Genomic DNA, 72,089 nt, shown 5'->3' with positions numbered 1-72,089 from the left:
TAACAACACTATTCACACTCTGTCTGTAGTTCTGGAACCTTATACAAATATGTAGCTGGCCTGAGTCTGCATATCCTCTTGTAAGAGGTATTGCTACCTGCTGTCTGTAACACTGCTGCCCACTCACAGGAAGGATGTCCTCCACACAGGAAAGGTAAAGGGCCCACACCCACATGATGTAGGGATTTATAGTAGTGGGTTGCCATGACAGTGGTAATTGGAAGTACTACGCAACATGTTGCATGCAGGTAGCAAGTGGAGGACACTGATTGGTGCAGAGGCCATCACCTGATCATGTGCATCTCCTACAAAATCCATGCTGCAATCTATTCAAAGCAGCTCAATCCATTTACTGGAGAGAGACCGAGATAAAGAAAGAGAGAGAGAGAGTGAAAGTCAAAGCCAAAGCCAAAAAAAAACAACAAAAAAAACATCCATCTAGCAAACTATCCAGAACAGACATCATTCCCACAACAGGTATGTGAAGTGTATGTGCATGTAATTGAATGTAGTACTTGGTCCATAATAATGGGCTAGATTATGTGGAATGATTTATATGTGCCATCAGGTGTTGTTGTTGTAATGATGTCCAGCTGAACAACTGTTATGGACAATAGTGTCTGTCCCTGTGGGTAGTATGCATACCCATCAACTGTGAACATCAGCACTGACTGACAAGATGTAAGCATCATAATGTCAGTTGTGTAATAGAAAGCATGTATATTAGTGTGGCCAATAGCTGGTGGTGGAATTAATGCTATTATGATGGACATGTGGGTTCCAGAGCCCACCACTTGCAGGACACTCAAGTTAATGTGTAATGTAGCATGCAGAAATGCCATAGGTGTGTAATAGGCTTACTTGCAATCTTTCCCTATATATATCCCCATAATGTTAGGCTGTATCTACATGTGGCACCTGTCTGAGTTGTAGCAAGGCAGAACAGTGCAGCTGTGGAGGAAGGAGAGTTAGAGAGTGTGGACATGATGTCTGAATGCACCTTATATGTATATATATATATATATATATATATATATATATATATATATATATATATATATGTATATTTATATATATATATATATATGTGTGTGTGTGTGTGTGTGTGTGTGTGTATATATATATATATATATATATATATATATATATATATATATATATATATATATATATATAAAACACATATAGGTTCATAGGTTCATACTAGGCTATCTGCCCTAGGGCATTTATAAGCCTAGTCAGAGTGTGTGTGGCTTCCGCCATCCCCTGGAATGATAATACTGAGCCCATTTAGGGTTTAGTTTACTGTGCCTCTGTCTAGCAGTGACACAGAGATGACCCCCGGGGTAAACCTACGATCTCCCATCCACTCGTCAAGATTTCTCTTGAAGAGAGTCAGTGAGGGGCTCTGCCTAACATGGACTGGGATTCTGTTCCAGAGTATAGGGAGCCTCTGGGTTATGAATCTGTCCCTCCAGCATGTCCTATTTATTTCTGTGTTTAGGTTCAAGTCTCTCAATCTCGTGGCTCTGGTGGATTTGGATTTTTTTAGGTGGAGCATGTCCATTAATTTTGGATTGGACATGGCCTTGTACGTCAGGCATAGATCACCTCTGAGTAGGTGGTATGCGACTGAATAGAGCTGGAGTTTCTTCAGTCTAGCAGCATATGACATATGTTTGAGTCCCTTGATCCTCTTGGTGAGGCACTTCTGGGGTCTTTCCAATTGCTGCAAGTGCCGGGTAAGGTACATACCAAATGGGGCATTGTACTCAATCATGGGTCTGATAAGGGAAGAGTATAGGGGCACAATGACCTCTCTTGATCTAGATGTGAATCCTTTCATGATAAGGTGGGCAATATAGAAGGTCTTCCTAACCACCTTGGCAATGTGGGTGTCAAATGAGAGGTCACTGTCAACTTGGGTCCCTAGGTCCCTGATTACTTCTTCCGTAATTTATGGATTACCACCTATGTGGTAATTTGTGGGTACTTTGTTTTTCCCAAAGGGTATAACTATACATTTTTTGGCGTTCAGTTTAAGGCCATGGCTCTGGCATCAGTCATCCATTTCTGTGAGGCCTTTCTGAAGGATGCTAGTATCCGCTGGAGTATCGATTATGGCGCCCAGCTTGCAGTCATCTGCAAACTTTGTCAGCCACAATCCTCCTTTGTTTGCTTGTACTTCTGAGAAATAAATGCTGAACAAGAGGGGTCCCAGGACCGAGCCCTGTGGGACACCACTTGTGACTGGCTTTGAGTCTGACATGGCTCCAGCAATTCTGACCTTGTGGGTTCTGTCCTTTAGCCAGTTTGCAACCCATCGTATGACATATGGGTTTACATTTAAGCTGGTGAGCTTGTCTATGATGCCCGAGTGGGGTATTGTGTCGAAGGCTTTTGCAAGGTCAAGGTAGGCTGTGTGAACTGCCTTACCCTCATCAATGGCCTTAGTGACTGTTTCAAAAAAGTCGACTAAGTTCAAAAGGCAGGATCTGCCCTTAACAAAGCCAAATTGGGTAGGATCAAGTGTCTGTAGGTCACCAATGTCTTTGTTTATGAGTTCCATAATGATCCTCTCCATAGCTTTGCAGACCAGGCTCATCAAGCTTATGGGGCAGTAATTTCCAGGGTCCATAGAAGCACCTCCTTTGTGGAGTGGAACCACTGTTGCTGTACGCCATTCTTTGGGTACGTATCCTGTAGTAAGGCTAAGATTAAACAGCAGCCTTATGTGCGAGTTTAGTTCCTCTTGGAGTTCATGTAGCACGCAACCTGGGACACCATCTGGTCCCATTGATGCTATGTTTTTAGCTTTGGAGAGGGTGGCTCTCACCTGGACATCTGTGATGTCAGGGAGGCTACATTCTGCTGGGATAGATATTTCTCCTTTTGGGGGGGATGGGGGGTAGAAATTTGCACTGAACCTGTCTGCCAGTATGTTGGCAATATCTTTGGGTTCGGTGTATTTTTTGTCATTTTGAACTAACTCTGAGCATATCTGGGAGTTTCACCCAGGTTTCTAACATAACTAAAGAAGGCCTTGTGATTATCTTTAGTGTCTTTTGTGATTTTTCTCTCAAAGTTGGCCTTGGATGATTTTATGAGTGATCGTAGTTTTTTGCTAGTACTGATCAGAGATGCCTTTCCTTTTTGGGATTTTGCTCTGTCCTGTAGTAGCTTCCTCCTCCTGTTGTAAAGTTTGTTTATGGCTGGGGTCAACCAGACAGGATGCCTGCCTTTAGGGGAAAGGGTCTTGGTTTTATTTGGGATTGCATGATCCATGCATTCTTGAAGGTGTCCGTAGAAGGTGTTTATAAAGGATTCAGCAGTGTGGGCTGTGGTTTCCACTGGCCCAGGGGCCTTGAAGGATACCACTTCAGTCTTAAGAAGTGTGAAATCAGCTTTTGAGAAGTTCCTCACTGTGGTCTTTTGTGCTGGGGGTGGGGGCGGGATGTGGATTTCCAGTGAGATTAGTTTATGGTCTGATCTCACCAGTGAGGGGTATACTTCCGGTGTGGAGCATTGTGTCCCCATGTTTGTGATGATCAGATCTAGTATATTATCTCCTCTTGTGGGAGTGATGACTAGTTGTTCCATCGAATTTGAGTTTATGAACTCTAGGAACCTTTGGGCTAGGTTGTTGGGGCTTGAGTAATGCTCCCAGTCTATGTTTGGGTAGTTGAAGTCTCCCAATATGATGGTATTTGGAGAGACATTCATATTCTCCAGTGTCTTCAGAAAGGCTGAGTGGGGTTCCTGAGTTTGAGAGGGTGGTCTGTAGCATGCTACAAACTGTAGGGCAGTTTTGCCTATGGTTAGTTGCACATGGATGGTCTCCGATGCTTTGTGCATTGCCACTATCCTGGAGGTGTGGGTGTCTTTGATGACTATGGACACTCCCCCTCCCTTTGTGGTTCAGTCCAAGTTTTTGGGCCTAAAAGCATGATATGAGTTATAACCTGGTAGTGCTGGGGTGCTCTCAGGAGCCTTGAACCAGGTTTCAGTCAATGCACAGCCATCAATGCTCTCCATACTGAGGAGGGCTTTGAGAGCCTGCATCTTGAGGTTTAGACTTCTGGCGTTGAGCAGCATTACCCTTAGTTTTTTTCCACTTGTGTTTTCTAGGGAGGTGGGTTTGTTTTTTGAGCCTTGCTAAAAAAGGCACTATGGGGGTGGCAAGAGCCTTTGCCAATATCCGGAAGCCTAGGGGTGACAGGTGCAAGCTGTCCCTTGCGAAGCAGTGTGGCTTGTCAAGCATGTCATCCCAAGCAGACAGATATATATCTACACACACACACACACACACACACACACACACACACACACACACATATGTGTGTGTGTGTGTGTGTGTGTGTGTGTGTGTGTGTGTGTGTGTGTGTGTGTGTGTGTGTGTGTGTGTGTGTGTGTGTGTGTGTGTGTGTGTGTGTGTGTGTGTGTGTGTGTGTGTGTGTATGTCTACATATATACAAACACACACACGCATATGTATATAAATACATGTCCCCTAGTTTTGCATCACAGTGCTGCATGCTATGTGTGAGCGAACATCATCAATGCACACACACATATATATGTATATATATATGCATGTATGTATATATATATATATATATATATATATATATATATATATATATGCATGTATATATATATATATATATATATATATATATATATATATATATATACAGCAGTAAGTGTGTGCTACATGGATGGTTATGTCATGTGTGAACCCCATGTTGGGACCACATTGCCCTTGTTTGTGAATGTGGGATTGGGAATTTGGGGAAGGATAGCAGGAATATTTGTGGAAGTGGGTTGGGTAGAAGATAGAGAAGACAGCCTACAGGGGTGGTATATGACACATGTGGTGGGTAAACACCCTGGATGGGGAGTGTCGTATGCGATGTGAAAGCCCCATGAGCTCCCATATGGAAGCAATGGGAACAAGGCCCCCACCCATTGCCAGCACACATTAGCTTCACAACCCTGAAGGTGCCTGGGCTGGAGGCTGAGCAGGAGGAGCATGTGGACCCTGTGAGTGTGTACTGAAAGCCTCAACGTGCTGTAGCACATCTGCCAAGTCTGTTTGGAGCTCCCTATGCACCAGACCCTGGACCTGATCTCAGGTGATAAGATCATGTAGTTGTGTGCTCCTGGGAGGGGGACACCATCCCCTGAGGTGGTTCCACCTGAAGGTAGTACAGGACCAGTAGATAAGGAGGCCCCAGGGTGAGTCCCACATGTGATGTGGCCTGGTAACATGGTCAAATGAGGTGGAGGAGTTGGTTCTGCTGGCAACTGTTCCCTAAACATGCTATTGTGTCACTGTTATAAAACATATGTGGGTAGTAATAGTCCACACATTCCTGGATCATGTCCAATAGCATGCATAGATATCCCCAATAACACAAAACAACAGATGTGCAGCAATCATATAGCAAACAGACCACATGCATATATGAAACCATAGTGGCCCTTACAATGGCATGCACGTGACATTGTCCGTAACAGGCCAGCAATGATAGTGTCCCCACGGGGAACATGGCTACAAACACGTAGCACAAAGTGTGGTACAATACAATATATGTCCCAATAGTAGATGTTCTGTAGCCATACCTATTGAGTTGTGTGATCAGATTATTGTTGCAGATATTGTGGAGGGAGACAGAGATGTGTATTAAGAGCTATGATAACCTTGCTGTATGAGTTGCTCAGACCTGTTTTGTTTCCATATTTTCTTTCTTTCAGCAATGTCACACATGAGAGACTTTCAGCGGATGAGAATGAGAGAATCAGTCATCATCACACACCTGGCAGCACCATATATATATATAGTCTGTTGCTGTGTAGTAGTAATAAACAGATGTGCATAAGCTGTAGTAATTGTGGGCTTGTACTATTGATGCACTGTAATGCTGCACCCACCATGCACCAATGCCACAGCTGTGGCTACTGACATCACATCTCTCACACACTTATGTAGGTCCCTCTGGTATACCTCCAAGGCAACAGCCTGTAGCTGATGAGTATGTTTTTTGTTCAGGTTTGCCAATACACCAGTCATGTTATGGCTATGGTATATTCCATGCACACATTTAACACACCTACCTATAATGCATGCCGTACATGTTCACATATTGTTGCTGTTAACTGCACTGCATCACAGTGGTCACCATGATGGTGTATCTGAAGGGTATGTCAGACTCCTGCAATATAACTAACATCCTATCATTGCAAAATGTGTGCACAGAGATGAACATAATGGTGGGACAAATGGCCTACATTAGGGATATGTGTGAAATATCACCCTTATACAGTGCTACAACAGTGTATATACCAGTATTACAATGGCAACTATTACAGAAATACATTATGGCATATCATAATACTGCGGTCCACAATCCTTACAACCTGCAATGTGGTCCCAACATGAGCAATGAGTGTGTAATATGGAATTGTAGGTTAGGGCAGCAAATATGGGGAATACCTACATTCACAAACACTGGAAGCATATGTGTGCACACACTCCAGATAATATATAGTGGAAGCAGCTGTTGTGGTACTGACTGCATGCATTTGTCATGGAAATGTATCTTCCAGCAAGTACACGTCCCCAGTGTCACACCAAGTATTGGTTTGCTGTCCAAGACATTTGGCCATCAAATGTGCACACTTACCTGCAACAGAGGCAGCCTTGGCTTGCAAACATCTTACATGACATGGCATGGGTCCCATACCCAACAGGTAGCACTCATGAGCTGGACATGTAGCCATACTTCACCATTGCATATACCATGGCAAACAGTGCAGACAGTCATGTATGTGGCAAGGATGCATGGGACAAGAATGATGTAGGAAATAAAAAGATGGCCATCCAAGACAGATGATGTCACATGCAGCAAACTGGTCATGCAGGCTGCCTAGTAACATGCCACAACACTGAGGGGGTTGCAGAAATATCTAGCAAGTACTGGCTATGAGGTACCCATGTCAGCAATTGCCTGGACTCTGAAAACATGTGGCCTATGGGTTAGGGTAATCAGATGTGACAGTTATACCACAGGAAACATCAGCCAAGCCTCTCTGCAGGTAGCATATGCATAACAGAAGAGGTCTCCAAAAGGTGTGTACTGGTGTACCAAGACCATGTTGGAAACCTATAGACAGTATCATGTAAGATGCATGTGCTGCACAACCAACACCTCACCCCACCTCAGGCCCACCATTCCCATCTGTACCATGCTGGTGCCAGTGTACATATGTATGTTTGCCATTCATTAGCTGGGACTAGGCTGTTATATGTGGTGTTCAGTGTTTGGGACACTGCAAACTGTCACACATGTGTAGGCCATAGTTGTCAAGAATCTGCAAAAAGGCTGAAGGTGGGGAGGGGTTGTCATCATGACACAACAGTGCACTGCAGCAGGGATCCAAAAGATGCTATGAATGACTGTATCTGCACAAAGTCAGAGTCAGGAACTGTGGCAGATTTAACCCTGACTCCACAGCAATAGTGACGGCAGTATGTGAACTCCAAGGGATCTGCACATGAGTTGACCTTGCAATCATGCAGAGTTGGGGGACATGTGTAGAGCAGACTGACCATATACTGGCAAATGCAGATGGCCCATGCTAGTATACCCCTGCCAGGAATAGTGACTGCTTTAGTACACATAACAGTAGATGCAACAAACCATCATGATAAGGACGTGCACAGATATGCACCCACAAAGTGTATTCATCTCAGTCAGTATCAGCACAACTAACACATTTGTTTGACACTGCATTTGATTGTACAGGACATATGTCACACAGCAGGCTCATGTAATGTTAACATATGCATTAATGTGGTCCCATGGCATATCAAGAAAGAGGGAGTCATATCAATAAGGGTGTGTACACTCCCCATAGCCATGGTAAGGTTTGGTGGTTGTCAGTGTAATAGTATAGTATTGGTCATACACGCACCAGTGATGATGACATCTGTAAATCAGACATCAGGCATTCACAAATGACATCTGCCCACATATCATCCCAGGTATGTGTCAGACAAACACATAGGGGCTGTGAGCAGCAGAGCAGACATAACTGACACAGTAATACACATTAAGCAATGGTGTGGACACCTGTGAGCTATGGTGCACAGTACATGGCAGGGTGCTGAACAGGTGCAGAGCAATACTGTGTACATGGGTGCAGTGTTTTCAGGGGAAGGGGCATCACCTACTAACACAGCCCATGCATCACACACATGTATACTGTTGCTAGCATGGATTGACTATAGCTGCACTGCATGCTGTTGAGTACCATATGTTATGCATGTTGACAGATGGGTAATGAGAGGTCAGTGTGTAATATCTTCGTGCTACCTCACCTATACGTGTGTGTGCGTGGGGTGGGTCATTTTGTCTGTAAGTGCAATCTGGTGGAGTGGAGGGGGGTTGGTGCATGTAGGAAGTGTGTGTGTGTGTGTGTGTGTGTGTGTGTGTGTGTGTGTGTGTGTGTGTGTGTGTGTGTGTGTGTGTTTGTGTGGGTTTCCATGTATGCACATGTGTGATTGTGGGGTTGTTCATACATCACTACTTCCCTTTGGAATCATGCAGTGCATGGACATGGACTGACATATGAGACACAAGGAATACTTGCCTGATATGTAATCTCAGGACAGCTGATAATATAATAAGGTCTGTAGCATGGAACATGCATTGGGAGGGAAATTAGACACCAGGAATACTGTTAAAATTGCAATCACCAGAAATGTGAAAGACTACCCACACATGAAGCACTATAGATGCATTGAGGAATTATTAGACAACGCCAGTGAGTGTATCCAAATTTTACTGCTGTCCACATAAGTTGATTGAGCAACAGATCTTGCATCTACTGAGCAATAGATATGTATGACACTCCAGTGCATGACATTATTGGGTGACCATAGTAGCCCCTAACATATGGGGGCCATGCTCATGATGTCCAAACATACCCAGGGTGAACACTGGATGACAGCAGTGAGTCCTTGTAAAACCAACTACAATCAAGTCAAAGAGGTAATGGAGTAACAGGTCATGTTTTGTGATCACTTGTCTAGGCAAATAGAAGAATGATACATTAATGATTGGTATTAATGAGTGCAAGTTTCCAAGTGTGATGCAGGATGGGGAACTTACGTGAATAAACTTGGGACAGTCTGTAAACTCAGGGACAGGTAGGTATTATGGTGGAATGTCAGTGTGTGTGTGTGTGTGTGTGTGTGTGTGTGTGTGTGTGTGTGTGTGTGTGTGTGTGTGTGTGTGTGTGTGTGTGTGTGTGTGTGTGTGTGTGTGTGTGTGTGTGTGTGTGTGTGTGTGTGTGTGTGTGTGTGTGTGTGTGTGTGTACATGTGTGTACTGTTAAGCAATGATGTGCAGGCCTTAAAATGCATTTCTTTTTTCCCCTCACAGGTGGCGAGGTGGGTCAGGGTCCCTCCTGCATGCAATCTGATGTTGGTGTGCATACAGACTCTGAAAATTATGATAGCTGTATTAAGACATAGGCAGGGTTGTCAGATGCCAAATCTGCAGCATCGTTTGAAATCTCCCTGTTATCCATCCCATCCCCGCACACAGTCACAGTGCCTATAGATACCCCATCACCAGTGGCCATAGCAAAGGGACAGTTGGTGGTTGGTGGCAGTGCACAGGACACTGTGGTATCTATGGCTGCTGTGTCTGGACACAACAGCCATAGCCAGATGTCTGGCAAGTTACCACATAGGCAGATGTACTGGGGTGCTCATGGTAGGGTCGCTGGTCATCGTGCCCCTAGCAGAAGTGCCACATCTGGTACTACTAGATATATGTTTCAGGCTGTCAAGGAGGCACAGGCATGTATGGAATGGTATACCAGACAGGGTCTGAAGCTGCAGAGGGCTGCTTTTTCAGCTGTAAGTGACAACATCCGTGATCTTGCAGGTGCCCTCTGTGATTATATAGAGGGCATAGATAGACAGTTGGGTGAGATGGTGGGCCTCCTCGATTGTGGATTGTCTGTGCTAGAGCATGTGGTGGGACTGGTGCGATGGCCACGTGGACGTAGGCCAGCAACACCATCTCGCAGTCGACGTGGATGTGCAGGGACACCAAGCCTCTCCTGTAGTGGCAGTACCAGCCCCAGAACTGCAAGGTGGTGCTGTCCACACCACACCACAGCAGGCCATGTGCACATGGCCCTAGCCAGCCCAGGAGGGACTGGGTTCCAGCAGACATATGTCATCATCAGGAGAGAGTAGCATATTGAGGCTTGTACCTAGACATGCCCATGGAACCCCTGGCAGGCACAGTTCTTGTGTCTGTGGTTGGAGATGGTGAACTGCACATCCTGTCAGGTATGGTCTGCAGCTGTCCAACGAACACCTGTATAGGGCAGCCACATGGCAAAACTGTATGCATTCATACCCACAGACAATACAAACACACCTAGGGCAACCCCATACCTACACATACCACATCACCATGGTCATATCGGTACCCCTCACTCACACACATGGTGTCAAATGTATGGCCCACCCTACGTCTCTGGAAAACCAACAACACAGCCTGTGCATATGATGATACCTGTGCCACATCCCTGTCATTCATAACATCGATGTAGGGACAGGCTAATATGGTTCTGATGCACACTGTGACTGTACTACAGTGTACCAATGCACTGCTGTGTAACATGTTGTCAGCAGTAATATTTAATGCTTACATGTCAGGACATGTAGCTGTCCAGCCATGATACATTATAGCTGTTAGTAACACTGAGTGATTGCAGTCTCCATAATGTTATCCATTTGTATTGTAGGTGTACATGTGTCAGTAGGAAGATGGTCTGCTATCATATCTCACAAGGGGTATGGCACTGTGGTGACACCATGGCTGTGCCATATCCTGGGTACAGGTGAACATATGTCACAGGTCTATATAACGGTTACTGCCTGTGCCACATGAACAGAAGACCCCCTGAGATATGCATATTCAGCAACCTGAAGTAGATCCCAACACATATACGCACACTCTTACTTGGCAACACTTGGACTAGACCCCTACCTAGGTATGTAGTGCTATTGATGTGTGTGGCTTTAATTGCACAAACCACATAGTGTTTAGGATGAGGTGTGTTCCAAGTTACATGTTACATGCAGAACATCCCCAGGCATGTACAGTATGGTAATGTGGGATGTATTGGTTGTATATGGACAATACATAGTGTGACATACCATCATATACACATTAACAAACACATAACAGTTGGACACACATCCGAGAGACCTGGGCCTATCAGTGCTAACTAACTTGTCGGTGTGTCCAATGTGTTACAGGTAGGCTGCATACAGCACATGCATAACTGGGCTGGATATTGTTATCAGTTACCTGTATTGTTGATGGTGACAGTGGCCACCATACAGTGGTACATGGGACATGTACCGGGGTACCATCATGTAATGACTGTATACCCAGCACCCACACCCCACTGTGGATATTGCACACACTGGAACCCATGATGACACTCTGACATACCCACCATCACATATTGACCAGAACTGCAATACAACCCCTTGTCCATCCCAAGAGTGCTACTACAGGAATATGCATCTAATGCACATGCCACAGGCATAGTAAGTTCATACATTGCCATGCCTCTCCTATGGGCAGCAACATCACTATCCCTAATACTGTGTGGCAATGTGTATTGTAATAGGAGTATGTGAGCCTGGAATTCTGTACCCTACATATATACACATATGCACACATACACACACTTGCCTGAACTTAATGGGTATCCCATGACTATCAACCCATTTGTACAACAGTGTTGTGCTGGTACTGCAAGGTCCAGGTAGTCCTTAAGGAGAGGAGCATAACAAGGTACATGTAATGTCCGGTACAGCAGCAGCCACATCTAACTATGGCAATGAGTGTTGCGGTGGGTGTGAAGGACCTCAGGGTATTCCCAACTACAGGTGTACTAACACATAGACACTGCTATCCTCAGTAATGCACACGTACACATTTGTCAGTACTGGGGTGCATCAGTGCAGGTGTTCATAGGTGTGTACCTGGCTACTGTCCATGGAGAGATGGGAAGTGTAGGGGATGTGTGTACAGTGGTATCATGTCACCTGCCATGTGCCAGCGGGCAATCTATCTACAGACACCACTGTGGCAACCCTCAGGGTGAGGGTGACATGCCTCAGCCAATCCTCTGAGTGCCTCCTGCAAATGGCCAGTGAGATGTTCCAGTTGACATGTATGCAACATGTATTACATAACATGGTTAGTGTCTGTCTTGGAGACCTGTAACCAAGCATGTTCTGTTGACTGTGGTAATGTAGTGGAGGTATCCATGGCATGTAGTGTGTACAGGGTGTTGTGTCCTTTCTGTGCCAGTTATAACACAGCTGGGCAGACATGTCAGTGTCAGTCAAGCATAGGTTGCCTGTACGTATCCAAGCTGGATACCTGACATCTGCACATCTGTACAGGGACTGACAGACATCAGCTCACCAACTAGCTATACAGTAGGATGAATGTATTGACAGATGTCTGACACCGATAGGTATGCCATTACTACATGATGGCAGCCCTCACTGACATGTACTACACAGACAGTAGTCTACAGTTAATTTCCACATGTCAGATCATTATCCAGTAAGAAATATATAATGTGGCACAGCTTACACATCAGGAACACAACAGTGAGGACTCAGAGTCCATCAATGCATGCAGGGGTGTTTGTTGCCAGTACTACAATTAGCAATCTACTCTTGCTTGGGAAAGCACTGTCAACAGTAGTAACATCATGATACTCTACATGCCAGTGTGATTGCACATAACCTAGGATACTACTCTTGTATGTAACACATTCACATGGATTCATAGGTTCATAGGTAGTTACTAGGCTATTGGCCCTAGGGCCTATATAAGCCTAGCCAAAAGGTACCCTGGCTTTCGCCACCCAAGAAAGTTATTTTCCTGTGCCACTGTCGAGCAGAGCCAAAGAAGTGATCCCTGGGGTGAATTTCCTATCTTCCATCCAATCATCAAGATTTTTCTTGAAGAGTGCTAATGAGGAGCTTTGTTTGATATAGATAGGTAGTTTATTCCAGAGTATGGGAAGTCTCTGGGACGGGAATCTATCCCTCCAGCACATTCTGTTTATTGTGGTGACAAGGTTTAGGTCCCTAGAGTGTGCATCTCATAGGGATTGGGATTTCTTTAAGTGGAGCATGTCTAAAAGCTCTGGGTTTGACATAGCTTTGTGTATTAGGCAGAGATCACCTCTGAGTAGGCGATATGCGACAGAGTAAAGCTGCAGTTTTTTGAGACGGTCTGCATAGGGCATCTGTTTGAGGCCAGTAATCCTCTTTGTGAGGTATTTCTGTGGCCTTTCCAGTTGTTGTAGATGTCTTGTGAGGTACATACCAAAAGGGGCATTGTACTCTATAATGGGTCTAATGAGTGACGAGTAGAGGGGACAATGACCTCTTTTTTCCTGGATGAGAAACCTTTTGTGATGAGGTGTGCCACGTAGAAGGATTTCCTGACTACTGTGGCGATGTGATTATCAAAGGAGAGACTACTGTCCACCTGTGTCCCAAGGTCTCTTATCATACTTTTGGTGTTAAGTAGACTACCACCTATGTGGTAGTTCATGGGTACAGAGTTTTTACCAAAAGGGATGACAATGCACTTTTTGGCATTGAACTTGAGGTTATGGCTTTGACACCAGGCATCTGTCTCAGCGAGGCCCTTTTGTAGGATGTCCACATCATTTGGAGTTTTGATTATGGCTCCTAGTTAGCAGTCATCTGCGAACTTTGTTAGCCAAAGACCTTCTGTGTTAGCCTGTACTTCAGAGAAGTAGATACCAAAAAGGAGAGGACCCAGGACTGAACCCTGTGGTACTGCACTTGTCACTGGTCTGAAGTTGGATTTGGAGTCTAATACTTTCACAGTGTGTGTTCTGTCAGTGACCCAGTTGGGAACCCATCTTTTGACATAGGAATTTATACCTAGTTTAGTGAGTTTATCTATAATTCCAGAGTGGGGGATGGTGTTGAAAGCCTTGGCGAGATCTAAATAGACTGTGTGAACCACCTTACCCTCATCTATGGCTTTGGTGACTGCTTCAGAGAAGTCTATCAGGTTTAGTAGACATGATCTGCCTTTCACAAACCCAAACTGGGTTGGGTCCTGAGTTTGGAGATTACCAATGTCATTGTTTATAAGTTCCATGATGATACGTTCCATAGCCTTGCAGACCAGGCTCGTTAGGCTAATGGGGCAGTAGTTTCTGGGATCTGTGGTGGCTCTCCCTTTGTGGAGTGGGATAACTGTCACTGTGCACCATTCAGTGGGCACATAGCCTGAGGTGAGGCTATGATTGAACATGGTACTTAGCTGGGGTGCCAGTTCGTTCTGTAGTTCATGTGGAACACAGCCTTGGATATTGTCAGGTCCCATGGATGCTGTGTTCTTGGCTTTGGATAGTGTGTTTTTTACCTGTGAAGCTGTGATTACAGGAACTTTGCATTCTTCTGGTATAGAGATGGGCCCTTTAGGGAATGACAGGGTGGTAAAGGTAGCACTGAACCTATCTGCCAGGATGTTGTCAATATCAGTTGGTTCTGTATATTCAGTGCCATTGTGCTGTAACTCAGAGCAGATCTGAGTGTTGTCATTGAGATTCTTGACATAGCTATAGAATGCTTTGTGGTTGTCTTTAGAGTCAGTGGTGATTTTGTTTTCATAACTAGCTTTGGAGGATTTTATGATAGAGACATGACAGAGATATGACAGAGATATGACCAATATATGTGGACAGTCTGGCACACTCTGGTCATTCCAGAGGTATACACAGATCCCCTTAGTGTGAGACATGTGGACCAAGCCTGACAATGTGGATGTTAACAGCCATGTACATGGGTATATCACGTAAATACTGGACTACATATGCCCACACAGTTTATGCTTTCACACACTCCTGTCTGTCCTGACACATAATAACTGGTGGTGCAAAGGTCACATGGCTACATACTACCCAGTAGTTAGTGACATAAGTCAGTACAGCATCCCACTGCTTTGTCAGAAATACACAACAGTTATGGTGGCCCAGCAGCAGAACATCTTGCAAATATCTAGACATCACATCACACTGGGTAATTACATTAAGCTGCAAGCCATGTAACAAAGCACTGTGCAAACTACAGGCAGACTGCCACAACACTGGCCTACATTTCGTATGGGGGAATACACATGTACCTGAAAATATAGCAGGCTCTACAGGCATGTCATAGCACAGAGTAACAGACACCTGTGTGAAAGTGCATACCCACAACCAATGTGAACACAGCCACAGCAGCATGTTACGCAAGCTTATATTACACTATATGGACTGTCTGATCAACACCATCCTTATATGTGCCACTCACACACTAACCCTACATAAATTGGGTCATGGCATAGTGTGGTCCAATGCCTGTCTGTGGTATGGGACACGTGTTTGTTTGGCCATACAAACATGTGAGCCGATAGGGTACCATACACTGGAGCAGCATGTAACATCAGATAGAACAGGACCAAGAACAATGACATCTACCACAGTCTGTACACAGGCCAAGGTACGTATTCGCAATACACATACTGTCGACAATCACCACAAGTACACAGACCCTACTACTGTACACAAAACCACTGAATGCCCAGGTTATGTCCTCAGAAATAACCCCTACTATACATAACATGTCTAGCAGTCTGTTATCTGACTGGCTTGTTATCAGGTATGATGTCAATACATAATGGTTTACAGAACATATGCACCTCTTACTGCATGACATATGTACAAAGGTTGACAGACGTGTGGCTGGAGCCACAAACTCTGGGCCAATATTGGCATGTTGTTGTGATACCCTCATATATTTACTGTTGTAACATGGTTTGTTGTGACATATGTCCTATGAGGCATATGAAGTCAGTAACTCTCATGGCTGTCACCATGTACTGACTGCAGTCCTCAGACTATACTTCTGCAGTTCTAAGATAGGTGAACTGTGAGTAACACAAGACACATAAGACTCCAAACACTGGCCAGTCTGCAGATAACCCTACAGGTGGGTGTTTCCTCAAACACATAACACTGCCATGACAGGTATTAAATCATGTAGACCAGCCATATCCACACAAACCCTGTTAAACCAACATTACTCCAAATGCAGAAGAGCAACACTTACATTCTGTAGTCATGTCTGGAACATCCCCCTCGTGTTTGTTGGCCTGCCTCCACAGTGTATGTTGTTAGAGGTATATCCCACTACCATCTATGATGCTGTTTGCCAAACACCGACACAAAGTCCTGCTCACAGTGATTGAAAAGGGCCATCACTCACATGATGTTTCTAGTTATAGGAGTGTGTTTTCATGCAATTGGCTATGGGAATGTTAACACAGCTGTTAAACATGCAATCAGCTAGTGAGGAACTGCAATTCATGCAGAGGCAATCATCTGATCATGAGAATCCCTTACAAAACACAAGCTGCTGCCTAAGAAAAGCAGGTGTACTTATCCACATCCAACAGAGAGGGAGTGAGAGAGACAGACAGAGAGAAAGTAAGATGGGGGGGAGTAAAACTTAAGCATGCTTGTGTCACACACTTACCAGTACAAGGTTTCAAACCCCTGCCTGTCTATGAATTGCTATCACATATCTATGCAGTTATTGCATGCGCCACAGAGCTTATATGTTGGGAAGTTGTCCAAAGGTATATTCGATGGTGAGTGACATCTGCAACAGTGATAAAGGAGGGATAAGATAGGTGTAGTACAGGTGACTGTCCACATGAACAGGTGTCAAGGTCGACACAGCCACACTCTCTCAGGGACTCACACACATTATCACAGTTGGCAGGGTCAGGATTAGACTTTCTAACTAGCTAGTTTGCCACAATACAGTAATGTATTTATTTATTTTATTTATTTATTTTACATTTGTTTACTGGGAAGGTCCAGCTGGGCAAGTGCCCATTTTCAGTGGAGGCCTGGGGAGAAACGCTCCAAGTTATACAATGATAATTACAAAATCAACAAAGCAGTCTAATATACTGTGGTATATGCATTGACTTATAGCCATTCAGACAATTATTAATTGAAAATTAACAAGTGAATAAGTAATTGAATATGAGTTGTATCAATAGGAGTTTTTATTGAGATTACAGTGCACATATAAGCATACATGTAGTATTTACAATATATAATACATACTGAGTGAGTGTACATTATTACTTTTGTGGAGGTACAGTGTTAGATGTTAGCTTAGAGGGCAATCATGCTGAGTTATACAAGGGTAATGAAAGTGAGATTGGAGTTTAGCTGATGTTTAACCTGGGGGAAGGCAGGGGCAGAGCCAGGATTTTGAAAAGTGAGATTTCAGGAATGATTTGAATTGTTTTGAAGAGAAGCTTGAGGCAAGAGCAGTTGGTAGGGTGTTCCATAATTTAGCAATATATTTGGAGAAAAGGCCTTCTCCAGCTGAGTTCTTTGCTCTAAAAACTTGTAGTAAGTATTTACTATCAGAGTGGAGGGGTCTAGGAACTGAGTAAAGCTAGATTAGATGGCTGAGGGGTGGAGTTTTGTTTGGGTGATGAATAATTTGGTGGGCTAGACTTAGTTGTTTAAAGTGTAGGAGATGTGGAAGTTCAAGCCAACCGAGTTGTTTTAGGGATTGGCAGTGATGTGATCTGTATGGTGATTTTCTGGCAAATTTGGATATTTTATTATAGCAGGCATCTAATTTATTAAGGCTTGATTTACGTAGGTTGATGATGATAGGGGATGCGTATAGGAGTGTAGATTGTAGGTGGGTTCTGGCCATGGTGATTCTTGTAGAAGGTGTTAGAAATTGGGCATTCCTGTACAGGAGGCCTAGTTTCTTGTTGACTTTTTTGATGGTTTGGTCTATATGAAAGTCAACTTTTAGATTGTTGTCTATTACTATCCGCAGTAGTTTGGTGTGGGTAGTAGGAGTGATAATTGTGTTATTTTTAGAGTAAATGTTGAAGGTTGGGGGGGTCACACGCACCACAGGAGTTATCAGGATGATATATGGGCAAAGGGTATGCCAGGATGTCTGACATCAGAAGGCATGCTTCAGTAGGCCAATGGGAGGTGTAGTGAGTGTGAATGGCATCCAGATCATTATACTCCACACACACAGACACAGGTTGCCAGTACTGACATGCATGGGTGCATTGCTTCACAAGTGTGTATTGGTTGACTGTGCCAGAAGGCTGTACAAGGCTAGGTAAAGGGTATACCTTGGCATCAGGCCACATGACAATGGTCTGCTGTGTGGCTTAGGGGAGCAGTGTCTGGATTGGCCCACACAGGTGGGTATTGTATTCACCATCCAGTCATCTGGGTCACTATTTATTTATTTTATTTTACATTTGTTGACCGGGCTAGTCTAGCTGAATATATGTCCATTTTCAGTAGAGGCCCGGGGAGAAAAGCTCCAATGGTTAGTACAAGTTTAAACAGAGATCAGCAATACAAGATTAAAATTTATAAACAGAAGTAGGTAATACAAATATTACACAAATATGAAAGGAGCAAAAACAAAAAGTGGAGTAATAAAATGTCTTAAAAAATGTAATAAAAAGTTTTTTTTTTTTGTGGATTACAATAGTCATACAGTATATATGTGTAAGAATATATCTACATGGATGTTATATAAAGGGAGAGCTATTAATGGTGCAGGGAGAAGAGAACGATAGAATTATGGAAGAAGAAAAGAGAGAGAGGAAGAAGGAAAGTTAAACTGGGTTGGTGCAGGATCAAAGCCAGTGTTTATTGAGATGCATTTTTAGTTGTCTTTTAAAAAGTGGGAGAGAGGACAAAGATGAGATATCAGGGGGAAGTTTGTTCCACATTTTTCCAACAGAGTTGGAAAAAAGGCAGTCGCCTGCAGAGTTATTGGGTTTGGTAATATTAATCAGTAGTTTGTTTGATGAACGTAAATGTTTCAGGTTATTGTATGGTGAAATGAGGTTAGAGAGTATTGGTATATTATTTGGTTGGTATAGGATCTTGTGAGTTATTAAGAGCTGTTGAAGTATGAGCTGGTTAGGAAGTTCAAGCCAACCTAGTTATCTTAGGTTCAGGCAGTGATGAGTTCTAAAAGGGGATCCTGTAGCAAATCGAGCAATATTATAGTAAGATGTTGCTAGTTTCTTGTGGTTGTTTTTGGAGAGATTGGTGTATATGGGGGAAGCATAGAGAAGAGTAGAGATTAGGTGAGATCTGGCTAAGGTGGTCCTAGCTACAGGTGTAAGGAAGGTTTTGATTCTGTAAAGGGATCCAATTTTTTTATTAACTAATTTTATTGTGTTGTTGATGTGAGAGTCAAAGCTGAGATTATTGTCAATAGTTATTCTTAATAATTTTGTAGTTGAATCCAGAGAAATGAGAGTACCGTGAGTGGAAGTGAAAGTGAAGTTTAGTGGGGTAGATTTGCGGGTAGGTGAGAACAGTAACAGTTTGGTTTTCTTGGGGTTGAGGAGTAGGCAACAGTCTGAGAACCATTGTTCAACAGTGGTAAAAGCTTTTTGGGTAGGGGACTGGAGTTCAGTTTGAGAGGTAGCAGTGCAGATTATGGGAGAATCATCTGCATATTGTATGCAGATAGTGTCTTGGATAGCTGATTGTAGGTCATTAATAAAGATAGAAAATAGAAGGGGGCCTAGGATAGAGCCTTGAGGTACACCTAAAGAGATGGGGAGGAGATTAGATAGTGAATTTTTCGAGAGTACTGCCTGCTGACGGTCTTCTAGGTAAGATGTAAACCAAGTTAAGGAAGGAGGATCAAGTGAGAGAGATTTTAGTAAGTGCAGAAGAAGTTTATGATTAACCATGTCGAAAGCTTTAGATAAATCAATGAAGACTGAAGATGATAGATTATTATTGTTGTGGTTATAGTTGATGGAATTAGTAAAGGAGAGTAAAGCAGTGGTGGTACCGTGGGAAGGTCTGAATCCATGCTGACAGTTGGCAAGTAGGTTGTTATGGAGAAAGTGGTTAAGTAGTTCTTTGTGGATACATTTTTCCATGATTTTAGCTATAGGGGATAAAAGTGCTATGGGGCGATAGTTTGAGAAGTCCTTAGAGTTCCCCCCTTTGTGCAATGGGATGATGTGAGATATCTTCCAGATAGAAGGGAAAATTCCTTCATTTATAGATCTATTTATCAGAATAGAAATGGGATAGGCAATGGCTTTGGCTCCTATTTGCAGGAATTCTGCAGAAAGTTTGTCTGCAGAGGGGGTGGTAGGTTTTAGTTTTTGGAGCAGTGATGAGATAAAGGAGGTAGAAACAGGTTGTAAGTGAAGGAAGGGAGGTGGATTTAAAGTAGGTAAGTGTAGCTTAGAGGTATCGGGAGATAGGTGACTAGCAAGAGTTTGGATAATATTAGTGAAGAAAGAATTAAAGTCGTTGGCTATTTGTGTGGGATCCTCTGGGTTAGAGTCCTGAGGGTTTGGTGTGATAGACTGGCCTGGAGTTAAAAGATTATTAATACTGGCCCAGAATTTTTTAGGTTCCTTTTTGGAGGTTTGTTGTAATTGAAGGTAATAGTTCTTTTTGTCTGTCAGGATGGCTTTTTTTGTAGTGTTTCTAAGCTCTCTGAAGTTTTGGCGGTTAGTTAGATTCTTAGTGGTAAGCCATTTAGTCCAGGATTTGTTTCTGAGAATGATTTTTTGCCTAGTATTGTTGGTCAGCCAGGGTGCTACTTTAGCTTTGGTTCTAATAGTACGACTTGGGGCATGGTGATCCAGGATAGATAAGAATGTGGAATTGAAGTATTCTACTACTTCATTAAGTGGGAGATATTTTAGTGGGGACCAATTACATTGTATTAATTCAGCTTGAAAATGCTCAGAGTTAAATTCCTTTTTTGAGCATAGTGTTCTGTAAGTGGTAGGTAAATTTAGGTTGGTTTTATGTCTAATGACATAAGTTAGTGAGTGGTCACTTAGATCATCTGGAAGGGTACCTGATTGGTAGGTTTGTTGGGGAGTATTAGTAAGAATCCAGTCTAAGGTGGTTTATTTGTTGTTGGTTTTATTAGTTCTGGTAGGACTATTAATGAGTTGTATAAAGCCATGTAGGTTTATATGGGAGGTGGGGTTTGTACTATTACAGGAATTCCAATCAATGTTGAAGTCGCCTAAGACTAATGTTTCTTGAGGGAGGTTGGTGGAGAGCGAACTGAGGATACATTCTAGAGTATTAATGTTATTTCCTGGAGAAAGATATACACAAATGATATTTATGGCTTTACTAGTGTTGACTTGAAGTTTGGAGCTGATTACTTCGGCATTTTTATCTAGGGGAAAATTCAGATTTATAGTACTAATTTGTAATTGTGCTTTTTAGAGAATTGCTACCCCTCCTCCCTTTTTGGCTGTGTGGTCAAGTCTAATGATTTTACACCCAGGTGGGGTGATTTCATTGTCTTTAATGGAAGGTCTTAGCCATGTTTCAGTTAAAGATAAGATATCAAACTGCTGGACTTCTAGAAGGGAATGAACTTGAGTAATTTTATTACAAATTATTTGTATATTGAGATGAGCACTATTGTGGATGGCCAGTGCTGTGCAATGTTTGCCATGTATGTGTTCTATAGACCATGACATGGATGGTGTCTGGGATGTACACACGTCCCGCATGCATGTTCTGTGACATGTGGAAGTGTACCTGGGGTGTCTGGGGCATGTTGTGTACACAGACTGTTATCATCAGATGTGCCATTCCTGGCCGCATGTTGTGAGAACTGGCAATGGACACCAGGTTGACCCTGCACCTACATTGACAGCATGATACAGGTATTCCCTGGTGTCAGTGGCATCTCTCCATACAGGGCATGTGTATAAGGCATAGTATGTCCTTTGTGGGTTACATTTGCTGTCTCTACAGTTGTTGCAGGTGTCCAGTGGGGAACACAGTGTAGGAGCACTGTATGTAATTATGTGCTTATTGTAGGGATGGGACAGGGTGCCATGCCCGCTGTAGTCCACTGCAATCACACCATGGTTACTATCTGTGGGCAATATACAGGGAACTATCGATATAGTGGTTGTTGCCTAGCTGAGTGTGTTTGTGTATGAGACATGGGTTGAGAGTGTTCTGTGGGTAACACAAGGGTTGCCTATATTGTTCGCCAGGCCTTGATGTCACATGTAGGCGTATGGATTGTCTACCCCAGCATCTCTGCTGTTTGACATTTGTCATCCTTGTAAGGTGGGCATTGTGACATATAAGGCCCACCATATAAGAAATTTACAAAACCCACTCCACAATGAGTCCAGTTGTTACACACTCAAAGCTACCTCCACACAGGATATGAATGACACACACAAACACACCCAAACCAAGTCTCACCATTTCCATGTCTAGGATTTGAACTCCTACCTAACTAGTACATCACACTACAGCATTACACAGTTATAGCACATGCCACAGAGATTACTGGGCTACTCTTTCCCCAAAGGTGTATTTCAAAGTGAATGACATCAGCAGGCTTGCCAAAGTAGGGTAATGGAGGTTGTAGTGATTGTGAATGGCCTCAAAAGCATTGCTCCTTACACAAACAAACAAACACACACTCAAACTTCTACACTTGCTATGTCTGGGAATAGAACTGGTACCTAACTAATATATCACACTATAGCATTACACAGTTATAGGATGCACCACGGAGATTACTGGGCTACTCCTTCCCCAAAGGTGTATTTCAAAGTGAATTACATCAGCAGCCCTGCCAAAGTAGGGCATTTGAAATTGTAGTGAGTGTGACTGGCATAAAAAGCATTGATCCCTACACAGACAAACACACAGTTGCCACGTCTGGAATTAGTACTCCAACCTAACTAGTACATCACACTACAGCATTACATAGTTATAGGGCATGCCACAGAGATTAGTGGGCTACTCCTTCCCCAAAGGTGTATTTCAAAGTGAATGACATCAGCAACTTTGCCAAGGTTGGGCAATGGAAAGTGTAGTTCATAGGTTCATAGGCTCATAGGTTGATACTAGGCTATTGGCCCTAGGGCCTATTCATGCATAGACATGACAATTCCCTGGCTATGTCTCCCCACAATATTTACTTCCCTGGACCCCTGTCTAGCAGGGCAGCTAACATGATCCCTGGGTTCAGTTCCCTATCTCCCATCCAATCGTCCAGATTATTTTTGAAGAGAGCCAAAGAGGCACTCTGCTTGACAAGTATGGGCAGTCTATTCCAGAGTCTGGGGAGTCCCTGGGTCAGAAACACATCCCTCAAGCATGTATTGTTCATTGTGATGACAAAATTTGGATCCCTGGAGCATGTGGCTGTGAGGGTTTGGAATTCTTTAAGTGTAGCATGTCCAAAAGCTGTGGGTTTGACATGGCATGGTATGTTAAGCAGAGATGACCTCTGAGAACACAATACATGACAGAGTATAGCTGGATGATTTTCAGATGGTCAGCATAGGGCATCTGGTTAAGGCCTCTGATTCATTTTGTGAGGTATGTCTGCAGCCTCTCTAGTTGTTGCAGATGTCTTGTGAGGTACATACATAATGGGCCATTGTAGTCTCTACTGGGTCTACTGAGAGATGACTACAGTGGGACAATGGCCTCCTTTTCCTGGATGTGAGGTGTGCCACATAGGTGGATTTCCTGACTGTTGCAGCAATGTGGTTATCAAAGGTGAGACCACTGTCCACCTGTGTCCCTAAGTCTGTTATCACACTTTAGGTGTTTAGTGTACTGCCACCTATGTGGTACTTCACAGGTACATGTCCCTTCCCAAAGGGGATAACTATACATTTCTTGGCATTGATCTTAAGGCCATGGCTCAGGCACCAAGCTTGTCTTTCTGTAAGACCTTTCTATAGAATATCCACATCATGTGGGGATTCGATATTGGCTCCCAGTGTGCAGTCATATGCGACCTTTGTTTGCCAGAGTCCCTTACTGTTGGACTGTACTTCAGAGCAGTAGATGCCAAACAAGGGCAATGCCAGGACTGAACCCTAAGGTACTCCAACTGACACTTGTCTGGGGCTTGGGTTGGTTTCATCTACATTTACAGTGTAGGTTCTGGCAGTACAGCAGTTGGCAGCCCATCGGGTGCCATAGGGATTAATTGCCAGCTTGATACATTTATCTATGATTCCAGACTGGGGGATGGTGTCAAAAGCCTTGTTGAGGGCTGGATAGGCTGTGTGAACCACCTTACCCTCATCCACAGCTCTGAAGTTGGATTCACAGTTGTCATTCAGGTTGAGGTGACATGATTGGCCCTTCACAAACCCAACCTGGTTAGGGTCCAGTGTTTGCAGGTTGCCAATGTCTTTGTTTTAATTTCCATGATAATACATTTCATGGCCTTGCAGATCAAGCATGTCATACTGCTGGGGCTGTAGCTCCCAGGATCCAAGGTGGATCCCCCCTTGTGGACTGGGATAACTGTAGCTATGTGCCACACAGTGGGCATGAAGCCTAAAGTGTGGCTATGATTAGATATCACATAGGTGAGGTGCCAGTTCAGTTTGTAGCTCATGTAGTACACAGCCGGGGATGTTGACTGGTCACATGGCTGCTGTTGTCATAGCTCTGGAGAGTGTGATTTTTATCTATGTGGCCATTATTACTAGAATCTGGCAATCTTTCCCTGTTGAGATGGGCCCTTTGGGAGTTGGGAGGGGGGTGCAGTTGGCACTGAATCGAAAAGCCACGATATTTAATACCATCCTGTTGTAGATCAGAGCAGTTCTGAGCATTGCCATTTAGATTCCTCACATAGCTATGGAACTGCTTAAAGTTATCTTTAACATCTTTGGCTATATTATGTTCATAACTAGCTTTGGTGGATGTTATGAGGGATCTCTGCTTCTTACTGTAGCTGTTAAGGGAGTATTTTGCATCCTGGAAATCCCCCCGTTTCTGCAACAGTTTCTTCCTTTAGTTGTACAGTATGTTTATGGCAGGGGGCCACCACATTGGCTTCCTTTTCTTGGTGGGAAGCATCTTGGTTCTATATTGGATGGCACGATTCATGCATGAGTGGATGTGCTCATACAGTGCCTTTATGTATGATTCAGCAGTCGTCCTTTCAGTTCCCATCTGCATGGGTGTCATAACGTTAGTCATGTCTGACATGTGTAGCATGACATTGGCTTTGGAGATGTGTGTTATGGAGGTTTTCTTACTGGGGTGTGGGGGAAGGATGTTGATGTTAAGGGTAATTAGTTCATGGGCAGACCTGACCACTGATGGGGTGACCATAGGTGTGGAGCATTGATTTCCCATGTTGAGAATGACCTGGTCCATAATATTTGAGCCCCTGGTGGGACTATGGGTTACTTGATCCAGGGCATTGGGAATTCTGAATTCCAAGAACCGTTAGGCACATGTGTTGGTACACAAGTAGTTTTCTCAGTTAATGGCAGGGTTGTGTAAGTCACCCAGTATTAGGGTGTTTGCTTGTATCATAATATTTCACAGTATGTTTCAAAAGCTGTAGTGGGTATCATGAGGTATGGTGGGGGATCTTTAGCAAGCTATATAATTTGGAATGCAGTCTAACCTACTGTTAGTTGCACCTGGGGTATTTTAGACACATTCTGTTGGGCAAGTAGCCTGATGGTGTGAATATCCTTGGTAAATATGGACAGTCCTCCACCTTTATTGTTTTGGTCCTGGTTTGCTGGCCAACAGGTGTGGTGAGACCTGTACCTGGTATTGCAGGGGTGCTCTCTGGAGGCTTGGATCAGGTCTCTGTTACTGCACAGTTATTAGTGTTCTCCATTTTTAGGTGTGCATAGTGACTGTGAATGGCCAATAGAAAATGATCCCTCCACACATAAATCCAAACACACAAAGAGTTTCACAGTTGCCACGTCTGGGAATAGAACTCCTACCTAACTACTATATCATACTACAGCATTATGCAGTGATAGCACACGCCACAGAGCTTACTGGGCTACTTCTTCCCCAAAGGTGTATTTCAAAGTGAATGACATCAGCATTCCTGCCAAAGTAAGGCAATGGATGTTATAGTGACTGTGAATGGCTTCAAAAGCATTGATCCCTACACAGACAAACAAACACACACACTTGCCATGCCTGGGAATATAACTCCTACCTGACTAGTATATCACACTACAGCATTATGCAGTTATAGGATGCACCACGGGGATTACTTGGCTGCTCCTTCCCCAAAGGTGTATTTCAAAGTGAATGACATCAGCAGGCTTGCCAATGTAAGGCAATGGAAGTTGTAGTGACAGTGAATGACCTCAAAAGCATTGATCCCTAAACAGACAAACAAGCACACAAATCTTTACACTTGTCACATCTGGGATTAGAACTCCTACCTAACTAGTACATCACACTACAGCATTACGCAGTTATAGGACAAGTAAACAGAGATTACTGGACTACTCTTTCCCCAAATGTGTATTTCAAAGTGAATGACATCAGCAGCCCTGCCAAACTAGGGCAATTGAAATTGTAGTGAGTGTGACTGGCCTAAAACACATTAATCCCTACACAGACAAACACACACACACACACACACACACACACACACACACACACACACACACACACACACACACACACAGTTGCCACATCTGTGATTAGAACTCCTACCTAACTAGTACATCACACTACAGCATTATGCAGTTATAGGATGCACCATGGAGATTACTGGGCTACTATTTACTTAAAGGTGTAATTCAAAGTGAATGACTTCAGCAGCCCTTCCAAAGTAGGGCATTTGAATTTGTAGTAAGTGTGACTGGCCTAAAAAGCATCAATCCCTACACAAACAAGCACATACACTCATAGTTGCCACATCTGGGATTAGAACTCTTACCTAACTAGTACATCACATTACAGCATTATGCAGTTAGACAATGCACCACGAGATTACTGGGTTATTACTGGGTTATTTCTTCCCCAAAGGTGTATTTCAAAGTGAATGACATCAGCAAACCTGCCAAAGTAGGGCATTTGAAATTGTAGTGAGTGTGACTATCCTAAAAAGCATTGATTCTTACACAAATGCACACACACACTTGCCACATCTGGGATTAAAACTCCTATCCAACTAGTACATCACACTACAGCATTACACAGTTATAAGATGTGACACAGAGATTATTGGAGTATTACTTCTCCAAAGGTGTATTTCAAGGTGAAGACATCAGCAGGCTTGCCATAGTAGGGCAATGGGGAGTGCAGTGTGTGTGCATGGGCCATAACCCATTCATCTAGTGGCAGACACACAACACTTGGGCACACACAGGCTTATATTCCACGGGTACATGTATACAACTGCTAGATGACTACTGACTTGTACAGTCATGTTACACAGTTAGTACAAGCACCACAGACACTCTTGTGCAAAGGGATACCAAAGGCAAATGTCTACGGTGATTGACATTTGCACATCATGTGGTTTTAGCCAATTGGATGTGCACTGGGTGGGACAGGCCTCATGATGGAAGGCTATTTGTCACTGTCACTCTCTTCCACACATCTATGTGTGTATATTTTTGGCCTATTATAGTGTGTTGTCCTTGGATATATGTGTGTATTCCTTTCCAATGTGTGTGCAAAACATGACATCCATCGATATGACAGTATGGCCATATCCTGCTGTGGCCATACCTCACAGCTGTACAGATTCACACAGGATACCTAGAGGCAGGGGTCATAATTCTGGTTATTACCCCTTCACATTGTGTTTTATGACCAGGTTTGTAGCCACCCATTCTTGTGTTTGCAGCCAGGGATAGTATGTGCACATGGCTGAGTTTCAGACTTCACACACTCTATGTCACCCATGCTCCTACCCCCCTCTATTATTCTATCCTCTTTCAAACATTATGCAAACATTGTCTGATAAGTTCCCTATAGTTATCACCTCAGTCCAGCAGTAATTTGGTGTTGGTCCACAGTTCATGCAGTAGGACATGGTAGACATGTTACTGTGATTTGTCCACATGGCCTTGCATTTCAGTTCTGTGGACTGTGTTATGTTGTTATTTGGGAGTCCATGACATAACATACACTGGCATTACAGGTGAGACACAGGCCTTTGGCAGAGGACTGTAGGCTATTTGGTAGTGATGCAGGCCAGATGTAGCAGGCCATTGCATTCTGTCACTCCTACAGTCCAGGACTGCGATACACTATATTGCCCTGGGGTGGCAGGGTAGGCGTGTAAGGTATTCATGCCAATACAGTCTGTCATTATTGATCCAGTGGTGTGGATGCTGGCAGGGTGCTGCTTACAGCTAGGGACACACCTGCATGGGACACCTGTTTTGCATGCTGCATTCTTTAGCTATTCCCATACAGAGGTGATGGTAATGTTGCACTCATTCCCAACAGCAGGGATACGACTGGAGCGGCACCTGTGGGTGGTGGTGGGGTGAGCTGGGTGCATGTGTGCTCGGACATTACTTGCATCTGACTCATGGATATGCATGGGACATTCCACTTATGTTGGCTTGTGCAGGGACATCAGTTGTTTCTCAATACTTCATACCTATGACCTTTGTGGTCTGGCAGTGTTTGGCCAGACAACATCGGTATTCCCTACTACAAGCCCAAATAATGTGCTGCTAACCTGTATGTACAATTCCAAGGGCGTGTCCATTTGACAGTTACATTTTATACACTGTCTGTCTGGGGTACTTCTCCCTATGTACTGCTTGTATGTCTGGGCACACATTCATGCCATGTCCATCTTTCAGATGGTGACACATATTACTTCCAAACATTTACTATGGCTTACTGCTGGAATGTATTTTGCTGGGAAGTATTGGTTTTGGCACTGCAGTTGCAAGAACTTGGCCCTGTCATAGGCAGTACTGGCCAATGGCCATCAGGACAAACCTCACCATTCATACATACTGACCACTCTCATAAAATATATGACACATGCCAACATAACACACACAGCCCTGCATATTGTTCACATGCTACAATCTATCCTGCTACCTAGGCCAGCTCAGATAATCTGTGCTCCATAGTTATTATACCTGCACATACATGTTACTACATTTCTACATAGGATCGGGGGGCACACCTGACTGTTACTACATTTCTACATAGGATTGGGAGGGACACACCTGACACTTGTACACATTTGCTATGACTGTACTGGTATTTCAGGTACTCCATTTCATTCTGTATTCTGACCTATCATGCTGACTAGAGGCATATCAGTGTACTACAGGTCTTAAGTTTGATTGACCTATATTTCATTTTCTGACTTGTTACCCTTCAGAACTAACATCCCACTGCCTGACCTGTTGTAGTCTATCTGTGTAGGTCTCGGGGGGATGTTCTCCATAGCCATCAATCAGAGGCCATAGCACAGCCTTTGTTTGTGTTTTTCTACACCTACCTTTATGGTTGAGACTGTTGTTGGATATGTGAGCCTCCCTGACTAGCATGTGTGTGTCCTATGGACACACATATGTGGCCCAGCACATTTCCTGCAGTGAGTTTTGTCACCTTCCTAGTACTGGCTAATATGGTGACACCAGTATTTATTACAGATCTCATGCAGCCACTATAGGTGTCTACTATCTGCTGGCATCTCATTCAGTCACCTGATTCCATTGCATGCTCACATCCATACCATAGATACAAGTAACAACACATACTACTCCATTCGGAAATTGATAGGAAGAGTGACTTACCTTGTGGCTGTGCCAGTATTGAGGATGGCGATGGAGACCTGACTATGTCGGATGCACATAATACACTCCCTATACATGGTTAAGCACAGGTAGTGTCATGTTTGGCATCCCTTTTACTGTATGTGCGAGTCAGAGAGAGGTGTCATTCCCTGGGTTCCTACCATGTCAGTGTATGTGTTCTGCATTGCCTCTTTGCCACGGCCTGGGTGTACTGGGCACACCTCCTTCTACCTACTGGGGCAGGCTCAGGTTGTTCCTCCTCTGAGTCACTCTGTGCCTGTGCAGGCCTTGGCAATGGTGGGGGACTGTGTGGCCCTGCCCCGTGCTGTTCCTGCTGCAGCTGTTTCCACAGCATCATATTGTGTAGCATGGCACATACGATGACAAATTGGGTACATGTAAGCTGTGATTACTGCAAGGCTCTACCGGATGTGTCCAGGCACCAGAACCATGACTTGAACATCCCAAACATATGCTCTGTTATGATTCTGGTCTGTGCGCGTGCCTCATTATGGAGTTCTTGTTTGGGTGTGTGTGCATTTCTGATGGGTGTCATCAGCCATGGCTCCAGTGCATAACCAGCATCCCCCACTAGGTGGGCGTAAGGGATGTCCCCATTGGCATATCTTTGGTACAGCTGCGTCAGATGCCAGATACGGGAGTTGTGATAGCTTCCAGGGCAGCCAGCACACACATTCATTATAATGCCCTGGGCATCACACATGACCTGGCAGTTGATGGAGGGGAAGCCCTAGCAGTTGATTTCTACCCTACCCCGCTCACCGGGTGGTGCTTTGATGCATATGTGCATGCAGTCTATAGCACCCACTACCTCTGGGTATTCTGCTATTTGGTGGAAGAGATGCATATTGCCGGCCAACACCTCATGGCTGTTGTGGAAATATATGTGCCGTACCGGCATGTGCTGACATGGCATCCAGGAACTGGCGGAGTACCCTGGATGCTGATGCCTGTGACATCCCCATGATATCCCCAGTTGGTCTTTGGAAGGTACCTGTGGCTAGTATTCTTAGGCCTACACATACCCTGGTATCCACCGTGATGGGTTCCCCTCTGTTGGTTCTGTGTGTGAGGGATGGCTGGCACAGCTCAACAATTTGCTGTAGGAGGTCCCTGTCCACCCTATAGCAGTCCACTATCTCCAGTTAATATAGCCCCTGGTAGGTTACCCTGGGTCTGTACTCTCTTCTCCTTCTCCTCACTGCAGGTTGGTCATCAGCATTCTCATCCTCACCACCCTCAGCCTTTTCCACATGTTGATTTATGATAGCTGCTGCAGCCCCTATCATTTTGTTTGGTAAAATTTCCCTGCTTGTGTACCCCTGTGGTGTTGTTTGCAGGAAAAAACAGAGGGAAAGGTGTTTGCATAGTTTATAGTGGTGTGCTGGGCTGGGCTAGGCTGCTGTCTGTGTAATTAGCTGATTCTGATACATTTCACCTGCCAGCTATGCTAGTTCTCCTTGATTATCTTCCTACTGCTGTTTTCCCTTCCCATTGCCTTTCTGTTTAAGCCCAGCTGTGCACCGTGCAAACATAGTGCTCAGATGTGCACGGAGCTGCTATTTCCTGGTTTACTTTTTTTTTCCCTTTAAAACACAGTGTGCTGCGTGCACACCCATTTATGCAATGTAAAGAGTGCTAGGCAGCCTGAGCTGCACCCCATTGCTTAGCTCTGCTAAGCTCAGGGCAAACCCAAGTCACAGGGCTCCAATAAACTTACAGTATGCCTGACACACCCCTCTATGATGTCAGCTAGCTCTTAGGTTAGCACCATGGTCTTCCTGCACCGACACGGTTGGGTGCACGCTAGCCATGAGGGGGGATCTAGGATTCAGTATCATTCCCCTCATTTGCATAGGATTGCCTGCTAATGCCTAATTACAAGTCCCACACTGAGCCTTCCCCCTTATCAACCACTAATCACTGGCCATGTTGTATTCTGCCTGCCATTGAGTATAATGGCAAAATTGTGATTTTGGATAGAATGTTTATTTCAATTTTTTTTTTTCGGCCCGATCCCATTTGCATGTCGCTACCCCATGCTTAAACAGCCGAAATCAGCTAAAAAAATGAAAGGTTTTTTTTTTAAACTGTTTTCCATGCCAATGGCCATATATTTGGCCATTGGCATGGTTTCCACATTATATGCACCCTTTATTTGGCGCTGTCATGGCTCCGTTTTTTAGTTTGCAGAAATGTACTTGGTTACTAACCAAGTACATTTCTACAGACGACACTAGTCCTGCACGTCCAGCTGCCAGCTTCCTGGATCGCAAATTCATCTCATTTGCATGGTTTTCACCTGCAAATGTGGTAATTTGCGTACAGGAGCTGTGTCCGTGCAGGAATAGAGCAGGAGCACTTGTGCATGTCCCAGGAGCTTATTCCTGGATCGCACGGTGTCCATATTGCCTCCAGCAGCTACTGCACTATCCCTGCATGCCGTGCAGTACTTGTTGAATCTTGCAGCATGAAAATACTGAATATATATTCAAAGTAAACCACAGAGTTCGGATCACAGGAAATGTTGAAAAGAACATTGATGGACAGACTCAGACAAAAGCAATATCTAAACTAAGGTTCAATATATTTTCCTGACTAAATCTAAAGAAATTACTCTTCCCTAATAACTTACTTGGACAAGGCAAGATGAAATATGTGAGCAGTCTTTCTAGACAGACTCCCAAACAGAATACTCCCTCCTCAGAGAGTATTCCCTGTAAAATATAATATTCCCTGTAAAATATAATATCCAAGATGGCTTACAAAATTACCTCATCTGTGACCTAACTCTAGTTCTCATAGTAACCCCCCTTGACGCTAAGACAGGAATTTAGCATAGACAGCTACAATACACATCTTAAATGTTTATGGCAGTGCCTGAGGCTTCCCATCTTTTTACTGAGCTAATGAACAAAGGCCTCTTTCAGGCCTAACATCTCCAGTCCTATTCAGTACTCTGGTGTGCCATTTTAATGGTTTAACAGCTCATTTACATTTCCCTTTTTTTCTTAAAGTAAGCTTGTTGGTTAACCCTTGCTGTCCCAGTATCCTCTATTAAAACAAATACATTAATTCAGTTACAATAATACATGTACATTTCTTTTCATTCTGGCAGGGTGCACTGTTGATGCATTTTAGCACAAGTAAACCTCACAAATACATTTTCAGCACAAGCATCTGTACAAACAGTGTAATATGGAGTAAATAGTAAACTTCGGACTCAACATGACTCAGCAAACTCTTTAAACAATCCTCCCCAATAACAACAACAACTTAAATAATTCTGATGGTCTGGTCTCAGATGAAAGCGCTTAACGTACTTTTATATTGAGCATTACAATAAACTCAGTGTGTCCGAGTCGTGGCTTTACATCGTTTTTGTTATCCAACCTGAAGCTTCTTTTGAACTCTTTAAACAAAAAACTGTATATTTTATTTGGTGAGCGCTTTCGCGTACCTTCCTGTACGCTTCTTCAGACCATGAATATTACAACAAACTAACAGCTTTTTATACAATGACTTAAACACACTTGATTGTTTAATAACAATTAAACACAATAGGCAATTCAATAAAACAATTAAAATAGCAGCATTAAAGGGACATGCTCTAGAAACACTTATGCAAAAGAAACTTGAATTCATATGTAAACTAAAAGGATGCTAGACCATCACTATGTAATAAATAAATAACTTATTTTATTTTATAGCATATATATGTCAAAAAGCAGCTCAAACATGTTGCTAACAAATAAATATTGATTTAAAATTGTATGGTGTATGTAAATATAGAAATATAGAAATATATTAATATAGATAAATATATAAGGATCATTAAAAAGTATCATTAAAAAGTTAAATAAGATATTAAGATATTAATAAGTACATAAAAGTATAGGTATTGTAAAACGTTGCCTGAGTATCTATATATGAGCATCTGTAATAGTTATATATATTGTGTGTAAAATGCAAGTACAGGGAAAATGGAGAAATAAAAGCTATCGCTGAACGAATAGATGAATCGTGTTGGAGGGAAGTCCAGTCATACATCAAGGACTGTGCTTAATGCATAAGTAATGGAATATATTATGATATTTTAAACTCACAAATAATTATCTGCGTGCATTAAGATGAGGTTTAATTGAGACATAGAGATTTAGGCCTGGAGGGTAATGTCCTTTTAATCTTAAAATCCATTTCAGTTCTTTAAGTTCTAAAAGGTTGACATAGTCTCCTCCCCTAGTGTTTGGTTCTACTATTTCAAGTACCCTAAACACAAAAGAGTGATTAGGATAACACTGTAAGTGCTTCACTAAAGCATTTAATTCATTTAATTTCTTTATGTCATAGATGTGATTGTACATTCTGTTTTTGAGCTTGCGTTTTGTTAAACCTACATAAAATGCAGAACATTGTTCACATGTGGCTAGATAGATCAACCCTGAACTATCACAGGTAGCTGAAAATCTTGGCTTAAAAATATACTTAGTTTCAGGATGTATATAAACTTGTTCTCTAGTCACAAACTTACAATAGTTGCAATGATTGCAAGGATAAGTGCCTGCTTTTTCTACTATCTTTAATTTCGTTCCACTGGGTTTGTCACAAAGTAGTCTTTTAAGGCTTTTGTTGTTCCTATAAGTAAAATGGGGTGTCTTACCTACTAGTTGTTATGTAAAATCGTCAGTCATTAATACTTTCCAATTATTATTAATTATTTTCCTAATGTTTAGACTGTCATTGGTATAAGTGGTAATAAAACTTAGCTTCCCTGTAGGACAGGGTAGGTTTTTATAGCCTGTCTCATGCCTGAAATTATTTTCTAACATTGAATTTGAAGTCTCTACTTCTTTTAAGACTTGTGACCTAATATTTTTTACTAACTTCTCATCATACATTCTTTCTTTGAAAATACTGTCTAAATTATCTGCTTCACGAGTCAAGTCATCTTTGTCCTTACAGATTTTGGATATTCTAATGAACTGACTTTTAACTATCCCCTTAAACACATGCCGTGGGTGCATACTGTCGTAACGCAATATAGAATTTCTCCAGCATGTTTTTCTGAACAGGGTAGAACTTAACTTACCATTTCTTATATTTAGGCATAAATCTAAAAAGTTCACTGATTCATAGGACATTTGTGCTGTAAATTTAAGGAATGTAGTAGTGGTTTCTAGATGGTTTTTAAACTCAACAAACTCTTCTATGGAGCCTTCCCAAACCAATAAGATATCATCTACAAAACGATAATAAGCCACTATTTTTCTAAACAAAGGGTGGGTAAAAACAAAATCTCTTTCCCACTTATGCATTACCAAGTTTGCATAAGTGTTTGCACACGGGGTGCCCATGGCTACCCCTGATGTCTGTAGATATAGGCACCCCTCAAAAACAAACACATTATTGCAAAGGACTAAATCTAGCATCTGACAAGTAAGGATGATATCATTCCTTTTTATATGTGGAAGCGCTGACAATAACTCTCTCACTGCTTGAACACCTTCAACATTGGGTATGGAAGTAAAAAGACTGGTCACGTCCATAGTAACCAAAAGATGTTGCCCCTCAACTAATTTTTTATCTATTGAATTTAAAGAATCCAAAAGTTGGTAAGTATCTTTCAGTATGTTCGGAATCTCATTTAGAATAGGTCTCAAGGTCTTTTCTAAATAGACTGACACTTTTTCTGTCGCCCATCCCTCACTAGCTACAATGGGTCTAAGTGGTTGGGGTGAAACTCCTTTCTGCATTTTAGGCAATCCTTTGATTGTAGGTATAAACGGTTTATCTATAATAAAGTATTCATATAGGCCTTGAGATATTTGGCCGCACATAAGTAGATCATAAATCTCATCTTTGACACAAGCTATAATTTTTAGCAGTCTAGAGTTATCAATTACCAGGTAAATAGTTTCATCTTTCAACATGTCAAGCATTAGAGACTGATATGATGATCTATCAAATATAGCTACCCCACCTCCTTTGTCAACTGGTCTAAGAACTAAGGAAGAGTCATACATCAAATTATGAAGAGAGGATTGCATTCCTTTAGTCATGTTAAAATACATACATTTTCTCTTTATATTCATGCAGTATTCGTAGAGTTCCCTTTCACATAACTTAATGAAAAGATCAACATGTCCTGGTATTATGGGAGAAAACAAACTCTTTCTTTTAAAATTAACAGCATTAGCTTCACCAGTGTCACTTTCAGCTGATTTTGACTTAAAAAATATTTTCAGGGCTATAGAGCGCCCAAACATTCTAAGGTCAGTTAGTAGGTCAGAAAGAACACTCCCTTGCGACGGCACAAACGACAGCCCTCTATTTAGTAGTTCTTTATCATGTATTGAAAGCACATACCTGGACATATTAAAGAAAAGTTGGTTCTTTACTGGTAATGTCTCCTTCTCTGAAAAGCTTCGTTGTCTTCCGATAGCTTGCGTTTCCTGCTCCAACTGTTTCGGCGTTCTCTCGTTGGAGCCAGCTTCTTTATAGGGTATGGTAAAAAAGAAGTGGTACTATCATTTTTAGGAATGGCTCCAAGGTTCTTCTGAGCTAACTTGTTGCGATTCGCTTCCTGGTTGGGAAGGGGGGTTGATGTGGCTGCCATAGGTGTTGCGATAATGGGGGCTTCTGGTGGTGTGGTGAAGTTGTCTCTTGAACCATCCTCTTGAACTGTCCGTGAAGTCGCTAGAGCTGGAAACCCTATCGCTGCTGTTGTTATGATGGTGTCATCATGGGGCGCCGAATTTGGAATCTGTGTACGTGCGTGGATGTTAGGTGATTCTCTACTTGGCCAAATGAAGACGTTCCCCGAAGAAAAGTCTTGATAGTCACGTTGCAGCTTCTTGTGTTTGATTTGCTGCAAGCGGAGGGCATAGGAGCTCACTTGACTAAATAGACTGTCCATTCTTTGCTGAAAGTGGTCTCCTGGAAAACTTTCAGTTAGTTCTTGTTGTAAATTATTAATTTTAGTGAGCAATTCTTTTTCAATCGGACTAAAATAGTCTATTAGTAGTCGAACATATTGCATACTGGCTTCTAAGTTAATTTCCTGCCATCTCTTTAGCAGAATAGGGTGAGCGTCACCATAAGAGGGCATGCAAAGTATTCGCATACCTCTGGGAATCAGCTTGAAGCGTACACAAGCTTCCATGTGTTTTCTTTGCTAATTTAGTCATTGAAACTTATAGAGATCATTTTCCAAGGTCTTGATTTTAGTATTAAAAGTTTCTAAACAGTCATTATTGGCTTCCATAACATTACCATTCGGCACTCTAAGGTCCAGATCCAATAAAGGATTAAGTCCATCATTTAGCAATGTTGTCCACAATTCTTTCCTTCTTGGTATCCTCAGTTCTGGCACATAATCTAATTCCACATTAGGTGTAGTCATGTCGTGTGTTGTAGTGGAACTAAACCAAGATGCTATATAGAAAACGAAATGCCACTACAGCAAAGAGACCTAAGTTAAATGAAGTAAATGGAGTAAATAGTAAACTTCGGACTCAACACGACTCAGCAAACTCTTTAAACAAAAAACTGTATATTTTATTTGGTGAGCGCTTTCGCGTACCTTCCTGTACGCTTCTTCAGACCATGAATATTACAACAAACTAACAGCTTTTTATACAATGACTTAAACACACTTGATTGTTTAATAACAATTAAACACAATAGGCAATTCAATAAAACAATTAAAATAGCAGCATTAAAGGGACATGCTCTAGAAACACTTATGCAAAAGAAACTTGAATTCATATGTAAACTAAAAGGATGCTAGACCATCACTATGTAATAAATAAATAACTTATTTTATTTTATAGCATATATATAAGTCAAAAAGCAGCTCAAACATGTTGCTAACAAATAAATATTGATTTAAAATTGTATGGTGTATGTAAATATAGAAATATAGAAATATATTAATATAGATAAATATAAAAGGATCATTAAAAAGTATCATTAAAAAGTTAAATAAGATATTAAGATATTAATATATTAAGATATTAATAAGTACATAAAAGTATAGGTATTGTAAAAAGTTGCCTGAGTATCTATATATGAGCATCTGTAATAGTTATTACAAAATGACCTCATCTGTGACCTAACTCTAGTTCTCATAGTAACCCCCCTTGACGCTAAGACAAGAATTTAGCATAGACAGCTACAATACACATCTTAAATGTTTATGGCAGTGCCTGAGGCTTCCCATCTTTTTACTGAGCTAATGAACAAAGGCCTCTTTCAGGCCTAACATCTCCAGTCCTATTCAGTACTCTGGTGTGCCATTTTAATGGTTTAACAGCTCATTTACATTTCCCTTTTTTTCTTAAAGTAAGCTTGTTGGTTAACCCTTGCTGTCCCAGTATCCTCTATTAAAACAAATACATTAATTCAGTTACAATAATACATGTGCATTTCTTTTCATTCTGGCAGGGTGCACTGTTGATGCATTTTAACACAAGTAAACCTCACAAATACATTTTCAGCACAAGCATCTGTACAAACAGTGTAATATACAAATGACATATAATTATTTACAAAATTCCAGCTACCTGTGCTGGCACAAGTCATACATCTACTGCCCTACTTCTCCTGGCATGGCTGACTCTATGTCCTATCATCACACCTCTCCCACTTTGAAGACTCAAGCTAGTTTTTCAAGTGACCCTTGAGAAATGTGGCTTGAGTGAAATAAACCTATCTGTGAATATGTTATCCCATATCCTGTGTTGAGATCCCATTTGCTTTGGCATTGCTGACACCACTACAGTGCTGCACTGTCATATTATATGCCTGCAACCACAGGCTCCATGATAGTAACTTAGGATTACGCTGGCTGGCCCCCTGTAGCCATAGATCCCCCTCAGACTCCTTCTGCCTCCTACTGCAAATACTTAGCACAAGGGCCTCCCCATCATGGTAAGGTTTCATCATGTTAACATGGTACAATTTGTGCCCCTGCCTCCTGCCTAACAATTCTACCATGTAACTAACATCACTGACCTTTCTTACCACTTTGAAGGGTCCCTACCAAGCTGTCTGCAGCTTATCGTGTCTGTCAGAAATGAACACCATTACCTGCTGTCCCACAGCGTGCTCTCTGGCTCAAGCACTCCTGTCATACTAGACCTTTTTCTGCTGTTGGGCTCTTGACAGGTTCTCCTGGGCCAAAGCCATGAGCCTCCTAAGTCTTATCCTGAGGTTCAGGACATATCCCACAACAGACTCCTTATGGGACTCTCACTTACCCTCTCACTCATCACAAATCAGATCTAGAGATCCCCTCACCTTATCCCCATGCAGCAACTAAAAGTGAAATACCTGTGGATTCCTGAGGTACCGTTCTGTAAGCAAATAGCAGATGGGGCAAATGTTTGTCCCAGTCTTTCCTAAACTGGTCCGGAAATGCCTGTAGCATAGTCTTTAGTGTAGAGTTTAATCTTTTCACAAGATCATTAGTCTGGGGATGGTAGGATGTGGTCTTTAGGGGCTTCACCCACCAGTACTTCCACAAACAATCCGGCAGGTCTGACATGAAATTGGCACCTCTGTCAGTCTGTATTTCTTTTGGGAAACCTACCCTGCTGAAAATCTCCAACAAAGCATTTTCCACCTTTTCTGCCTCAATGGAGGACAGAGACACTGACTCAGGGTATCTGGTTGCATAATATACCACCACTAGGATATACTTTTCCCTATGGAACTTGGGGTACTCAGAGGCCCCACAATGCCCATAGCTACCCTCTGAAATGGCTCCTCAATCACAGGCAAAGGCATCAAATGAGCTTTAACCTTGCCTCCTGCCTTGCCTATCTTTTGGCACTGCCTATAGGTCCTGCAGTACCCTGTTACATCTCAATAAAAGTTCTGCATATTATGTCTCTTGACATGCTTGTTGTCTATATGACCTGCAAAAGGAATGTCATGGGCTATGGTTAGAAGTGTCAGATGGTAGGTTCTTGGCACTACCAACTGCTGTATTACCTCACCTTTGATCCCTCCCTCAGGGGTCCGCTCTCAATACAGTAACCCTTTGTTTCAGGATACAGACTCCCCTTTTCCCTGAGTATTAGGTGCCCCACTAGCTTTTCCCTCAGGGCTTGTAATGTAGGGTCTGACAGTTGAGCCTGTCTCACCTCTTACTCTTTGTAAACCTTCCCAGTTCCCCTTCCACAGGAAGTCTGGTATCGTCTGATAGCAGTACCTTACTGTCAGCCTGGGTACTACTACTAACCTCTGCCCTTGCAATCACTCTGTCCATGGGAGCATCACTACCCACAAGCAGCTGTGGCTTACCTTCAGTCTCACTGCTACAGGGTAGCTCCCTCCCTACAGTAACCACTTCAGCAGTCCTGGCTGCAAGTGTGCGGTCTCTCTGGGTCTCCCCCAGGCTACCAGACCCACATGCTTGTCTCCAAGCCTGACGGCATGTAACTGCATGCTCACAGGGTACTGCATTATCAAAATCATTCCCTGTCAGGAAATCTGTAGGGATATCCTCAAACACACTTACTTGCTTGCTTCCTTTTCCTCCCTTCTAGTCAAGGTGAACCCTAACCAAAGGTATTTGGAATGGCATCTCTCCTATTGCAGGCTTTACAATGGTTAGGTCAAAGGCTGTGTCTCTCTTAGTCATGGCCTCTTTCCCATTCACTAAGGATATAACCACTTGTGGTAGTTTGGTACCCTTGTTGTCTCGAGACAACTTACTGTTGGCATTTTGTCATTCCCAATTACTGGCTCTCCCACTTTTTGTTCTCCACCTTGCCTCTGTGGGCATCTATATGCTACATGACCCCACTGGTTACATTTAAAACATTTAACCCTTAGTTCTGGATGTGTACCTGGACTAGTGGCTTCCCCTGCTACTGGTGGACTCTGTCGGGACAGTTTGGGCTGTCCACCATGGGTTGCCTTAGATCCATGAGCAGCACTGTGTGTCCCTTTCCTGTGCAGTGATGCCCTGCTTGCTAGGTATAGGTCTCCCTTCTTCCCCAACTCATCTGCAGTAGTGCATTGTCAATCAGCCAACCAGATTCTCATGTAATCAGACAAAGTGCTAAGGGCTTGTTCCCTCACCAAAAGGTCTGCCAGCCCTTCAAAAGTGGTGACCTGACATAAACTCACCCATCTATGAAATTAAGTGCTTAGTTCAGCAACATATTCACACACACTTCCATCTGCCTAGCGTCAATGCTCATGAAACTTTTTCCTTTAAGCTTCAGGTGTTAACTTAAAACATTCTAAAAGAAAGTTCTTTACAACATTAACATTTAAACAATCAGTATCAGACAGTTTTGAAAATTACAGTTACAGCTTTACCATGGAGTAAGGGGGTCAGGAGCTGCACCCAGAGCCCTCGGTCAACATTATGACTCTCAAACATATGAATGAAACTATCAAAATTATCCATCTCTGTAAATTGTAGAAGAGATTTACTGACCTTTGTTTCTTCTGGGCTTTGGTTACTCACTTCTCCATTACCTCCATGACTCTGGCAAAGATTCAGCATCTCTGTTTCATGTTGCCTCTGCCTCTCCTTCTCCTCAGCTTCCAGGCATCACAGTTTCTCATTTTCCTCAGCCTTCAGACATTGCTGTTTCTCATTTCCCTCATTCTCTAGACATCTCAGACTCTCTGCTGCCTCTTTTTCCAAATGCTTGGCCTCTAGCTCAAGTCTCTTTAACTTCAGATTGTTTTTTAAGTCCTGTGTGGAAAGGTTGAGCTGTCCATTTTCTGAGAGTTGTACATCTCCTGGTTGCTATTCTGCAATTCAGCTTTGACTAAAGCTGCAATCATGTCTGCTTTATTCAGGTTGCCATGCACCAGTCCTTTACCCTGGCACATCTCAGCCAACTGGCTCCTTCTCAGCTTGTAGTACTCCTCTGATGACATGTTTGCCTGCTCTCCCTGACTAACTAAGCTAACAAAAAATAAAACAGTTGACATATGAACTCTGCTTATTGAGAGTACAAACACCTTCAGTGACCACTGTGCACAGGCTGCAGGAATTAAATATCCATACCACTACAAGCCAATTAATATGTGATGTGGCTAACTCACCACTGTCAACCAATTAATATGTGATGTGGATATCTCACCACTACCAAACAATTAATAAGTGACACCCCTGCACTGGCCCAGTAATCAATGAGTCTCAATCCTCACCACTGGCAATAGTAAAGGACATACACAATGAGAGGATAACAAGTACACACATAGTAAAGTACAGTTTCCTTTAAGAGCACACAGATATCACAGTCAGTCTGGGGGCTGGTTTCTCCCTCTTTCTCCAGATTCCCAATAAGACTCCCCACTGGCACAGCTATAGTGTTAAGATCTCAGCTGAGGAGTTAAGCCAAGACCTCTAGCACCCCCTCTGTCCAACCAGTGCTTCGTGTCACTGCCCAAGTAGCTGACATACACACACTTTAAGATTTGATTTATATACAAATGCACAGACACTCCTGGGGAAGGTTGGCACAGGTTTACTAGCTGTGCCCCCTTCTGCCCAGACTATAAAGTAGTTATCACTGCCAACAACCCCTCTTATCAGCTACTTTAAAGCCCTTCTCAATAGGTGACCAATCCTATTGTGTAATGTTACAATTAACAAAGTGGTAAGTGTGACCAAGACTTGCAAGGCCATTGGAGTGACCTGTACAGTGTTACCAAATACATATGCAAGTACTCTAAGAGCTTAAATATATCTCACAAATATCAGTCACAAAGATAGGTTTAAATATGTTTAATAATAAATAATAAAAGAACAAGACAATACTCAATCAACATTAACTACAGAGTTCAGAATCACAGAAAATATTTTAAAACAACATTGCAGGACAATCTCAAATAAATACAGAAAACATCTAAATTAATCTTTACTATACTCCTATCTATATCTAAGAGAAATTACTTTTCCCTAGTTACTTATTATTACCAAGGCAAGTGCAGATGATGGTGATGATGGATGTTTCTTGCTCCAAGACAAGATACAAAATGCCCAGTTCTTAAATCAATATCAAATATTACTGCTGGGTTAGCTTGGATGACATTACTTTTTGTCAGCTGACTTTAGTTCCCAAGCTACTCCCATTGACAGAAAGTACATGCATTGTTTGTATCTCTCTGTGAAAAATACATATCTTATGAACTGTGCAACTGCTAGGAAGCCATATAGCAATAAAACTCTTTACAGTTTAAACTTAGTAATTACTTTTCTCCAAGACAATAGAAAGAAATGTCTAGCTCTAGACATCCTGTCTCCTTGCTGCATTAACTAACTTTTATAGCACATCATAAAGCACTTAATTTTAACTTATTTTCCTGAAGTTTTGTAAGTTAATCTTCTATGTTACAGCAGGGTAAACTGTGGTTACATTCTTGAAGCTCAGTGCATAACATACAGTTCTATATAAATCATATCAATATTCACAAATGACATAGAATTATTTACAAAATTCCAGATAGCTGGGCTGACAGTGTCACACATACTAACAGAGTCATGTTTCACTTTATTGCTATTTTCTCTCTCTTAGCCAGTATTGCCTTTCCACACTTTCCCTTTCTCTTCATTGCTTTTTCACTGGACTCTTTAATTTCTCCATTATTCATTTCAGTTCCTTCACCCTCAGCTGTTCTCTGGATTTCCAGTTTCTCATAAAGGCATTTTTGTCACCAGTAGAATCAGACATATTATTTCTCTAAATGGTTTTGACCATGTATTGATCATCCACCTTAGAAGCATGACTTATTTGTAATTATTACTCCTTCCCCAATATCCATTGTATCAGATATTGAACTCCATAATATGCTCCCAGGTCCTTCCTTCTCACCTTCTCATCTCCATCTGCTGCTAGGTACATTCTTTGGAGCTCTGATGGAAAATATTTGTGCAGGCATTTCCATCTGAATATTCTGAATTTTCTTGCATTGTTTCCAATGCCAGAGGCAAGACATACCAGCATCCACTGATCCTCGGTATAGTCCCTCTTTTTAACCCTCTAACCCATTCTTTTCTGATTGTAATACATTACTCTCATATATTTTATTTTTTCTCTTCCATGGTATGCTCTTAATATTAATGTTCTTCTTTTTTATCTTCTGTTTTGTGTCTACTATGTATTAAACTAGTTCCAACTTGCTTACTCCTCCATTTCCTTGAGTTACCATATTTCCTACTGCTGCTAGGCCAGTATATAAAAGTTGGTCTCTTTGATTTAGGACAGATAAGCTCCTTTTTTTCCACAGGCATGATCCATTATTTAGGCAAGTTTGTGCCTGACCTTTCCACAATGTTTATCCTTTTAACCATACCTCTCAACTGTACAGATTTTCACAGAATGTCCAGATTTTACCTAATATTTGGGCCCATTTCTCAAAAAATTGTGGTTTCTGGCAAATCATTGGCAAATCATTTTGGGTTGAAGCCAGAAGATGACAGACATTTGAGTTTCAGACTAGACTTTATACCCTTCAGAAAATTCATGCTTATAAAAAGCTGTTGTTCTATTAATTTTCTAAGTCTTTAAGAGCAATATTTTAACAGTGTACCTATTTTTGGACTTTTGTACTCCAATTACTGATGGCTTTGTCCAGATTTCTTGGTCTAAGAGGTTGGGAAGTATGCCTTTAACAGATGTAATAAAAGAACAATAGTAATTTCTACTGTATGTGTATAAATGCAAATAGAAATGTAAATACTCTGTATTTAACTGGAATTAAGTATAATGCAATGTAAACAAACTGAGCTTTTCTCCCCAAGTCCCCACTGAAAGTGGCTATTACCCAGTTGGACTTTCCCAGTAAACAAGGACAAACACATAAATAAATAAATAAATAATAATAATGTGCTATGACCCTGGGGAGACCCTGGGAACATGCACAAGCCCAAGCATTCAATAAAGTTAAACAAATGCCTACATTTGTTCCAGCACTAGTGTACTAAGGTGTCATTAAACAGACAAGAGTAAGTGCAGATAAGGCCTGTGTGCAGCATGAGTCCAAGCTGATGAGCAAGTTTTATGTCCTGTTGCCCATTGCTCCCAAAAGCTTACAGATGCTGAACAAAGATATTCACAGATCTAAAAAGTTGTATTTATTTTTATTTATCCTTTGTTAACCAGATTAGTCGCACTAGGCTAGAGGCCTCTTTTCAGGGGAGACCTGTGACCCAAGTGTGCCTTCAAGTTTGTTGGCATGTGAAAAAGATCTCCAGATACCTCACAGGGTTCAAAAGTTTCAAGCTTCGTACTGATCATAATCCATTAGTTTCACCATTCAATTCATACAACTTAAAATGCCACCAAAGTGCTAGAAGCTTATAATGAGACTAAAAAGGTTCAATGCTAGAATAATACATGTATCTGGAAAACAACTTATTGTTACAGAAGTTGTATATGTGACCAGACACTGTGAGATACTGAAGATGATATTGTAGCTTATGTAGAAAATCATAACGATGACAAGACCTGTAACTAGTAAAAGACTAGAAAAAGTCAAATAAGCTATCAATTACCTGATCCAGTTTTGCAAGCTATTATTCAGCATACACACAATGGATGACCAACTCACTGGACACTAACCAAATGTCTTATGCATAAATATTACACAGCCTGAGCTTAATTATCAGAGCATGATGACATGCTGTTGTACCAAGACAACTAATTCAGAGGGCAAGATGATTAAGTGTGGGTCCTGTACTCAATGTTAACACATTTTAGAATGTAACTCAGTTAATATCCATAATTATGAGTCCATAAAACTTAAAAAGAAATATAGTTGCAAATCGCAGGATGTGGTATATTCAGCATCTTGCCAACAATGTCCTGCATATTATGTGGGAAAAACTCTCAAGCAGTTCTGTACTAGGATTTATCAACATGTTTATAGTATTAGAAAGATGGACAGGAACAACGCTCTGGCAAAACATGTGATTATTTTTCCACAACATACTTTCAAATTTGTGGTGATTGACCACGTAGATTTGGGACAGAGGGGGGGGGCATTTAATGAATTTTTTGAGTTCAGGGAACTGCAATGGTAGCTTAAATTAAATACAGTTACCCTTCCTGGACTGAATGACCAATGTTCCATTCAGAGTGTGTTAAAACTAAAATCCACTTCTGAAAATTAAATTATTGCAGTTTCTTATGTGGGAACATACAGCACATTTAAAAAATGTTTTTCTTGTTTAATACATTACTTAATTTTTAGCATGGTATTTTGCACAAAAAAAAGCAGAAATTTCATATTTGTTTATATGTTATGTATTCTTAACTTCTTGTATAGATAATTTCATGTAGCGTTTTACTGTATTATATCTTTAAATGTGGAATAAAAGTTTGTAGTTGTCCAATCAGGTGTTTTTGAATGGTATATAAGGTGGCTGTTCAAATTATGTTTTATTCTGATGAAGTCTTTTGCATTGTCAAGACAAAAGCGCTAAATTAAAATACGTCAGTATGATTCCAGTTTCATGGTTATTCTTTGTTATTTACTGGTTAGTGTGTTTCGTTTGTATTTCCAGGTTGTACCAAGACATGCTAATCATACCCCTAACCCATTGACCAAAGGTACTAGGTCAAATACACAAAGGTTATCAGGGTCTAACCAAAAGCTTTGAAAAAGTAAAAATGTCAGTGCAGCAACCAAGCGCAGACCAAGACATTGTTAACCTAGTGTCAAAGTGTTGATTTTGTGTTATGCATGAACTGTCGCAGAGACATAAAACACTAATATCAATACCATTATCAAAAGTTCCTTGGCAAATGGAATCTGCTGATTTATGTGAGCTTGAGGTCAAAAATCCATCTTCTTCTTCTTCTTGACTCTTACTCTTGTTACATAGAAATAATTTATGTACCACCAAGACTAGCCTACAATGCACTAGTTACAGACAATGGTATAACATTTATGTCAGGTGAATTCCAATAGTTTTTGGCTGAGAACTCTTTTACTCATAAAACATCAAGTCCTTACTATCCACAATGAAATGTTGAAACTGAGAGAGCAGAGCAAAATCATACTGAGATAGACAGATCCTCATAAAGCACTTAATTGTGCCACCAGAGTAAGCTCCTGACAGCTAATGCTTGGAATACAAATATGGACTGACATGCCAGTGACTGAGTCAAAACCTGAACAAAAAGATATACCATACCATACCATACCATACCATACCATACCATACCATACCATACCACCACAACATACCATACCATACCATACCATAAGATATCTATATTAGAACCACGAAAGATCTATTCAGCGAATACGTAATCATCGACACCTATTATGCGAACCGCGAATACACCGAACACCCTAAACCGCAAAATTCAAACTCTAGAACCGTCATAGTTGTCCAACCCCACCACGCGCTACCTACTACCTACCCAAACAAAATAAATAAACCACATACATACACTAACCAAAGCCCTACTTCTAACCCTAGACTAAACCTTACATACATTACAATCTATGCACTTACCTTAACCTGCACCCTAACCCTAAGGTCCGTAGCTATCGCACACTTACCTTACGGAGCTATAGCCAAACAAAATAAATAACCCACACACATACACTTAACAAAACCCTACTTCTAATCCTACACTAAACCTTACATACATTAGAGAGCAGAGCAAAATCATACTGAGATAGACAGATACTCATAAAGCACTTAATTGTGCCATCAGAGTAAGTTCCTGATAGCTAATGCTTGGAATACAAATATGGACTGACATGCCAGTGACTGAGTCAAAACCTGAACAAAAAGATATACCATACCATACCATACCAAACCATACAATACCATACCATACCATACCATACCATACCATACAATACCATACCATACCGCCACAACATATCATACCATACCATACCATACCATATCATACAGGTCTATATTAGAACCACAAAAGACCTATTCAGCGAATACGTAATCATCTACATCTATTACGTGAACTGCAAATACACCGAATGCCCTAAACCACGAAATTCAAAATCTAGAACCGTCATAGTTGTCCAACCCCACCACGCGCTACATACTACCTACCCAAACAAAATAAATAAACCACATACATACACTAACCAAAACCCTACTTCTAGCCCCTCACTAAACCTTACATACATTACTATCTATGCACTTACCTTAACCCGCACCCTAACCCTAAGTTCCGTAACTATCGCACACTTACCTTACGGAGCTATACCCAAACAAAATAAACAACCCACACACATACACTTAACAAAACCCTACTTCTAACCCTACACTAAACCTTACATACATTACTATCTATGCACTTACCTTAATGCGCACCCTAACCCTAAGGTTCATAACTATCGCACACTTACCTTACGGAGCTATACCACAGAAAGGCCAACTTTGACGATTCGATATTTTGGATTTTGCACTTCAGGAAGATCAGTGTTTTCGTGGTTCGACATATAAGTGTTGACAATTCCATATTCAGGTTAGTGGACCTTTGTGATTTTAATAGGGAATCTGCCATACTATACCATACCGTATCATACCATACCATACCATACCATACCATACCATACCATACCATACCACAACATGTAATACCATGCCATACCTTACCATACAGTCAAACGCAATGACTAAAGGGCTTTAGCCTATTACAAACATTTTACAACTGACAACATTCTGCATATCTATTGCCATCAACAACCAGGTCAAAATGTCTGATTAGAGAGAAAAAGTGGCACACAACAACTGAAACAATGCAAAAAACCTCTGAACCATGCTCATATGTTCATATGTGTTTACTAGGCTAACAATAACAAGGGCTGTTTTAAGCCAAGCCAAGCATCTCAAATCTCTCACAAGTTCTGGTACCCTTGATAAATGTAAGCAGGGTCTTGGGAGATGAAACATTTACAAGCAGGGAGGGATGTGGGTGATGGACCATTTACAGGTTGCCTGTATTCATTAGAGACATAGGTGCCAAACCAGGGATGAATTTCCTGTTCCCCATCCAATTGTCTAAGTTACACTTGAATTGGGTTAGGGAGGAACTCTGCTTCACATGGATGGGTAGCCTGTGCCAGAGACGGGGTAGTCTCTGGGATACATACCTGCTTCTCCAGCACGTCCTATTTATATCACAAGCAAGGTTTAAGTCTTCAGAATGGGTAATTCTGGTGCTGTTTGATTTGTGGATAAGCAGGAGGTTCATCAGAGTTGGGTCTGACAATGCGCTGTATGCAAGGCATAGCTGTCCCCCTCAACAGCCTGTGGGAGACAGAATACAGGGATAGGGCCTTGAGGTGGTTTGCAGAGGACGTTTTACTTATGCTCTGTATTCTTGTAGTGAGGAACCTCTGGGGACATTCCAATTGTTGGATATTCCTGGTTGGTACATACTAAATGGGGCATTGTACTCAATGATAGGTCTGATGAATGCCGAATACAGTGAAACAATGACTTCTTTGGAGCTAGATGCCATAACTTTGTTCATAAGTTGTACAACATAGAATGATCTTCTCACTACTGTAGACACATGATGGTCAAAGGTTAGATTACTGTCTGTGTAGTCCCTAAGTCCCTGACTACTGGGTCAACTCTAAGGGGTGTGTTGTCAATATGATAGTTACCAGGAGTGGATGACTTCCCGAAGGATACTATTATGCATTTCTTGGCATTTAGTTTTAGTTCATGGCTCTGACACCAGTTGTTTGTCTCTGTCAGCACTTCCTGGAGAACATCTGTGTCAGTGTGGGATTCGATGACAGCTTCTAATTTGCAATCATCTGCAAATTTAGTCAGCCAGAGACCACTGACATTGGTCTTGACTTCAGAGAAGTAAATGCGAAAAAGAAACAGTCCAAGGACTGCTCCCTGAGGGACTCCACTCGTGACTGGCCTCTTTGTAGAGGTGGACTCCCCAGTTCTAACTTCCTGGGTCCTGACTGTGAGCCAGTTAGCTATCCACTGGGTGACATACAGGTTTGAACTGAATCTTTTGAGTTTGTCAACAATGCCCGAGTGGAGAATTGTATCAATGCATTGGCCAGGTCAAGGTAAGTAGAGTGAACCATTTTGCCCTCATCCATTGCTTTAGTGGCATTCTAAAATAAGTCCACCTAGCTGAGTAGGCATGACCTTCCCTTGATGAAATCAAACTGGATTGGGTCCAGTGATAATTCTTTCCATGGCTTTGCATATAAGACTAGTGACACTTATGGGTCTGTAGTTTCCAGGGTCTGTAGATGGCCCACTTTTGTCCAGAGGGATGACAGTTGCTGTTCCCCATTCATGAGACACAAAGCCTGTTTGGAAGTTACAGTTAAGCAGCAATTCCAGATGGCCTGATAGGTCATGTTGCAAGCTATTTAGAAAGCATCCTGGGATATTATCTGTACCCATTGATGCAGTGTTCTTGGCCTTAGAGAGAGCATTAAATACCTCCTCCCAAGTGATAGCACTGGGAATTATATTTAATGTCATTTCATGAGGAAAGGTTGTGGGGGAGATAGTGGTAAAGTTGGAGCTGAATTTGTTGTGGCCAGTGCATTTTCTATATCTTCTGGCTCAGTGCAGCTGGCTTAATTTACAATGAGTTTTGCACACAATTGTGTATTGCCTTTGAGGTTGTGGACATGGTAAAAAGAATGTTTTTTGGTTGTCCTTTATGTGGGAGGACAAATTTACCACAAATTTGGCTTTGTATACTTTATTTGTTCTCTGAGTTGTTTGTTTAGTTTGTTAAGAGTGATGTTATCCTAAATGTTGCCATGATTTTCTTCCTTCTGTTATACAGACTATTGCTTTTGTGATTCTACCAGGGTAGCTTGTTTTTTGAGTTAGTTCTGTACTTTTTCCTGGTGGGTACAGTTGCCTCTAGGCAGCTACTAATATGCTTGTATAGGGTTTTTGTGAACAGTTCTGCATAGGCAGCAGTGTTCTCTGGATTTATGGGGGCTTGAAATTTGGCCAGGTTATCACCTAATAACAGTAAGCTAGCCTTAGAGTAAATTAAAAACGTACACTGAAACTAGAAAATGAACAAACAAAGCTCTTGAGTTCACCAAAGGACCAAGCGGAACAAATGAATTTAGCACTTTCAATCACTTTTAATTCGTGACCTTCTTCAGAAACATCATACACTTGCCCACCCTTCCTTTTATACACACAAACAGGAAGTGACATGATAATTATGACAAATATAACAAATATAGTTGTAATTAAAGTCTAATAATAAAATCTAATAATAAAATACTACTGTGTTGTTTATGTATGAAACAATTAATAAATATCAAATGTATAAAAATTATCTGTACATCAAAAAACATTTTAAACTGATAGTATCATTCAACCCGGGTGCTCTATCAGCCCCCAAGTATAACTGCCAATAGGCTTCTTTACACTCTAACATGTTGTTTAAGTCACCAGCAAAATGTGATTTGTCCACTTTGTCCAGAATGAAAAATTCAAACTTCTTGAACTCATTGCATACAATAGAATGTCTAAATAATGCATTAGTTTTGTCGTTTTTCTTTATCGCTAAATAATGTTCATAAATCCTCCTTTTTAAACATCTTTTGGTCTTACCTATGTAATAGTTTTCACATGTGACACAGCTTGCTAAATAGATCACTAACTCACTGTTGCAGTTAAAATAATCCTTGGCCCAAAAACTTTCTTTAGAATTCCCAGTTGTGACAAAAGATGTATTACTAATAAATCTACACTGTCTACAATTGTTACAACTGTAGGTACCTTTCTTATTTGTACATACACGGGTGTGATTCCTTGATTACTCATTATTCAATTCTAATATACTCTTGATGTTCATTGTCCTCTTGTATGTAAATTTTGGAGCCAACCCAAGTGTGTTAACTAAGTCTTTGTTGCCCAAAATAATTCTCCAATTGTTTTCCAAGATGTTTTTTATCAACCACATCTCATTAACTATGGGTATAGGAAATGAGATCATATATACATTATCTCCACTTATACCTTTAGTTTGAGAATTCAAACCTGTTGATCCTATCATAATGTCCTTAGATTGTAAAATGGGCTTAGCCACATTCTGTCTTAACAACAAAACTTTGCTTTCTATCTTTTTGACCCAATTAGAATCATATCCGCGATTTTGAAATAAAAGTCTCAAGGTACACACCTCTCTTGAGAATGTGTCATCATTTGAAGTCAGTCTACTTAACCTTATCAATTGTCCTTTTATAACACCCTTTTTCATGTGAATAGGATGTAGGCTATCCTTATGCAAGTATTGATTTGCAAAATAAGGTTTTCTGTAAATCCTACTTACAAATGTTCTTTTTTCATGATCGATTTCTACTATTAGAGCCAAATAATTGATTGCTTTTCCAAAGCCTCCAATTTTAAAGGACAAAAATGTAGTTGTTGAATTTAAATCCGACACCAATTTTTCAAATTCAACTTGGTCTCCAGACCAAAGAAAAAACAAATCGTCAATGTAATCCAAGTGGTGTAAAAGCCTAAAACAGCCAACCAGACCAAACAAATCAAAACCACGAAGTTTGCTGTTAAATAGGCTACGTGCTCAAGAAAGTCCAAAGTAGCAAATGGAAAATTCCACTTTATTAGAACAAAGACACTAACGCTCTTCAAATAAAACAACAATATTATGCGTTTTCGTCTCGACTAAGCGAGACTTCATCAAATCGTCAATGTACCTACAGTAAATCTCTACCTTGTTGAAACTAGGGTGAGTTTCTAAAAATTTTTGCTCCCAGTTAGCCATAACCAAATTGGCAAAAGCGGGAGCTACTCTGGCCCCCATTGCTACACCAGAGGTTTGTTGATACACAGACTTATTGAAGGTGAAAAAGTTGTTTCCCAGAATAATCTCCATGAGACTACATATGGTGTTTGTATTAGTCCCTAATAATTCAGAGTTTCCATTTAGATATTCTCTCATGTACTCTATTCCTATGTCCTGACCAATAGATGTGTACAGGTTTCTCACGTCTAAGGTTCCAAAGAACAAGTTTTTGTTGCCTATTTTGTAATTTCTTAAGACTTCTAACAAATGCCAGGTGGAAAAATAGTTGTTATGAACACCATAGACTATGAAAATACAATAAGGAACATATTAAAAGAAGACAGCACATATAAAAGAGTTAATTACGAGGAATTACAAAAGAATTACAATAAGATAGACATTTTAATTTTTGACATGTTCAGTCAAGGAGAAATTGATAGTGGTAGCTATGATTTTATGCAAGTGGAACAGCCAAAGATTGCAACTTTTTTTGGCATTCCAAAAATTCAGATCAGTGATAGTACTATACCTTTTAGACCTATTATTTCAGCTCAAAGGTCAAAAACTGAAAACATTTCCATCTGGTTTGACAGCATACTGAACCCTATAGTCCAAAAATCAAAATACTATTTGAGAGATTCCTGGCATTTGTTAGAAGTCTTAAGAAATTACAAAATAGGCAACAAAAATTTGTTCTTTGGAACCTTAGACGTGAGAAGCCCATACACATCTATTGATCAGGACATAGGAATAGAGTACATGAGAGAATATCTAAATGGAAACTCTGAATTATCAGGGACTAATACAAACACCATATGTAGTCTCATGGAGATTATTCTGGGAAACAACTTTTTCACCTTCAATAAGTCTGTGTATCAACAAACCTCTGGTGTAGCAATGGGGGCCAGAGTAGCTCCCGCTTTTGCCAATTTGGTTATGGCTAATTGGGAGCAAAAATTTTTAGAAACTCACCCTAGTTTCAACAAGGTAGAGATTTACTGTAGGTACATTGACGGTTTGTTTTTTCTTTGGTCTGGAGACCAAGTTGAATTTGAAAAATTGGTGACGGATTTAAATTCAACAACTACATTTTTGTCCTTTAAAATTGGAGGCTTTGGAAAAGCAATCAATTATTTGGATCTAATAGTAGAAATCGATCATGAAAAAAGAACATTTGTAAGTAGGATTTACAGAAAACCTTATTTTGCAAATCAATACTTGCATAAGGATAGCCTACATCCTATTCACATGAAAAAGGGTGTTATAAAAGGACAATTGATAAGGTTAAGTAGACTGACTTCAAATGATGACACATTCTCAAGAGAGGTGTGTACCTTGAGACTTTTATTTCAAAATTGCGGATATGATTCTAATTGGGTCAAAAAGATAGAAAGCAAAGTTTTGTTGTTAAGACATAATGTGGCTAAGCCCATTTTACAATCTAAGGACATTATGATAGGATCAACAGGTTTGAATTCTCAAACTAAAGGTATAAGTGGAGATAATGTATATATGATCTAATTTCCTATACCCATAGTTAATGAGATGTGGTTGATAAAAAACATCTTGGAAAACAATTGGAGAATTATTTTGGGCAACAAAGACTTAGTTAACACACTTGGGTTGGCTCCAAAATTTACATACAAGAGGACAATGAACATCAAGAGTATATTAAAATTGAATAATGAGAAATCAAGGAATCACACCCGTGTATGTACAAATAAGAAAGGTACCTACAGTTGTAACAATTGTAGACAGTGTAGATTTATTAGTAATACATCTTTTGCCACAATTGGGAATTCTAAAGAAAGTTTTTGGGCCAAGGATTATTTTAACTGCAACAGTGAGTTAGTGGTCTATTTAGCAAGCTGTGTCACATGTGAAAACTATTACATAGGTAAGACCAAAAGATGTTTAAAAAGGAGGATTTATGAACATTATTTAGCGATAAAGAAAAACGACAAAACTAATGCATTATTTAGACATTCTATTGTATGCAATGAGTTCAAGAAGTTTGAATTTTTCATTCTGGACAAAGTGGACAAATCACATTTTGCTGGTGACTTAAACAACATGTTAGAGTGTAAAGAAGCCTATTGGCAGTTATACTTTGGGGCTGATAGAACACCTGGGTTGAATGATACTATCAGTTTAAAATGTTTTTTGATGTACAGATAATTTTTATTCATTTAATATTTATTAATTGTTCCATACATAAACAACACAGTAGTATTTTATTATTAGATTTTATTATTAGACTTTAATTACAACTATATTTGTTATATTTGTCATAATTATCATGTCACTTCCTGTTTGTGTGTATAAAAGGAAGGGTGGGCAAGTGTATGATGTTTCTGAAGAAGGTCACGAATTAAAAGTGATTGAAAGCGCTAAATTAATTTGTTCCGCTTGGTCCTTTGGTGAACTCAAGAGCTTTGTTTGTTCATTTTCTAGCCTTAGAGTAGTTTCTTAATATTCCAGAGTTAGTTGTGGGTGCAAGTTTTATTTTTACTTCAAAGAAGACCATTTTGTGGTCTGACCTTACCAGGGAAGACATTACATTAGGGGGTGTGCAGCACTCTCCCATATTAGTGAGGACCAGACACAGTATGGTTACACCCCTGGTTGGTGTATTGACAATCTGTTCCAGGGAGTTTGTGTTTACAAAATCCAGGAATCTCTGTGCCTGTACATTTGGTGTCATATAAGATTTGCAGGTAATAATGGATAATTAGAGTGACTCATGAATAGAGTATTGGTTTGGATGGTGAGTGTTTCCAATAAGTTTAAATACATGGTATGGGATTCCTGGGTCATGGAGAGAGACCTATAGGTTGCAAGGAAATGGTATTGGATTTTGCCTGTGGTGATTTGAACATGGAGTAGCTCAAGTGCATTGCCCTGTTTGACCAGCCTTGAGGTATATTTATTTTTTATGTAAATTGAGACACCTCTACCTTTAGTTCCTCTCTGTGTAGTATATTGTCTAAATGTGTAGAAGACACTATAACCTTGCACTGTCTGTGTGCTTCCTGTGATTTTAAACCATGTTTCAGTGACCCCATATATGTCAGCATTCTCTAGAGTGAAGAGAACTTCTAGGGAGTGAAGTTTTTTTGTTTAGACTCATAGCACTGAGCAGTAATATCTTTAGTTTTCTTGTTTTTGATTTGCTGTGTTGGAAGTACTTTCAGTTGGGGACTGCCTAAAAATCAGTAAAAAAGGCAATATGAGGGAAGGCAATGTTTTAGCTGATATTTGAAACCCTAGAGGGGAGAGGTACAGACCATCTCTGGCAAAGCAGCATGGTCTGTTGACCATCTCCCTCCATACTGTGAAATATTATATCCCCTTAGAATGACACCAGCAACTAAGTCAGTTATCTTTTGTTCATATTGTGGCATCATCCTTGGAGAAGTTAAAATACTGCTCTGTGCTAGTCTTATACCAGCCTGGGACAATTATTCCAAGAGCTCCATGATGTCTGTCTTCATATAGTCTAGGGAGGTACATCTCAGGTCATTTACACCCACATGGACTATGACTAAGATATATGGTACTTGTGGTCCAATGACTTGAGTGCATGCCTAATGTGGCAGATGCTAGCCCCTGAAAAGCAATTGGCCATGACTTTCTCCTTACTCAGTCTGGTGACAGGGGCATCAGTGTGTCTCACAATGGAGTCTCCAATGACCAGAATGTTGGATTGTGTGGTGGCTTGCATTATGGGCTTAGAAGTAAAGGCTTCATGAGATGTGGCTGTATGTGCTGATGTGGGTATTGTTTTGAAAGAGTGCATTTGGGGCTGCTGAGGGTATTTGTTACAAGTACTTCATCTAGGTGGTCTTTGGGGTTTAGGAAGGTTACATTTAAGTGTCTTAGCATATGTGGATCTATGTGTCTGCTTTGAATTGTGTCTGATAGGTGCAGAGTGTGTACTACTGTCAACCTTATTGACAGGAGTACTTTTATGTGAGAGCTTTGCCTCCAGTGATATTGCGTAAATACATCTCTCACATATCATATCAGTTTGTTTGAGAATTAACTGTTGTCAATAAACATGAGGCAATTTCTACATTGCCTCAGGATACCCATAACCATCAAGCTGGTACTGGAGATAGTAGAAAGATTCATATCCATTGCAACAGACCCCTTTTTATTGAGTAAACAGTTGGATTGAGAATATAAAGCAATATCAGGAGTATCTGGCTTGCAACTCTGGGGACAGTGCTTGTCACTGAAAACTAGTTTTCCTGTGTGGAACTAGGTATTGGTGAAATTTCAGTCATGCTTTTGCAATAAATATGCCACTCAAGGTGTTTGTGTCTATACAGGGCACTGCCAAACACTTGAGAAAAAAACTGTAAGTACACCCTGAAAATTTAATAGGCAGATATTCTAAAGTTAGAAATAAATCAAACAGTACTTACTGCAAACAAAGAATTGTCTTGTTAAGAATGATGAAAAGAGGGGAGTTGAGTGAATGGCTACTGCCTGGCTCCTACTAGTGCTGGTCTTACCACAGCTTCACTGTGCTGGGATGCAATGCTCTTTTCCTTCTTCTCTCACCAGAAGCAAAACATTAGCACCAATCCCAAGATGAGAAGCATGCCACAGCCTGTTTGGTGATCCTCAATCTTGTTCCAGATGATGCAGGAGTCTGTAGGCTTGTTATAGCCTTTTCCTAGTAGATGCCTTGAATAGCAACCAGACCAATCAGAAATATCAAGCACAGACACTCACTGCCCAACCAGAAACAGTCAGGAATCAATGTACTCTGCTCCTTCTCTTACCAGAAGCAGAATATAAGCAAAAATTCCTATGAAGCAGTTATTAGGCTTTCTGGTGATCAGCAGTCTCCAGGAAATAATGTCCCTATACTTTTTAGGTTCATAGGTTCATAGGTTCATACTAGGCTATCTGCCCAAGGGCATTTATAAGCCTAGCCCATAGTTATGTGGCCCTTTAGTTTGAGTAAAAACTATGCCTATCATTTTTCTGTGCCTCTGTCAAGCAGTGACACTGAAGTAATCCCTGGGGTATATCTGCGATCTCCCATCCATTGGTCAAGATTCCTCTTGAACAAGGCCAGCGAGGTGCTCTGCCTCACATGTACCGGGATTTTGTTCCACAGCATAGGGAGTCTCTGGGTGATGAATCTGTCCCTCCAGCACGTTCTATTTATAACCGTGTCAAGGTTTAAGTCTCCCCTTGTGGTTCTGAGGGATCTAGATTTTTGAGGTGAAGCATATTCATCAAATCTGGGTTTGACATGGCCTTATATGTCAGGCACAGGTCACCTCTGAGCAAGTGGTATGAGACTGAATAGAGCTGGAGTTCTTTCAGTCGGGCAGCATAAGACATATTTTTGAGACCCTTTATCCTTTTGGTGAGCCTTTCAAGCTGCATCAGGTGTCTGGTCAGATACATTCGAGCGGGCATTGTACTCAATCATAGGTCTAATGAGTGATGAGTACAACGGGACGATGACCTCCCTTGATCTAGATGTGAATCCCTTCATGATCAGGTGGGCGATATAGAAGGTTTTCCTAACTACTTTAGCAACATGAGTGTCAAACGAAAGGCTACTGTCAACTTGGGTCCCCAGATCCCTGATGACTTTTTCTGTGCTCAGTAGATTGCCACCTATATGGTAGCTAACTATGCATTTTTTGGCGTTTAACTTCAGGCCATGGCTCTGGCACCAGTTATCCATTTCTGTGAGGCCCTTCTGGAGGATATCTGTGTTAGATGTGTTTTCGACTATGGCACCCAGTTTGCAGTCATCTGCAAACTTTGTCAGCCATAACCCTCCTGTGTTTGCTTGTACTTCAGAAAAGTAGATGCCAAACAAGAGTGGACCCAGGACTGAACCCTGTGGGACACCACTTGTGACAGGCTTTGAGTCTGACATGGCTCCAGCAACTCTGACCCTGTGGGTTCTGTCACTTAGCCAGTTTGCAACCTATCTTGTGATGTATGGGTTTACATTCAAGCTGATGAGTTTTTCGATGATACCTGAGTGGGGTATTGTGTGAAGGCCTTTGCCAGGTCGAGGTAGGCTGTATGGACTGCCTTTCCCTCATCAATGGCCTTGGTGACTGTCTCGAAAAAGTCAACCAAGTTTAAGAGGCAGGATCTGCCTTTGACAAAGCCAAACTGGGTTGGATCCAAAGTCTGCAAGTTCCCTATGTCTTTATTTATGAGTTCCATTATGATCCTCTCCATGGCTTTGCAGATAAGGCTTGTCAAGCTAATGGGCGGTAATTTCCAGGGTCTGTGGAGGCACGAAGTGGGACCACAGTCGCCGTGCGCCACTCCTTGGGTACGTATCCTGAGGTGAGGCTAAGATTAAACAGCTGTCCTAACTGTGGGTTTAATTCCTCGTTGAGTTCATGAAGCACACAGCCGGGGACACCATCCGGTCCCATGGATGCTGTGTTTTTTGCCTTAGTGAGGGCAGTTCTCACCTTTGGAGATGTTTGGGGCTACAATCCTCTGGAATAGATACCTCTCCTTTGGGGGGGGGGAGAAGTTTGCACTGAACCTGTCAGCCAGTATGTTAGCAATGTGTGTAGGTTCAGTAATTTTCACATAATTTTGAACTAATTCTTGTCTGATGAAGCGGCTTTGGCTGTGAAAGCTCTCACCTACCTGTTACTGAAAATAAAGACCTTTGGATTTTAGAAGCTGTGCTCTGTTACCTCCATTATTTTTGTCTTTTGTATGCTTGGTTTATTGGAGGAATGGTTTACCTACACCATTGCTTTTGTTTTTTGTTGCTTAATGTCCCTATACTCCTTTTCTTACCAGGAGAAAACATAAGCATTAATCCAAAATGACTGCTAAGAGGCAGAATGTGGTCGCTCTAATAATTGGTGGTCTTACAATAGATGTTGCAGATTTTAAAGGTAAGTTGGGAAAAATGGGTTGATATCCTAAGCACTGCAGTGTGCACTAAGCAGTTAGATATGAAAGAGGGGGTAACTTAAGCTTTAGTTGTCTAAGTGGAGAGACACTACTTTTAAAAGAGCTAGATAGATTGAAAGGGGTGGGCACTTTTTATTCTGGTTCTATGTAATACTGTGAGTTGGCCAATAAATTTAAATTGGTGAAGGCACGTGATTTCACAAAATGATAACTTTGTGCTTACTCGTAGCAGCCTGTGAAAGGGGAGAGGGAAGAAGATATCTGGTCAAATTAACATAAGGTGTAGGTAACTAGAAAGGCAGCTGAGTTTAAGTACACAACATCATCAGGGTGAGAGGGTGGGAAAAATGATGTGAGGCTCACAAGAACCACAGCTGTGGTCTGTTTCACAGTTTTTTGTGTGCAATTAAAAACAGAATACAAGCAAAACACAGTGTAAAGAAAACAAATCACAACAGACAAAATGCAAGAAGACAATAAAATAATACAAAATACAAGAAAGCAAAAACAAACTAACCTTTCCCTCACAGCAAGTTGTGGCAGAGTCTGGAGGAGCTTTTCCAGTAAAGCTTTGAAATATTTTATTTTACTCCTTAAATGGAATGTTTAGTTCCTAGCTCCACCCTCAGCTCACAGATAATTAACCTTAATTGACATATTCTAAGTTCTGTGTCACTCCTTATTTGACCTGTTCTAATTTTGGGTGACTCACAAGAGACACAGCTGTGGTGTCTTTCCTTGTTTTAATATGCAATTAAAAACAGAATACAAGTAAAACACAGTGTAAATAAAACAAATCACAAGATACAAAATATAAGAAAGCAATAAAATAATATGAAATACAAGAAAGCAAAAGCAAACTAACTTTTCCTTCACAGCAAGTTATGGCAGAGTCTGGGTGAACTTTTTCAGTAAAGTGTAAAAGTACAAACTAAAGATGGCACTACAGTATGACACGATAGATGTCATATCCAACAAGCTTGTGGTGAGTATCACCCTGAATGCAGTGAGCCAACCATATCAAACTGAGCCAAGAATAATTCATGTCTGTCAGATCTGTTTCTGTACCAATGCCAAAACCTACTTCAATCAAATATATGAAACAAGGGTGAGAGTACGTGTTCAACGAATTGTAGTAGTAGACTATTGTCCAACCAACACATTCTAGTGTGGGTGTTAGTGTTTCTCTTCCCGATCCAGTTGATTCTATTTTGCCTAGTGACTGAAAAGTTTTAATGCATGTCAGGCAATATGGTCTGGATTCTGTAAACTTCATGGAATTTGAAGGATAGTGCTGAGTTCCATTCAAGATCTGCTGCAAGCTGAGTTATTTTGAATTGTGCCTTGGTCTAATAAGCTTAACTCTGCATAATGCAGACACATCAAATAACATGTGACAAACATGTGACATCAGCAGAACTACAATCATGTATAACAAAATTGTATTACAAGAAAAACTCATAAATGATATATGTGCATTATCATTGCACTTGTGTGGTAGGTGTACATATTTAACAGAACATGCCTGCAAAATGTGGAAAAACTGGCCAAAGAATAATGCCCATCAGTAGTAGTCTTAAAAAAGTAATAAAATATACACAGTATATTACAGATATTGTCATAAATTGCAGACAAACATATCTTGGCATACTCATTATCCTTTGCAGAATCTGTCATAATCCACAAAAAAAAAATCCAATAAAAATATTAGTTGACGAAGGTGAAGTGACAATCACAGCCACATTGCCAATTTTAATGATAGCTAACAATGTCTGTGGGACATGTGTAGGAACACACCAAAGGAATTACAGGGATAGCAAAGCAGATATGGGATGAGGGTGAGGAACAGGGGCAAACGAGTAATAATGGAAAAGGACGGTCAGAGGGAGAGTCAGCGAGGCATGGGCAATATTTATATTGATGGGAATGCACCCCATTTTTTGAACAATAGAAGGCATGAAAAAGACATGGAAAGAGGAGGTGGAGAAAAGTGCTGATGCAAATACATAACAATTTTCACAAGACATAACAGACAAAAGTTTAGAAGATACAAAAAGGATAGGCATGGTACACAAACAGCACACATATCAACTCTACAACAAGGTTGAAGGAAAGATGGCAAATAGTGTAGGGAAGCAAAAAAAAATGCAGGATAAAGCACTTCAAAACTCTGGAATCTTCAGCTATTCAGCTCTTTAATAGACAGGAGAACAAAAAAACAAAATACAACGCCACACTGAGGCAATGAAGTAAAGCACTTTTCATCTGATGCAATGACCAAACGTCTTCAGACAACAAACAGTAGGCACAAAAAACAGTTAGGTTTATAACCACACAAGAGAACTCCCTCCTCCGCCCTCTAATTACACAATTAACCAATACAACACAAAAGCAAATGCAACTAATTATATACATGAATTGCAGCTTAAAGACCTAAGGTAAAATTCATTAAATTCCTCACTGTTACTAAAAGCAACAAACACATCTAATGTCATAAATTAAGTACTATAACATTTAAAATAGGAACTACTAAAAAGGTATAACATCCTATTTAATATGCTACATACTTTAAAAATCAAAAATTAAACATCAAATGATGTTATTATTGTTGAATATTCTGCCCCTCAATGTTAATTATACTTAGAATTCAGAACTTATATTATTCAGCCATTCCTCTACTGTAAAACTTTGTTACCTTAAGGGATAGTGTATCTATATATAAGGGGTCCACCATGTTTGACATACTAACATAAAATCACTGATAGCAAAATGAAAAAAAAAATATATATATATATATATATATATATATATATATATATATATATATATATGAATGTATATAACACAACTCAGAACACATAAATCTGATAGGTTACTCATAACAAAAACACTCATAAAGATATAAATTATAAATGATCTAATAAGACTTTTCAGTTTCAACAAGCATTGAATGGAGCACCCATCATTAATACCAGGATAGTGGCAAGCATCTAAACCAATCTGCCACATCAATTCTCTTTTTTCTAATAGTAAAGATTTCAGGCCTCCCCTTTGATCTCCTATTACTTGGTCTATCACTCTAAAGTTGAAACCATGGGTAGGCTTAGTTTTAATGTGGGCAGCTAGTGCATTTTCGACCTTTCTTTTCCTGATGCAATAAAGGTGCTCATACACATGCTCCCTCAGTCTACAATCCGTTTTTCCAATGTAAAATGCAGAGCATAAGTTACACTGGGCAAGGTAAACCACATAGCTAGTGTTACAATTGTATTTGCCTGCTAAAGTCTTGTAGTTTTTGTCCCTTATGTTAAATGATCCAGAGACTCCCCAGACTCTGGAATAGACTGCCCATACATGTCAAGCAGAGTGCCTCTTTGGCCCTCTTCAAAAGGAACCTTGATGATTGGATGGGCAAAAGGAAATTCACCCCAGGGATCACGTCAGTCGCCCTGCTAGACAGGGGTCCAGGGAAGTAAATAGTGTGGGAAGAAATAGCCAGGGAATTGTTATGGCTAGGCTTGTATAGGCCCTAGGGCCGATAGCCTAGTACCAACCTATGAACCTATGAACCTATGATACTTTACATGAAGGTGCACATACACATATACATATGCAATGTATATGCGAAACATATAGGCCAAAGCTATAAGAGGAAATGGAAATGAGCAACGTATGTCCACAATAGTAAGAAAATGCATGCTTGATAAAGCTGTCGCAGAAATAAGCAGGACAAGTATAGGTAACTAAATAAATTGCACATGCACATAACTCCAACACAAGATGGACTGCAAGTCCATTGTAACCTGCATTGAACTAAGTGTCAAGCGTCTGACACATGTGGAGTGTGCATAGGTGATAACTATAGGCATGTTTGTGTACAAATGACACAGACAGCACAATAATGTGGAACAGTTAAACAGGAATTAGCATAGGTACATAATGAAAGTAGGCTTCAGTATGCCATACCCATATATACTGTCATGGTAACATGAGATGACAGCTGGTACACTCACAGAATGTGATACAAACATAATGTGTAAATGCATATGGGTTATCAAAGGACAGTCATACATATGTAACTATGTCACACCATCTGTGGATGAATGACACATATACATTATAGCCTTACAGTGGATGACTAGTGTATTTGTGATGTTAGAGGCATCCAGTTTTACAGTGATGAAAAGGAAGGCCACTGTATTATACTTAATGACAATTAGACAGATATGTTAACATGTGCAATATACAGCCAAAGTGTGCACATTAGAATATAAGCTGTATGTACACAACAGCATATCATCATGCAAGTTACATCTGTCCCATCACTGCTCCTCCAGCCTGTGCATACACTGTATGCACAATGCTCTGTCCGTTGCAGGTTCATCTTTCTTTACAGGAATAAAAAACAACAAAAGATTGAGTTCCAAATTTGATTGTGCATTATGAGGTTACACAGCATTTAATGCTAAGATAAGTAAGTTCAGAATATACTCGTAATATTACCACATTAATCAGCAATGTTAAGCAATCTTAGGTCACTGTTTGCATGGAGAGAAATGTATCTTACACACAGTATAAGAACTGACTAGAAGCTTGATTCAAACCTGTAGCATTCACCTGTGTACACACCCAACTCCAAAACCCTATCTGCCTAGCTACTTGTTCTTTGCAATTTGAATAGAAATTCATAGAAGTCTAATAGCAGTGATCTATGACTGTGCAATTGAAACATGTTATGCCACACATCCCTGTCTATACATTACTAATTATATATGAGGTGACGTTTGAATAATATGTCATGCAGTCCCAATGTATCATCATCTGAAGAAGAATGTGATCTACACTGGGTAGATTTTTCAGTGATGTTAATCTAGGGTAGTGCTATATGAATAGTACTGTAAGTGGGATGAGCTTCAAAAATGCAGTATATATGACCCAGAAATACGTGCAATATTTCTATACTGTTATATAGCATACAGCACATAAATGATAAATGCTGCATAAGTGGGCAGTAGCATGCACTCTCATAAAAACAACAGTGCACCTGCATATGTAGATTGTTTACAAATTAGAATATTTTGACAGATGTGCAAAGAGATGCTGTATATCAAATATAAACATACACATTATCCTATGTAGTACAGACATGGACAAAAGCATAGACATCTTCATAATAAAGGGAGAAGGTAAGTCAGCAATGAAAAATTAACATACAGAAGTTGCAAGTGAAGACACAAGCCTGTCTCGCTAGCAAGCACATAACTGTACATTACTCCAAAAAAGGAAGCCAATCTGGTGGTTCCCCTGCCATTACTAAACTCTACAACAGAAGGAAGAAACTATTGCAGAAAAAGGTGAAGTACCAAGACTGCAAAAACTCCCTTATTAGCCTCAACAAAAAGTTGAGATTCCTCATCAAAACCTCTAAAGCCAGCTATGGAGGCAGAATTGTGGCAGACACTAAAAGCAACCACAAAGCCTTCTATATTTATATCAAGAATCTCCACGGCAATACCCAGCTTTGCTCTGAGTTACTGTACAATACTACCTCCTATACTGAGCCAACAGATATTGCCAACATACTGGCTGACACATTCAGTGCCAACTTTACCCCTCTCTCCCCCCCTAAAGGACCAATCACAATACTGGAGGAATGCCAGGCATCCAGCACTGCTGCAGCACAGGTTAAAGCTGCATTGTCCAAGGCCAAGAATACAGCTTCCATGGGACCCAACAATATCCCTGGATGTGTTCTACATGAACTACAAAGTGAACTGGCACCATATCTATGTGCCGTGTTCAATCACAGTCTCACCTCAGGCTTTGTTGCTACGAAATGGAGTACTGCTACAGTCATCTCTCTCCATAAAGGGGAAACGACTACAGGCCCCGGAAATTATTGCCCCATTAGCCTGATAAGTCTGATATGTAAGGCTATGGAGCCCATCATCATGGACCTAATTAACCAGGATATAGGGAATCTCCAAACTCTAGATCCCATGCAATTTGATTTTGTGAAAGGTAGATCATGCCTGCTCAACCTGGTTGACTTCTTTGAGTCAGTCACCAGAGCTGTGGATGAGGGCAAGGCAGTTCATACAGCCTCCCTCGATCTGGCCAAGGCCTTTGATACCATTTCCCACTCAGGAATTATTGATAAAATCACCAAACTAGGCATCAACCCCTATATCACTAGATGGGTTGCAAAGTAGTTCACAGATACAACCCACAGTGTGAAAGTAGTGGACTCCAAGTCAGACTGCCGACCAGTCATGAGTGGAGTCCCGCAGGGATCAGTCCTCGGTCCTCTCCTGTTTGGCATCTACTTCTCAGACATCCAGGCCAACATGGAGGGACTCTGACTGACCAAGTTCACAGATGACTGCAATCTTGGAGCCATTATTAACCCCACAAGTGATGTAGACATCCTGCTGAAAGGCCTCTCTGAGACCAGTGACTGATGTTGAAACCATGGCCTTAAGCTTAATGCCAAAAAATGCATCGTCAACCCCTTTGGAAAAAACTCAGTTCCCACTAATTAATACATGGGAGCCCACTGAACACTGAAGGCATTATAAGAGATCTGGGGACACAGGTTGACAGCAACCTCTCCTTCGACCATCATATTGCCACTGTGGTCAGAAGGTCCTTCTATGTGGCACATCTCATTACCAAGGGTTTTGCATCCAGGAAGAAAGAGGTCATCATCTATCTGTACTCTTCCCTCATTAGGCCAATCATCAAGTATAATGACCCATTTGGCGTGTACCTCACTAGACCCATGCAACAGCTGGAAAGGCCGCAAAAGTACCTCACGAAGAGGATCCTAGGCCTTAAACACATGTCCTACATGGGCAGACTCAAAAATCTCCAGATATTCTCTGTCTCATATCGTCTACTAAGAGGTGATCTCTGCTTGACTTACAAAGCCATGTCTGACTCAGCTCTGTTAGAAATGCTACATCTAAAGAAATCCAAATCCCTCCACACCTCATGCTCCAGTGACCTAAACCTCAATACCACAATCAACAGAACATGCTGGAGGGACAGGTTCATAACCCAGAGACAGCCCATCCTCTGGAATAGACCTCCCATACATGTCAAGCAGAGCACCTCACTGGCCTTCTTCAAGAGAAATTTTGATGAGTGGATGGGAAATAGAAAGTTCACTCCGGGGATCACTGCAGTGGATCTACTTGATAGAGGCACTGTGAACTACTTTGCAACCCAACATCAGGCGACACAATGCCAGGGCACTTCTATTGGTTAGGCTTGTAAAGGCTCCAGAGCCATTAACCTAGTACACATCTATGAACCTATGAACAAGAGGGAGTCAAACATACAAAAACAAGTGTGGACTAAAGTTATTGACACGACCTGTCATGCTAACTCTTCAGTTATGCCACAGTAAAGGGAGTACATACTTAGATTTGCTGAAGTGTGATTACAACACACACTCATATGGAACGCATAGTACACTGCAATGTGCACAAATTTTCCTAGCTCGGCCATATATCAATAATAGTGACTATTAGTCATGCTCATGCAATATACAATGCTGAGCATACATTTACTTTGGATGTTCAATACAAGCTGCAATAAGAGCACAAGGATATACTTGACAAATACTTAAATGGCAATGACATATCTAGAATCATTGCGGATAATGAAAGAATGCATAATTCTCCATGGAATCAAATCTTCTTGTAACTACAACACTGAAAGTAGCTTAAATAGATAACAAATAACACTCATGCATGAATGTTAAATAAAAAGAATTAATTTCTATGAACAGGAATTAAATTACAACAATGAGATTCAAACCCAGACACCAGCATATCAGGAGTACAGTGAATGACACAAGCCTTTAAGGTTCATAGGTCCATAGGCTCACTGAAGATTACTAGACTAACAGCTTAAGAGCCTAGCCAATATAACTCAATTTATCCTGATATATGGCCTCTAGGGGCAAGAGGATGGCATGGATTTGTGCCTTCAAAATTGAGTATCTTACAGAATGCCTCAGTCCACAAAGGACATAGGCACTAACCCAGGAGTAAATTTGTTATTAGCTTTCCATTGAACCAAATTGTATTCAAAGAGGACCAGGAAATGGCTCTGCTTAATGAGAATAGGAAACCTGTTCCAAAGAAGAGGCAATCTCTGAGACACATATCTGTCTCTCCAGCATGTTTTGTTTGAGTCACTAAGTTTAGATCCCTAGATTGTGTGACCTCAAGCTGTGTGACTTGCAGAAGTGCAGCAGCTCCATCAGGGCTGCACTTGTGATTGCCTTGTAGTTCAGGCATAGGTCACCCCCTAACAGTTGGTATGAGACAGAGTAAAGGGATAGGGCTTTTAGTCTCTCCGCATAATACATGTTGTTTACACCCTGTATTTTCTTTGAGAGGGACCTCTGGGGTCACTCCAGTTGCTGTAAGTGCCAAGTCAAGTACATGTCAAATGGCGCATTGTACTCGGTTATTGGTCTAATGAGAGCTGAGTACAGTGGGAGTATAATTTCCTTGAATCTGGATGCTGTATGCTTAGTTATAAGTTGTGCCACTTTAAAGGACTTCCTCACCACTGTGGACACATGACAGTCAAAGTTAAGGCTACTATCTATTTCTGTACCTAGATCTCTCACCTCTCAGTCTACTCTTAGGGGTGTGATATTGATGTAATTTGCAGTGGTATTTGACTTCCCAAAGGGTATGATAATGCATTTTTTTTGCATTTAGTTTTAGGTCATGGTTCTGGCACCTATGCCACAGTGTGGTGGTTACATCCCCATATTTTATGTATATCCAATCTGATTACTACAAAATCTTATCCAATGCATAGTGACCTGCATTAATGTTACTGTTCTCTGATACAGTCAACAAGTATGCATAAGGATGCATATTAGTGAACATCTAAGACAACATTCACAAAATTAAAATGTAATGATCATTGTAATAGAATAACACATCCATCAGTGTTGGTATAGTACATTTTCAAAGAGTTGTGGATAATTGCAAAATGCATAGCCATCTGCAGCCTAGGCTTTGCAGGTACAAATGCACTCCAGAATGAAATAAGTGCACACATTACTCCCTTAGTCATTAAAACAAGCTTGCAATATATAAATACAATGCAAAGAAAATCAAAATGTTTAGCCAATACACTTTGTGTATATCAATGAATTAGTGGGTTTTGAACCTATGGATATCATTCCTCCGTATATGTCGCTACACTTCTCAACCAGTTGGATTAATCCATATTACATTAGTTTTCATGGCTGAAAAGCTTCTCTGAATAAGTAGCAGTTTCACTAGGACCTGTAGAATATTTGGATTCATTCATAATACCTGATGTTACTTAAATATTCAGTACACCTGCTTGTTTGATCCACCTAGGATACAGATAACCTCAGTATGTGCAGTTAAATGTCTATCAATTTTTAATTAAAACATTTTATTTCCATTAACATTTCCATGTTCATATTCAAACATGTATTACATATGGAATAACTATGGACCCAACTTCATCTAACCACATATGCTTACTAAGTAATAGTAGGTGTTAAGGTGTGGACTTTGGTTCTTACTGTAGACATCCGGGGGCTAGGCTTGAACCAAAGTGATCCTGTGCTGCAAGTAATCCCAAGCCCAACTGTGAAGATCATTGTAATGGTGCCAGACCTGCCGCCTGCCCTGAAGATCCCTGTTCATCATTGGTGCTCCCTCACAATTTGGTTCTAAATGTTAATCTGTGTGAGATTCCACAGGCATGCTCACATCCTGCGCTCATGTCCAACACAGTATCTGGAGAGTCTCCACATCAGACCACTTGGGCACTTAAATATGCCACAGCCTTCATTCAGTCAGTATTGCCTAGAAACATTTGATACAGTTGTTCAAAACACCTTCAGAAAACTACTCGCTGAGGTCCCACTCAGTTCACAGGTATCAATGGTATGATAGTAAAATGTACCAATCTCACATTTTAAAAGTGGCACATAGGGGGTTGTAGCAGACTATTGGTAGGCATCAGACATGTGTTACTGATGTTCTCATTCAATGATAACTGTTAGGCATTAGTGCTGAGCACTGTACACTTAAGCTGAGCTATTGGTTAATGCACCAAGGTTTGAGAACTTACGCGGATGTTCCCTGATGGAATTCCAAAACATCGTATGGTAATGAGCCTCATTAATTATGTATGGTGCAAATGGTACTAAATAGGTGTTTGCAATGAGCTAACATCCCTGTTGGGTATAGCTGCCTGACTAATAGCATACAAAAGCTAAGCTATCATGCAGTCAGCTGTTTACATTTCTCTGGTGCAATAATAATGTTTATTATCACTATATTGTGTTTATACTGTTCTGTGTGAAACCTCTAACACATTTTTCATGCATTTTTTTTTTTTGGTGGGAGGGGATTTTTTGCACATCAATATGTAAGTTGCATAAAGGATAGGGGTAGGCTAACTCAATAAGCATGCATATGGATACATGTACATTATCATGGAGGTCTTCACAGATGCATACATATATCTACATGCAATATTTCTCCACAGTACTACAGACACAGACAGAATCCACTGATATCCACTTGTAATGCAGATTTGTCTTGTATGTTAGTAGTAGGTTTATAGATAAGGACAATCTATGGGATTGTCAACAAATTGTGCATTCAGTGTCTGATTTATAGATATTCACAGCTGCTAACTCATATAGTGGTTGCTTTAGTACCATTTAATGGGACTGTAGAGAACCTCAATGGATCAACATTTAACTTGGTTGTTGTTATCATATCTAGCCATGTCTGCATGACCGTTCATTTTTCATAAGCTGAAGTGTGTTCCTTGGTGTTTTAACCCATTCAGATAAATATGTTGTTTAACATATCATGGAGGTCATGTTTGTGCTGATTTTTGTAATGGACTAAAATTACATCTGTGATGTATCCCAGATGCTTAATGTGGACTTGGTAGTTATAGTTTGATGTGCATGTCATTCTGAAGGTGTGATGCAGTGATTATGTACTTGGGACTAACTTGTCAAAATATTCATCAACATAGATTCAAATCCCATATCTTCATATATGAGTTATCATAAAATGTGGAATGCATAAGTGGCAGTGCACTTTTTTGCTGATGATGTTAAGAAATATGGATCGACCACTCAGCCATTGTCTATGTCTTTCAAGTCTATCAGCATATGATGGTAATATAAATTATACAGAATGTTTGCATGGCAGTGCACTGCACACAAGAGGTAAGGCATTCCATTGACATATGCTTTGAATGTTGACATGTCATTATGTGAGCCTGTGTATAAAATCTAACGTGCATATCACCATTTATTACAGACACCTAGTTATAATAGGTGGGATAATGTTTCCCCCAAGAGAAAATTAAATTCTTATAAAGGCTCTGTACCAGCAAGGCCAAAACATGCTAGGATGATACTGTCTGGAGACAGCAAATGTGGTGGGATCTTGCTAAAATGATCAGTGCTGTGGGTGGGCACAACCATTCCAGGGAGGCCTGCTGGCTAAGTTGTTGTGGCATAATTCTCTGTGCAGCGAACATACTCTGCTGCTATGAGAGAGAGAGGAATTCTACTGGAGATGGGCCACTATTGCCTACCCTGGATGAGATAATAATGTTCCTGTTTTCACACCATAACACCTGCCAGGATTGTTGTATACTTGAGGGAGGTATCTATGCAGGTATTCCAGGACATACAGGTATGTCCAACATTCCCAAACACTAAAACATACTCCAAATGTCATAAAAGGACATTCATCCACATATTTTAAATTCTTATTTTGTTACTGTTACAGCAGCAGAACTACATTGTCTGTCAAAATGCCCCTGATGCAGACACACACAGTAAGTGTTATAGCATGTGATATTACCTAAACAATACAAAGAAAACACTGTCAGCAAAGTATACAGTTGTGTGCTCCAACTGCATAAGCCCCTTAACATCAGGACAACAGCCCCAATTGTCATATAAGTTTCTCTGTACTGTGTTAGTGTAATCCATAGCCTTTGTGTGCCTTTGCCTCCTGTTATGTCTGCGTTCCATTTTAACCTACACGTACACCCTTGCAACAGTTAGTGGATTCACCAACAGGCATAGATAGACCTGGTAATATTTGAATATGGTTGCTATACTGTAATGCTGTTTAGCACATTTATGACCATTGATATTAACATTTGCTTGTTCCATTTCATAGGCGTCTCATCTCGGCAGCAGCATGGATTGTCATGTACATGCCTCCAAACTGTGTTAGTGTGATCATTAGGCTTTGTGTGCTTTTGCTTACTGTTATGTCAGAGGTGTATACTCACACATTGTTTGTGTTCCATTTTAACCTACAGACACATCCTTGTGCCAGATGATGTATTTACCAACAGGCACAGACAGACTTGGTAAGGCAGTCTATATATCTGACATAGTGCAATATTGTTAAGTACATCTGTGACCTTCATGACTAATGTGGTCTTGTTCACCAGCATAGGCCACTTATCATCTGTATAAATTTGCCACCCATCTGGAGCAT

The sequence above is a fragment of the Protopterus annectens genome, chromosome 4.part1 (assembly GCF_019279795.1).
Source record: "Protopterus annectens isolate FY-2018-M chromosome 4.part1, PAN1.0, whole genome shotgun sequence".
NCBI classification, from domain to species: Eukaryota; Metazoa; Chordata; order Ceratodontiformes; family Protopteridae; genus Protopterus; species Protopterus annectens.
The sequence above is the reverse complement of the archived record's forward strand: the minus strand, read 5'-3'. Positions refer to the sequence as shown.